Below are 72,089 nucleotides of genomic sequence, written 5' to 3' on the forward strand. Positions count from 1 at the left end.
ATAACTATGGTCTTACACATAATCACATATCACACACCGAAGCCATAGCCCAGCCATGATCTTACATGGAAACATATATCACACCGATGTCATATCCTGGATATGGTCTTATACGGAAATCACATATCACATATTGCCATGGTTCAACCATGGTCTTTTCCGTCAATGCGTTGAGTCACTAAACGAAAGTACTCAATCCAATGTTCCACTAAATTAAAACTTTTATTCAAACATTTATATTTTCACAATTATCTCAGTTTAATAACATTCATATAAAATAACATACCATAGCATTCATGAAATTTCAAAGTATAATACAACATTTCCTGCCCACCACAATCTCAAACAATGAATTTACTCAATTGAGCTCAATATCAAATTTCAACTTATATTCCAACATTTAGCTTCAATTACACTTACAAATACTTGTTAAATTAAGGATCATCTTATGGATTTGAGCACATCGTTTGCCCGGTGCCACGATTTGATTGACTATTTTATAATGCTATAACTCAGTATGGTTTCCTTCACTAAAATACCATACCTACTTTTCACAACTCAGTATGGTTTTTTTCACTGAAACACCATACCTACTTTTCACAACTCAGTATGGTTTTCTTCACTGAAACACCATACCTAAATTTCATAACTCAGTATGGCTTTCTTCACTGAAACACCATACCTACTTTTTACAATTTTCCATGGATTCACCATGGGCTTTTTCGTCAATTCATCACTGATTACAAAGCGTATGTATTCAATCTTGCGTATCCCTTAATTTAATATATCATTCCCACATTAACAATTAATCATAAAAATTCAGTCGTATGAACTTACCTGGGCCAATTTGTAGGATTTGTAAAAGTTCAGAGATTATTTTGATACTTTATCTTTTTCGCATTTATCTTCAGATTCCCGATCTATAATATAAATTTTTCTATTCATTAGCATCTAACTCAATACTAATTCGCTTAACAATTTATGCCCTTCAATTTTTGAAATTACACTTTTACCCCAAAACTTACAATTTTTACAATCTAGTCCCTACTCAATTAACATTTTATTTGAACTAATTTTTCCTCAAATAAAACTTTACCTAATAATTTTAGGCTATTATACAGCCTTTGATATTTATAATTTCAGTACAAAACCTTAATTCCTAGCTTTTTCACAATTAAGTCCTAAAAATCATTTTCTACTAAAATCACTTAATAAAATCATAATATAATAAAATTAAAGCTTCAAATCTGTGATAATTCATCATAAAATTCCAGTACTCACTCATGGTAACTTTCAAAATCATTCATAGAATCAAAAACAAATGAATTCAATATTAGGTTTAATTGTAAAAGTCACAAAACATGAAAAATTACAAAGAAAAAGAAAGAATTGAACTTACATGATGAAAAATATGAAAAACCAGCTTGAAAACTCTCTCCTATGGCGTTTTGGCTGAATACAAATGATGATATCTCTAGATTTTTCAATTTTGTCTTTATTTTATATGTTTAATTTGCAAAATTTCCAATTTTTCCCCTATTTATCCTTATTTTCTTGCTGATTTTCTCGCCCAAACCGTCCAGCCCATATAATTTAGGCCTAATTTCCTTTTAAATCCCTCCTTATTAGTCACTTAAACTATTTAATCACAATTTAACAAATTTTGTACTATTTTCAATTTAGTTTTTTTTAATTAATTGACTATCCAAACGTTAAAATTTTCTAACGAAAATTTTATACTAACTCAATGAAACTCCATAAATATTTATAAAAATATTTATGGCTCGACTTATGAATTTGAGGTCTCGATACCTCGTTTTAGGCCCAATTTACCAATTAAATTCTTTTTAAATCACAAAATTCACTAAACCACAGAATTCACTAATTCAAAAATTCTTCTAAATTCAAACTTGACCCATAATTATTAATTTATTAAATTTTGAAGCTTACTTGTCAGATTTAGTGATCTCAAATCACTGTTTCCGATACCATTAAAAATTGGGCTGTTACATAAGGAGATTCTTGTAAATGCGAGGGTAAGAATGGTGATGTTGCATCTGGAGGGAATAGCTCTCGATTGGCATCATTTTTATGCTTAAAGACAAGGAGGGTTTCATATGCTGAACTGGGAATCCTATGCGCAGAATATCAGGGACAGGTTAGGATCTCAAACTTTTCACGATCCTATAAAAGAATTAGTTTCCCTCAAGCATGTATGTATGGTCGATCAATTGTATGATGCTTTCATTAGTCTGTTGGATCAGTTGTAGCTATTTGAGCAGTATAGTCTTAGCATATTCATTAGTAATTTGAAGGCTGATGTGGGCCAATATGTAGAGCTTTTAAAATTGGCCACCTTGATGGAAGGGTTTCTGACTACTAGACAAGTGGAGGCTATTCTCAATGGCTTATCCAAACGAGGGTTGTTGATTGATAGGGGTGCTCATTTCAAACCTACACTCTTATTGAATTTGAGTTCCACGGGTCAGAAGAGTCTTGGGTACCTTCAACTATCGAACGTGGGGTCTGCACTAGGGAGTTCAACCAATGTTGGAGGGTAGCCTCAGGGAATTCCTAAGACTTTATCGTCTACAGAGATTGAGGAATGAAGAAAAAAAGGACTCTACGGTGCGGAGCCAAATACAGGGTTGGTCACAAGTGCATGAAATCCAAGTTATACAAACTTTTGCTGGATCCAAGTACAGAGGGTGATAATGAAGAGTTTCAAGAGTGTAGTGAGCAGCTGGAAGATCTTAAGTTGGGAGAGGAGTTTAGTTCTAGTATGGTTTTATCGTTGCATGCTATCCAAGGATCTCAGGACATTTACACAATGCGAGTAACAACCAATATTGGGAAAACTAGGGTCATTCTCCTAATCGACTCTGGTAGTACTCGAAATTTTATAAGTGCCAAATTAGTCAAACAATTAGAATTACATGTGAGTCCCATGAATAAGCTGAAGGTTACTGTGGCCAATGGAGCTATATTAGGAGCTTGTGGCATTTGTCGAGCAATTCATTAGAAGGTAGAATCAACTTAATTTCATACTAGTTTCTATGTGTTACCCTTTAAGGAATATGACTTGGTTCTGGGAGTGCAATGGTTCTTATCCTTGAGAACCATTTGTTGGAGTTTAGTTCTCTGGCCATGAATTTTATGTATGAAGGTCGAGTTTACGTGTTGAAGGGTATTCAACTTGGTAATGTTAAGTTGGTGGAGGGTTCTCAAAGTTCTAAATGTTTTTCCTTAGCAGATGGCCTTCTGGGTCCTTATGCTATCATGGTGTCTATTCCTACACAAGCTGCCTTGCGAGCTATGTCAGTTTCCACTCCAGAGAAGTTGCAACAGTTATTGGAAGATGTTAAAGTACAAAGTAACAACTGCTAGTATCGTTAGGAGTAAGTCCATCAGTTAGTTTGTTATTCACATCAATCTGTTAATACTGTTAGCAGTAGTTATGAACAATAGCTAACTCATATACTCTATAAATAATGTAATTGTAAAAGGAAGAAATGAAATACCTATTTTCTTGATCAATATAATTTTACCTTGTTCTTTATAGACTTTAACATAGTATCAGACGCCTTGATCCTGGAGTTCTGTTTTTTGTTCGTTTTTATGACTACCTCTTCCCCTGTTGATTCTGTTTCAATCGAGCCTGGTTGCTTGACGTTTACTGGTGATCGGATCGTACAGTCGTTTCCTCGTCATGACACCATTAAACTAGACAATAGAAATTTCATTCAATGGCAACAGCACATTTGGTTAATTGTTGAGGGTTACGAATTGATAGGATTTTTGGATGGGACCTTACTTTGTCCACCACTGTTTGTGCAATCGCTGATGGATCTATTGTTCCGAATCTGAATGCGTCGGTGTTCACTCAACAAGATCTCATGCTTGCCTCCTGGTTGCTCTCTACCATACATCCCTCATTGTTGTCCTCTTTCACTGACGCTCAAATGACATGTGATATTTGGACTACGACCACTTGTTTGTTTGTGGCTGTCACTGGTGCGAAAGTGTCCAGAATCTATCATGAGTTGCACTCTTTTAATAAAGGTAATTTTTCTATTAAAGAGTATGTCGCAAGAGTCCAAAATACTTGTACTTTGCTTGATGCCTCGAGCTTTCGGGTCTGGTACGCAGAAAAGGTTGAGGTTATTTTGGCAGGTCTTCCACTGAAGTTTAATGCAGTGCTTACGTTGGCATCATTTTCATCTGAACCTTTGCCCTTTTAGCACCTCGTGGATGTGCTTCTTGAGTTTGAGAATCGACAGATGCAAGTGACTCTAGACATGTCGATCCATGTTAATCTTGTGAAATTTTTTCCGTCACCGGTGGTGGTGGTCGTCCGTATAATGGGCGTGGTAGAGGATTTCGCTTCCAAATTCAATGCCAAATCTGCGGCTAATTTGGGAATTTAGCTGAGCGATGCTATTATCGCTATAATTGTGATTTTGACGGTCTAACATCCATGGCTCGATTGCGTGCATTTGGTGGCCTTCCTGGTGGCTCGACAGCACTAAATGGTTTTGCATCTAACGATTCCTGTGTGGCACCTCATGTAACACCCCAAATCCAGTCTAAACGTTATGACCGAATCTGGCGATGTCACATTGTAACACCCCCTTACCCGTATTCGACGCTGGAATAGGGTACGAGGCTTTACTAGAACACATACACTTATAAACATGTTAAACCGAGTTATAAAATTACATTCAAATTTAAACTCTTCAAATTTTTAACATGCTTTTATAAATCTTCACGTTATAACTTCAAAATACTATATTTGTAACAATAGGGCTTCTGAGACCCAATGCATACTCATGCAATTCAATATTTCATTTCCATTTCATTTAATTCACGATTCTCACGTTCACGATTCAATTCAATTTCTCAATCCAATATACATTTCAATACCACAATAATTCATTTAATTCAAATCATATCATTTGCAATTTCCATTTAATTCACGTACAATTCAATTTCATTAAGTTCAATACTAATACATATTTATCGTTTAACTTAACATCCCCTTTTTGCATTATTTTACACTTCAAGCATGAACCTAGTATTTCATCTCCTTTCCACTCCCGTTTCCTATGCATATCACACAAGATATAAACATTACACTCAACCATAGTTGCAAGCTAATCTTTTTGAAGACTAACCACATGATAAATCATTTTAATAAAGATTACAAACTTTAAACCTTACCACCCTTTTATGATCACAAGCATATTTCTATCTAGACACTTACCATCTCAATGCATAATCTTATAAATTTAATGTGGTGTAATCCAACCACAACTTGGCCAAAGCCTAAGCATACACACCAAACATGCTAGCCAAATAAACATATAGTATAAGCATTATAAGCATGGATAAGCACCACATTTATTTATGTATCAAACTTATCAACATGAGTTAATTCATAAACCATTTCTGACATTGCTACATACCAAATCATATACCAAGTATGCCACATACACATACTATGAAACTTTACTTTCTCACATGAACTTTAACTATAACTAATAATGCACAATTATAAACATCATTTCTTTTCAATCGTTTATCGATTATAATCGAGCATATGGCCAATTATACATAAATCATTCATATGTTCTTCCAATTTTCCTCCTCCTCCTTTCCATTCCACATCCTTAATATGTATAACACACTTAAACAACATTAACTACAATTTCACTATTCACTCACACTTATATTCAAAGCTGTCTATTCGAGTCAAAGTCACTAAATTATTTTTACCTGGACCTACAGAACTCCAAATAAAGATCCGTAAATTTTCCCTGAAATTGGATTCACATATATTCTTACCATAAAATTTTCAGAATTTTTGGTTTATCCAAATAGTAAATTTTATTCTTTAAATTTTCCCCTATTTCACTGCTCGATAGTTCTGATCTCTCTTCACTAAAAATTAATTATCTCATTATACAGAATTCAAATATTGTTTTTGTTTGTTTCTCTTGAAAATAGATTCATTGAGATTCTAAACATATAAAATTTATCTCATAATTATTTTTTTACATTTTTTGAAAATTTTCCAAAGTTAGAATAGGGGATTCTAAACTCATTCTAACTCTGTCTAACTAAACTTCAAATATCTCAAAATATATAACTCTTTTTCTTTCTCTGTTTCTTTTGTGAAAATAGACTCATTCAGCTTCAGTTTCATATATTATTCAGCCTCTAATTCAATCTCCACCATTTTTGGAGATTTTTCAAAGTCACACAAATGTTGCTATCTAAACTGTTTTATTGCTAAATGTACTCTTTCATAATTTCACTTTTTCACTTTCAATCACAATTCAATTCAAAATTCACTTTTCCATTTCTAGGTCGATATTCAATTCAATTCCACACCTATAATCATTATTCAATTACACTTAGTTAATTTCTCGATGAACACTTCGGAATAATAACAGATACTCGGTGGATTCAGCACATAGCAACCACCTTATTAATCAATGATGTCCGGTGGAATCAGCACATAGCAACCATCTTACTAATCAATGATGTTCGGTTCACATAGTAGCCTGCACATAGTACTACATATGTGACCATTACCATCCAATACATGTAGTATCCTGCACATAGTACTACACACGTGATCGAAACTATCCGGTACGCATAGTAGCCTGCACATAGTACTACACATGCTACCTATCATTCCAGTATACGTAGTAGCCTGCACATAGTACTACACACGTGACCATCACTTTCACTTTTACATAGTGGCCTACACACAATCCGTGCCACACATGTGATCATTTCTGTCACTTCATTCGTATCCCTTTTTATTCCAAAGGTTTATTCGGGAATTTTTCACTTTTTCTCACTTTTCTTTTTATCGATAAATTTCAATTTCTCGTCTTTCTTGATTTATAACAATACATTTAACTTATATAACCTTCACACTATTCATTCCAGTCCAAAAATCATACTTTGGCAAAATTATGTTTTTGCCCCTAAAGTTTCACAAAATTATGATTTTGCCCCTAGGATCGTAAAATAATTTTTATTCAATTTTCTTGCATTTCAGGCCTAGCTAAACCATTTTCATAACTATAGCAGTCCACAATACTCACTTATTCACACACTTGTGACATATTTTATAACTTTTACAAATTAATCCTTTTAGGCATTTTCATCGAAAATTACTTAGTACAATTCGTTTATCACACTCCAAACATTCATATTCTTCTATAAAGCATAAAAATACATGCATATCATTCATGGGTAAATTTTTAAACACAAATTCTAGTTCAAAAAAATGGTAAAAATAGGTAAATCATGTTACGAGGATTTCAAAAACGTAAAAATCATTAAAAACGGGGATAGAACAGACTTACAATCGAGTTTGGAAGCTTGGAAAACACTATCCATGGTTTATCCATGCAATTTTCGGCCTAGGGGTTGAAAATGGACAAAAATTGGCTTTTAAATTTGTTTTTAATTCATTTTAATAACTAAATGACCAAAATGCCCTTAATGAAAAACTTTGGAAACATACCTAACCATACGCATTTTTGTCCACCAACTTAACCAATGGTCTAATTACCATATAAAGACCTCCAATTTAAAATTTCATAACAATTGGACACCTCTAACATATAGAACTCAACTTTTGCACTTTTTACAATTTAATCCTTTTGACTAAATTGAGTGCCCAAACGTCAAAATTTTCGAACAAAATTTTCACAAAATCGTTTTGTGAAATCGTAGACTATAAAAATATAATGAAAATAAACTTTTTTCTCATTGAAGGTCCCAAAAACACTATTCCGACTAGCCCCAAATTCAGGCTGTTACACCTCATTTGCGTCGTTGGTCTTCTAGGGTTTCTAATCCCTTTACTAGTGCTGGTGATGGTTTTGGGTGCATGGATGGGTCCAGTCTGTATGTTGGGCCTGGGCATGTTCCTCCATCATTTACGCTTGGGCCAGACTCGTCCTTTGGGCTGGATGTTGTTGCTACTGGTAACCCAAATAAGCATGGATCGTGTACTGCTAATTTTGAGCCTATTGTTGGTGCTGGTAGATCTGCTGCCTATGGTTCTTATGGACGTCCTTATGAGTTTGGGCTGCAAGGAAAAAATGTTTCGCATGGGCCAAATTCCAATCTGGGGCAGTTTACTAATTTTCTTATGCGTGAGTGTGGTATTAAGTTATCTGGTGCCGATGCTTGTCCTGAACCTGGGCCCTCCATTCCTTGATGAACCAAACCTAGGGCTCACGTGTACACTGGGTCCAATCCGTGTATTGGGCTTCCTCGTTTACCTACTTTGCGTCCATCTGATGTGTCCAATTCTACTGGGTCTAGTATTCATGCTACTCAATTTGGGTCCAATCTTAATGGTACTGACTCATATGTTCCGCTACCTGTTGGTACTACGTCCTGGTATCCAGACTTGGGAGCCACATATCGTGTCTGTCATGATACTTCTGCGTTGAATGATTCTACTCCCTTTTAATGGGTGATAGAACTTCTACTCGGATATCTTCTGTTGGTAATTCAGTAATTCCTACACATCATAAATAACTTTGTTTGTCTAACGTTTTGTGTGTTCCGGCTATACAAAAAAATCTCATGTATGTGTCTCAGTTTGTAACAGACAATAATGTGTTTTTTGAGTTTCATCCAACCTACTGTGTTGTTAAGGACATCCAGACTTGAGAATTTTGTTGAGGGGTCACATTCGTGATGGGCTCTATCATTTTTCTCCGTTAGCTGAATCTGCTTCGTCTACTGTAGCTCCGACTCTTGCCAATGTTGGAATTCAAAATTGATCTGATAGTTGTGATGTTTTTACGTTGTGGCACAATCGTCTTGGTCATCTTTTTGCTTTTGTTGTCAAGTCTATTTTAAATAACTGTAATATTGCTTGTAATAAGCTTTGCCTTGATAATATCTGTGTTGCCTATCAAAAAGGGAAGTCTCATAAGTTGCCATTTCCAAATTCTACTATTGAAATACTGATCTTTTTAATTTGGTAGTCTCCGACTTATGTGGACCTGCCTTAGTCGCCTGTGGATGAAATTGGTATTATGTCTCGTTTAATGATATGTGTACTCGTTTTACTTGGATGTATCTTATTCAGCAGAAGTCTCAGGCAATGAAGTGTTTTATTCAATTCCAGCAGTTAATCAAAACTCAGTTTGGAAATAATATTCGTCAATTCCAGAGCGATTGGGGGTATTTTTGAGCTTTCACTTTTGTTTTAGCAAATCAAGGGATAATTCATAGACTATCTTGTCCTCATACGTCTGAAAAGAATAGGGTGGTTGAGTGTAAACACCGGCATATTGTTGACATGGGTCTTACATTATTGGCCTAAGCAGATATTTCTATGGAGTATTAGGGTTATGATTTCAGTTGTGTTGTTCATCTTATCAATAGTCTTCCTACCTCGATGTTAAAAGGACAATCTCCGTACAAGGTTCTACATGGGAAAAATCCAACGTATGATCATTTACAAGTGTTTGGGTGTTGTTGTTTTCTATACTTACGTCTTTTTTTGCGTCACAAGTTGGATTTTCGTTCTCAACCATGTACATTTTTGGGATATAGCTCTCAACTTAAAGGTTATCAATGTCTCACACCAGATGGAAAGATCGTTATCTCTCGTCATGTTGTGTTTGATGAACATCAATTTCTATTTACTAAGTCTGGTCTAGGAAGCCCCTCATCTTTGTCTGAGCAGTCTTTTTCACCAACATATGTTCCACTTGTTTGGTCTTTCAATTCTCAGCCACAGAGCCCTCGCTCGTTTAACCTCCTGAGTTGTCCTCTTCTTCTGATCAGAGTCTCTTGACCTCTGTAGTTCCTCAGGATAACCTAAACTCTGGCCCTTCATTGTGTTTTATTCATGATAATATACCTACTAACACTCTATCATTCCCTATTGTTCCGTTATCTTCATCATCATCATCAACCCCCATATATTCTTCTCCTGTTCCGGCCTCTCTGTTACCCCCAACTAATACACATTCAATGGTTACTAGGTCTAAGGCTGACATATTTAAACCCAATGCCCTATTAGCTGAAGCTATTGACCCTCACTCAATTGAGGAAGCATTTTCTACCATAGAATGGCGTGCTGCTGCTCAGGTTGAATATGATGCTCTCATTAACAATTCCACCTGGGAACTTGTTCCATTACTAAGTGATCGAAAGGTGATCGGATGTAAATGGCTCTTCAAAGTTAAGAAAAATTCAGACGGCATGATTACTCGTCGAAAGGCTCGGTTAGTGGCTAAATGGTGTTCTCAGGTACCTGGGTGTGATTTCAAGGAAACGTTTAGTCCAGTGGTCAAACCTGCTACTATTCTAGTCATACTATCAGTTGTTGTTTCAAAAGGTTGGCAGCTTTGCTAGGTAGATGTCAATGATGCTTTTTAAAATGGCGATCTTACTGATGAAGTGTTTATGCAGCAACCTCTAGGGTATGTTCAGTTTAGTCCTGATGGAAAACCTTTGGTGTGTCGTCTAAAGAAGGCATTGTATGGGTGAGACAAGCTCCACGTGCTTGGTTTAACAAATTAAAGTGTTTTCTAATTTCCATTAGCTTTCTTATATCAAACTCTGATGCGTCTTTATTTGTTTAAGTTACACATTCTTTCACTCTTTATGTTCTTATGTATGTGGATGATATTATTGTTACTGGAAGTGTGTCTACATGTATCAAAAGTTTTGTTCAACAGTTGCATAAGGAATTTTCCATTAAAGATATGGGTGATCTTCATTACTTCCATGGAATTGAGGTAACTCGTTACTCTGATGGGTGTATTCATCTATACCAGTAAAAGTACATTCGTGATCTGCTTGACAGGTGTCGTATGACTGATGCAAAGAGCGTTCATACTAGACCTGTCCATGGGTCGGGCGGCCCGGCCCGGCCCGACTGTCTGCCCGAAATATGAGACAGTTCGGGTAAAAATATAGGCCCGAAATATAGGCTTAGGTAAAAAAACGAGGCCCGTTTAAAAAATGGGTTAGGCCTGAGGCACTACTTTTTTGGCCCGGGCCCGGCCCGAATATAATAAAAATATATTTTTATTTTTATTTTTTATTTTAAAATACTTTTAAAATATTTTTATTTTTTTATTTTTAAAATAATTTTTTAATGTTTATTAAAAAATGGGTAGGGCCGGGCCGGGCTCGGGCTTATGATATTTTTCTTGGGCCGGGTCTGGGCAAAATTTTAGGCCCATATTTCAAGCCGGGCTAGGCCGGGCCCGGGCCTAGGAGGCGGGCTAAAAATTTTTTTCGGGCTCGGCCTAGCCCATGGACAGGTCTAGTTCATACTCCTATGGTTAGCTTATCATTTTTGTCTAAGGATGACGGGAAACGTCTTTTTGACCCCACTGAAAACAGAAGTCTTGTGAGGGTACTACAGTATGTGGTTCTAACTTAGCCTGATATTGCTTACGCGGTAAATCGCATCTGCCAGTTTATGCATGCACCCACTACTATACATCTGGGTGCATTAAAACACATCTTGCGATATCTGTATGGTACTCTAGACTATGGAATTGTGTTTTGTCCATCTACTCGGTTCTCTTTAGTTGGTTATGCCGATGCAAACTGGGGGATAGATTTTGATGATCGTCGATCTACAACTGGCTACTGTGTATATTTTGGTCACAACCCAGTATCATGGTGTTCCAAGAAACAACAAGTTGTTTCTCGGTCTACAGCTGAAGCTGAATATCGAAGTCTTGCTGTAGCAACGGGTGATGTTGTTTGGCTGACTTCATTGTTAAAAGAATTACAACTCCATTTTGATGATTCACCTACTGTCTGGTGTGACAATTCAAGTGCAGTCGCAGTTGCTGCGAATCCTGTTTTACATTCTACGTTTAAACATGTAGAGCTTGGTTTGTTCTTTGTACGTGAGAGAGTTACTGATGGGTCCATAGTTGTGGGTGAGGTACTTACGTGTGATCAGATTGCTGACATTCTTACTAAGCCTTTATTTTTTTCATATTTCACTCGGTTTAGAAGTCTTCTTCAGATTTTACCCGTCAGGAAGACAGGTGAATGTTAAAGTACAAAGTAACAACTGCTAGTATTGTTAGGAGTCAGTTCAACAGTTAGTTTGTTATTCACATCAATCTGTTAATACTGTTAGCAATAGTTATGAACAATAGCTAACTGATATAACCTATAAATATTGTAATTGTAAAGGGAAGAAATGAAATACCTATTTTCTTGATCAATATAATTTTACCTTGTTCGTTATAGATTTTAACAAAAGAGTTCTCTGACATTTTTAAAGAACAAAAAGGATTACCCCCACCTAGATTACAAGATAATAGAATTCTTTAAAAGATGAAACTACTATGGTAAATTTGAGACCATACCGATATCCTGCAATCCAAAAGACCGAGATGGAACGAATGGTGCATGAGATATTGCAAGTTGGGGTCATACGAGACATCAATAGTTCTTTTGCTTCTCCCATAGTTATGGTGAAGAAGAAATATGGTACATGGAGGTTATGTGTGGATTATAGGCATTTGAACCATATGTCCATCAAGGACAGATTCTCGATTCCGATCATTGAGAAGTTGCTCAATGAATTAAGAAAAGTTGTGGTGTTTTCTAAGTTGAATCTACGGTTAGGTTACCACCAAGTCAGGATGTGGGAAACTGATATTCACAAGACAACTTTTCGGATACACGAAGGCACTACGAATTCTTAGTAATGCCTTTTGAGCTCACTAATGCTCCTTCCATTTTTCAAGCACTTATGAACTCTATTTTTAGGCCTTTGTTGAGGAATTTTGTGTTAGTTTTTTTTATGACATCATTGTTTATTCGATGTCTTGGTATGATCACATTGATTATTTAAGAGAGGTGTTCACCATTTTGCAAGCTTAGCAATTGTATGCGAAAAAAAGCAAATGTCATTTCGGGGTTGCACAAATTGGTTATTTGGGCCATGTCATTTCACATGGGAAAGTTTGTATGGATAAATATAAGATTGACAACATTGTGGCTTGGAAGGTCCCTCACTCCTTGAAGGAATTGTGAGGATTTATCAAAGGGTCTGGTTCAATAGCTCAACCTTTAACTGAGCTGTTAAAAAAGGGGAATTGGCATTGGTCTCCTAAAGCTGACCAGGCTTTTTCAGCATTAAAAATTGCCTTTACTTCAACACCTATCCTTGCCTTGCCAAATTTCAATGAGGTTTTTTGCATCGACATATATACTAGTAGTACTAGTATTGGGGCCATTTTGCAACAGAAAGGGCAACCAATTGCCTATTTTAGTAAGGCCTTAGGCATCAAACATCAGTCCCTTTCAATATATGAAAAGGAAATGCTAGCTGCCTTGGTAGTTGTAAAAAAATGGCATCCGTACTTGTTAGGATGCCACTTTTGCATCTGAAAGGACCATCAAAGTCTGAAATTCCTTTCAAATCAACAAGCCATCACGCCTTTCCAGCAATGGTGGGTGGCTAAGATGATGGGCTATGATTTTCAGGTACTTTATATGAGGGGCAACACCAGTGTGGTGGCTGATGGTTTATCGAGACAAAAACTTGTTGAAGAAGGACGGTGGTGGCAGTTGGGAAGTACCTTTATTGTTTTTGATTTACTGGGTCGAGTACAACAGTCTTGGCAACATGATTTGAAGCTAAAAAGACTTTGTGAATCCTTACAACTTCAAACTTCTTCTCACCCCAAATACACATGGGGTGGTTAGTTCCTCAAACGAAAAAGGAAACTCGTTGTTGGTTCTGATGCAACATTAAGAAAGGAGTTATTTACTTATTTCATGAAGGGGTTGCTAGTGGTCACTCGGGCACTAATGCCACTAAGTACTGCATGGCTAGTGTACTATATTGGAAAGGTATGATGGTGGATATCAAGCAATGGATTCGGGAATGCATGGTATCTCAACTCTATAAATACGATATTGTAGCTCATCCTGGGCTTCTTCAACCATTGCCTTTTTCCTCGGGGGCTTGATCTAAAATCACCATGGATTTTATAGAAGGTCTTCCTTCTTCAAAGGGAAAAGATACTATTCTGGTGGTTGTTGATTGTTTAACTAAGTATGGCCATTTTCTCGCACTGGCTCACTGCTTCAATGGCCACAACATTTTTGGACAATGTTTATAAGCTGCATGGTTTACTTGATGCCATCATATCTGATAGAGATCGAGTCTTTACTAACTCCTTCTGGCAGGAATGTTTCAAAGGTTGGGAACCAAAATCAAGTTGTTGACTGCTTACCATCCTGAGAGTGGCGATCAATCGAAAGTGGTCAATCGTTGTCTAGAAGGATACTTATGTTGCATGACTAGGGAAAGACTAGGAGATTAGGTTCTTTGGCTCTAGTTGGTAGAATGATGGTAAAATTCGACCTTTCACTCTGCCATTCAAACTACTCCTTATGAAGCCTTGTATGGTCAGCCACCTCCTCAACACCTTCCCTACTTGGCTGGTTTTTTGAAAGTTGACAGTGTGGATCAGAGTTTGCAACATCGTGAGGCTGTGCGATAACTACTCAATTACCATCTTCAGCGTACCCAAGATCGCATGAAGCACTATGCAGATAAGAAACGAATTGACGTAAGTTTTTCAGTGGGTGACTGGGTATATTTAAAACTTCAGCCCCACCGACAACACTCCTTGAGAAAGATAAAAAATCAGAAGCTTTCTCCTCTGTTCTTTGCCCCATTTCTGATCATAGCCAAAGTGGGAACCGTTGCATAAACCTTGCAACTACCCGAGGGCTCCAAGATCCACCCTACTTTTCATGTTTCCCAACTCAAATGCCATGTGGGTAGTCAACCTAGTGCTTCCACTTTGCCACCTACTGGTCCTGAAGGGATGTTATCGAAAGAACCAGCTCAAATTTTGGACAGGCGTATTTACAAGAGAGGTTATCATGCAATGATTAGGTTTTCGTGGAGTGGGCTAATTCTTTCCCGGAGGATGCAACATGGGAGGTTTTCTCTGACTTCTAACAACTCTATCCCTTTTTTGATCCTTGAGGACAAGAATTTTCGATGGGGGAGTATTGTTAAGAGTGCTAATAAAGATTTAAAATTCTGTTATTTTGTTTTTATGTTTTCATGTTTAAACGCAGCGTTTTGAGGAAAATAGTTTTAATGAAACGAATCGTTTTGATTCATCTTAAATGCTATGTTCTGTTTCAGTATCTTTGTTTTAAGGTCCACATAACAATCTTTCTTCTTCGTTATAACATAATAGAGCGAAGAAGGAAGGCATGCTTTTTGCTATTGAATATTCAGTGAAATTTTCTTATCTTTTCTCTGCTTCTTCTCTGTTTTTCTGTTCTTGGATTTTCTGGAAACGATCTCATAACAGTTACTTATGATTATCTCAGGGCAAACATCCCTTTGACGTGCAATTCTCCCACATCGAAAGCAAAGTATCTTTATTCCTTCATAAAGGATTTGTTGTCTTTTCCCTTCATCCGAGATGAACTGTTTAAGGGGTTCCTTGATATTGATTTGAACACAAAGTCTCGCAAACTTTCCTCTTCATTCACTGCTCGTGGCATTATCAATTCGTAACAGCCTTCCTAGACTTCGATCAGTTCTTACTAGATTATCTGGTTCATACTATTCAATTGGTTACCATTTTCTCATGGTGAGGAAATTCCCATTGATGAACCAGGGACATCCTTTCACAGCAGTATCATAGTCTTCATTGCATAGAAATTTCACAATGAAATATTCGAAGCCTAGGTCCACAATTTCTATTGACCCAGATGGTTTCCAGAGTTGGAAGCCAATCGTCCTCCCAAACACTTGGAAAAATTAGTGACGTTTCCCATCTCCTACGGATTCTCATACATCCCTCTTGAGTGAGGAAGATTGGGATATCCCCGTTTGAGTTGATGTTCTCCCCCCGGTTCTGTTTCCATCCCTTCAGGATCCATTTCTTTAGAAGCTGCTTCCTCTTCATTCAGCCACTGTTCATAGTTACCAAATTCTCCACCAACAAGGGTGACCTTATATGACACAATCTTCCTGCCTCCATTCTCTTCCTGGTTCAAACCGTGCTTCACAGTTTTCTTGCTCCGGTTCAGTTCAGCTTCTTATTCCAGGGACAGGGTCGAGGTATCCCTAGGGTTTTCTTCTTTTGAGTTCATAGTTTTTCGTCTCTCAGTTTCTTTTAGGTGAAAAAGTTTTTTTTTTAATCACAAACATTTTATAAAATATTCTACTTAAAAAAACAGTAGAGTTAAATCGTGTCTTAAATTTAAATATAATATAATATAAAATAAATATTCGACAATATTAAAAAAATATAATATATGCATTGGAATTTCACCTACCGATAATCAACCGACTTATTTTATTAAAATATACCATTTTAATAAAAACCAATTATCTCAATCCAATAGCATTGATTAAAATTTAACCAAAATTTGCACTAATTTATATGCATCAAATCATACAAATAGCCCAACTTACTAAGGGTGAGTTTGGATGGGCGGTGCGTTTATCTGCGGTTAGTGTAAAAATAGCGGTGGCGGTGAGATTAGATACTGTAGCGATACTGTAGCGTGAGACAAAAAGTAAGCTAAACGCACCGCACCGCACCTAATCGCCCATCCAAACCCACCCTAAATCATCCATGTCTAGTTGGTGCCTGTAATATTCTAGATTTAGTGGTTTATAGTTGTCTCGTAAAGACTACCAGAAATAGAGCATATTCACTTGGAGAAAGCCGTGAACGTTTTGTCAACTACTGTTGGAACAAAGACTAGTACTCTCTTTTATTTTTGGGGAGAACTTTGGGTTGGTCAAAGATCGCTCTATAATTCATGGACCATTAGAATGGAATTCAGATTAGTGAAAAGTCATAGTTTTAGTCAAAACCAAAAAATTAATATGCATCAATTTGTGTATTTTATTATAATTAGCGAAAAGTGATGTTTTGACATTTATCAAGAAGCACATTCAAGTACCCAAAATCTTCCTTTAAAATGTAGTAGTACTGGAATATTTTCCCTTCCCTTTTAAAGAGTCAGTACGGTGGTACTTCTCCTCCAAATTGTATTCATTTTCCTGCCTAAAGATTACCACTTACAATCTCATTGAAAACATGTTATTATAGTGACGGGATAAGAAAATGAGAGAAATTAAGGGTCTGTTTGATTGCCAGTAAAATATTTTCCGTAAAATGATTTCGGAAAAATGTTTTACTTTTCTGTAAAATGATTTACTAGAAAATATTTTTTGGTGTTTGATTGAATCTGTGTAAAATATTTTCGGCTGTTTGGCAGATTTCCTGGAAATATTTTTCGAAATTTTTTTTTACATGTATTGATATATATTAATAAATTTTTATATTTTAAATTATTTTTACATATATTGCAATGATTTATTTATAATAATACTCAATTATTAAGCCACAATATTAATCGTTATAAATTGAAAAAATTAATATCAAATAAATTATTTGTAATTGTGTTAAAAAAATAAGTATTGAATAATTAAAAAACAAGTTACTGGAAAATCGATAAATAGAAGCAATTTTCTACCGGAAATGAAGGAAGGAATGAAGGAGGCGATAGAGAGGAGAGCACGGAAAATGTTTTACGGAAATTGAAAGGGTAAGACATTTTCCCTAAAATGTAACCCATTTTTCCTTGTTTTGGAGTTCATTTTCCAAATGGAAAATGTTTTCCGCCAATCAAACGCTGGAAAAGTTGGAAATGATTTTCCGGAAAATCAATTTCTTCAATCAAACAGACCCTAAATTAAGATGAGTGTATATAAAATGAACAATAAAAAGTATTTGTATTAAATAATAAAATATAAATTAAAAAATAAAGGTAAAAAGACTAAAAATATATTTATACTAAAAACTATTTATAATACAGTGATGTTGATTTCGGTTTTTATATTAAAAATATAAATTGTTTAAAAAAGTGAAGGAGAGGTCCCATGAATATTCACTGCACCACTTAAGCATCAGCTGAAAAAGAGTGTTGATTGAAATAAACGTAGCTCACTGGAATTTTGCCAGTAGTGAGTTTGGAGGAAAATGAAAACAAAAAACTCATAACTGGGGGTGGGTTAGAATCCAAAGAGATCAATTGGTTTTAGTTTAGATGTTTAATATGGTATCATTGATTGAGTGTATTCTGTTTTTCCTACCTAAGTATCATAATCATATATGAATCTAAAACTGCCGAGCAAAAGAGATTTAAAACTATATGAATTAATTCATTATCAAGTAAAATATGTTTCAATTAAATAGACTTTGACATCTAAAATTTACATGATACATATATATATGCATAATAATCAGTTACTGGTTGATGAAAGTCTTAATATGTGAAATCATTTCTTGAGTTCGAATGTGGGAAGATGGAGAATTATGAAGAATTTGAAATGCATGCCCAACTCCTTTGTAAATCTTTGTTTCAACCCTTTTACCGGCACCGCCCAATGCATTGCAGAACCCCATGTTTCTGTCTTTCAATATATCCATCTCCGATACACACACCATCGTGGGTGGAAGTCTCAGTTCCCTTAACTTGGGTGTACCATTGGCTAAAGGGTTGCACCATGGATGGTCACGGTTCGAACCGAAAGGCAATGATAGTCTCCAATATGCATCTGATGCGGGTAAAGTGAGTGCCGAGTTAACTTGTGGGGTGGCATGCATTTCGGTTGCGGTCCTTGACTCGCCTCCGAAAAAGGGTTGAATCAAGATCGAGCCCTTGACAACCAATGGCTTCATTCCGGAGCTGGCTGATGTGCCGCCGTGGGAGCCTAATCTGGTGGCCACATTGTAAGCTATATTAGCACCAGCACTATCACCTGCTAGGAACAAACTAGACAAATCACATCGACTTAACCACCATTTGTGTTCATTAGATCCACTTAGAGCTTGTTGCTTCACCCACATAAGGGTTTCGATACCGTCGTCGTAAGCTGCTGGAAGCCTGTTTTCAGGAGCTAACCGGTAGTTTACAGAGAAGATAATGCACCCTGCTTTTGAAGCAAGACCGGATAAGAACTCATGGTAGCAGCTCCAAGCAGCTGATCCAACACAGAATCCGCCACCATGGAAGTAAATAAGCAAAGGCATCTTGTTAGAGTAGTTTGGGACATAGATACGAGTCCATAAGCCGGTGAATTTATTGATGACGATGTCCTTAGCTGTAACACCACTGGTGGCTATGCAGGGGACAATAGGGATGGTTGGCGGTCTCTCGACGTGTCCGTTTTTGTGAACTCGGATGAGCCCTTCAATCTCTTCAACTAGAACACCATGGCTCTTCTGGTTTATCTGAACATTGATACTTGGATCAAAGGAAATAGCTGCCATTCTTTTTGTTCTCACGCAAGATAAAAAGTAGAATTTGACTAATGAGGTAATGGTTGGATTTGTATGAGTACATTGATGGACCCTTATATAGAGAATGCAAAGGTTAGACTTTCCAGATCTTCATTTTTCTTGAAATATTCGTGTTGCACATTTATATTTGACACATGCTTAGTCATAGACACAAGAATATGATCTTCAAATATTTTTCAAATATATAGAAAAATTTAAAAATTTTAACATAACAATATTAAATATCAAAATATGATTTTAAAAAATTTCTCTAAATATATAAAAATATTATATCAAATACACACTCATATTTTACACTTACACTAATTACGAGAAACAGCCAACTTTTCAAGTTGTAAAGGAAGCTTCCTCCCCTTTTCGATAAGAGTAAGACAAGTGGGGATTGAACTAATAGAAAACCATCAGATAGAGATTCTCAAACTTTTTTTTCCCAAGAAGTTCTTATTTCTTTAACTTCATATCACACAAACTATAACGTGAGGTTCATGCGCAAAATGGCCTCACCAACTTTATTCTTCAAATATTTACCCAATCCTTAGCTTTTTGACCCATCGATGTGGCTTTATTCTTCGTATTTTCTTTTTCCTTCTGCAAATGTCCTTGTTGTACCCGTATCTAAACATATTAAGATGTATTGTAGGTATTGATATATAACTTAAAATAATTTTCTAAACATATTGAATATATATATTTTTATCCAATAAATCATGTATGTTCGTATTTGTATTTAGGGGTGTTCAAACGGTCGGTTCGGTTCTTAACTGAACCAATATAAATATCTTTAATTGTTAACCGAATCAAAATTTTTTTCAAATATATTAGCGGAACCGAAATATTTCGATTAACCAAAATTTATATGTTTTTGTCTTTTGTTTAAAATAAGTATAAAACATATAAAAAAAATATATTACTAATGTTAATTCATTTTTTTAATAGTTTAAAATTATATATTATTTATTTCAATTAATATAAAAAATAATAGTTCAAAAAATACATTGTTAATATAAAAAATATTATATATAATATATATTATTTATTTCGGATAATTCGATTAATTACCCGATTTCGAATCGAATTAACCGATAACCGAAATTTCAAAGACACCTTAATAGATTTCCGACCGAACTAAACTCGACCACTAACGATAAACAAAATTAAATCGATTCGATCGATTAATTCAAATTTAATCAAACTCGAAACATCCATATCCTTGTCCAAAATTTATATGCGGATATGAATCTTAATCCAAAGTTATTTATAATAGAGAAATACTGATATACTTACGAGACAATTGATGCCCTGTAAGGTGGTGAGTAGATAAACATGAGAAGAAAGTTCAAGAACTGATTCTCAAAATTGTTATTATCATTCAAACCTTGTCAACTAAGGCAAATGGTACAAAGGTTTTTTCCACAATCGTTTAGAATTTACGTCAATCAATCCGTACGTGTCTAATAATTTGTCCTTTCTAGATATGGTAATTCCAGTATTTAAGTTTTGTTTGTGTATTTATATTTATATGATTTTTGATAAGCTTATAATTGGCTATTTTACTTAAATGATCTAAAAAAATTATTTATTTATGTAAATGACCCTGATTCAAATTTATTCACCTAAATGACATGAAATGATCAATAAAATTAGGTTACGGGGTGTATATGGCTAGCACCACCTTTTTTTCTGACACAATCATCTTTAAAAAAAATGATTTTTGAGGTTTTAGACACTAGATGGCAAACACCCTTATATCTTTTTTCAAACTGTATCATACTGGTATACATTTATACTAGTATTTAAAAAAATTGGGGTGCTAGCACATTGACACCCTATATCTGATTAAAATTTTTTATTTCTATTTTAATTATATCTTTATTTCTATTTTAAACTTTAATTAATTTTATTTCTTTAATTATTTCTTTTTTAATTAAATTATATTTTTAAAATTATATTATATTTTAAACTTTAACCAATTTATTTATTTTTTAAAGTAGTTTTTTTAAAAAAATTTATGTAAACTTTAATCAGTGTCCCAGCACTCAATTTTTTTTAAATTATGGTTGTATTATTTGATTTGTTGTACTTACTTCGGTAAGATTTATCATTTTAATACGTCGAACTTACTAAGCTTCATTGAGCTTACTTATGTTATTTATTGTTTTTGTAGATACTCGGAAGGTTGGCAGGTCGGATCGGCACTCAAGTGACACTATCCATAAATTTCGATAGTTTTTGGAACTTTCATTTTGGATTATATGGCATGTAATAGGCTTGTATGTCATTACTATTGTTTTGGTTATGTAAAATGTTAAGTATGATCTTAATTGCAAATAACTAACTTATATGATATATATATACGAGAATGAGGTAAGATATTTTAATGCAAATATGAATGATATGTGTTAATGCAATGTTGTGTTTGAGGTGCCTATGATAGGTACGGTACATTGGTTAGATGTTAAATTTTGTAAATTGATAAGTTGTGATAAACGATTCATTTTGATGTATAATTGTATATACTTGTGGTATCAATGAGGATACATTGGTTAGATACTTAGGATGTTGATTTGGCATTTTCTTTGGTTTGTTTAATGTCACTTTGAATAGGTATTTTGGCTAGTAAATGGATTACTTAGAGTCCAAGTAAGCTTGAAATGGTAAACTTGTTGTTTAAGGTTCATTTTGGGTCCACGGGGCCAGATACACGTGCGTGTGACACAGTCATGTGAGACACACGGTCTGGCGACATGGCCGTGTGTCACCTGATGAGTTCTTTAGGGTGCAAGTCAGTGAGTTACATGGGAATGTGACACAGCCGTGTGACCCTACTCAGAGAGTTACACGAGTAAAGACACGGGTTGGGACATGACAGTGTGTCCTTAATTCGATTGTTACACGGCCTAAGACATGAGCGTGTGTCTCAACTGTGTGAGGCACACGGCTGTGTGGCCCTTATTTTGTAAATTTTGCATCTTTTTCCTAAACTTTCCAAACAGTTTCAAATTGGTCCCAAATTGTTTCTAAGTTATTTTTAGGGCCTCGAAAGCTCGATTTAGTGACAATATGCATGTGTATGAATATTTTATGATGTGATTATAATATTGAATGATATCTCCTAATTTTATTGAAATGAGTATTCAAAAGAATTATGAATAAAGGATAATTATTTGAGTTAGTTAAGTCTATCACAAGAATGTTCTAATGGCTTGTTATAGTTTCAAAAAAAATAAAAAAAATAAAAAGAAACCTCACCTTCAACAATTTCAACCACAATGCTTTTAGCTCTAATAAAGCTTACATTAGCAACAACACCAATGTCAACACATTTATTAGGACCATCACAACTTGCCAAAGCATCTTTGTTAACAAAAATTCTATAATGCTAGTCATGTTTTTGACACTAATAAGAATTATAAAGAAAATTCCTATGCTCATTTATATTTTCCTAACATTATCAAACTTAGTTCATCCTTCATATCTCACAGCAAAGCCTCCTCGCATGATAATAATCCATCAACATTAATACAACACCTATGGTCATCTGCTTTGAAACCATTAGGATTCCTTTCTTTTAAGCAACACTTTCAAATTTTCTCTATAGTCACTAGTTCTTCAATCTTTAAAGGGTGGGCCTATCTATAGCGAGTATATTGGACTTTTCAAATTTCTTCTCCAAGTTGGGAATCTTCATAGAATGTTCACTACTTGGGGTAAACCATCAATTAGGAAAATCAAACTCCTTATCTTTTTTCTTGATGAGTCAATATTTATGTTTATCTAGGCGAAGATTTCTAATCACGTTCTTTATTATCTGTTGCTTGCCTAAGCGAGGTGTGAACTACACCATACCTCGCAAACACTCAGTTTTGGATATAGTGAATCTGTAGAAATTTTTGAAAGCATTCAACATCAAGGGTTCGCCTTTTTTACAATAATTTATAAAGAAAAAAAGAGACCAACTTCTACCATAAGAAGCCCTCCAATTGACCAAGACTTATATCATATTCTTTTAGTAGCTCACAAAGAAGTGATTCAAGGGTAAACAAAATCCATCTTCAAAGATGTATAATGGCAACAGAAACCCCACTTACATCACTCATACATTCTACCTCATCTGGGATAGAAAATTCAAACTCGTAATTTGATAGTTTGTGCCCCTCATCTCCAACATTTTTATCTCCTTTTTCTTTTTCGTGTTGTACGACCATTCATTGGCAGTTACAACCACTAAAACCCTTTGTATTTATCTAGCTTTTTTATCACTACCGTCACACTTGAACCAGCCCTATTTTTTTCTCTTCTCCCTTTTACCATCACCTCTACCACTCCCTCTCCAATTACCCTCTCTAATCACTTGTGGGTTCTCTAAATTGCCTATCTTATTGTCACCTATCTAGAAGGCTACTATACTCCCTAACTAGCCAACCACGATAAGACCAACATGAGAGACATGTTAATGCCTGATGACCAAGGATTATTAGCCTTGCCTATAAGTATTCATCTTTGGCCTCAGAGGACTTCTTCAATCTTGGAATCCCATGCTTCATACTCTTCTCTTCTTCTAAGCAACTCTCTGCACCTTACCCTGTTTGAGCTGCCATTTACTATCTTCTATCCTTTTTTTTTTATCTTCAACAATATCTATATAAATTAGGTATAATTGTAGTATAAATATATGGTCAAAAAAAACTTGAAAATAGGCTACAAATATATGGAAGATTTATTGAAAAATATTGATAACCCAAAAACGGTTTACCAAACCCAACCGATGTTGGTACATACTAGTATCAAAACAAAAAAAAGATAAAAAGATATTTGGTACTACTTTGTCTATGGTTTCTATTTTTGTAATTTCAGCCTTTTTTTCTTCGTTGATATCCTTTGTTACAACATGATAAAAATAGAGATAGAGAAAATTTTAGTCATTGAACTTGGTAACTTCTCCTAACTTGGTCTTTCAACTTTTTTGTTCACATTAGTCTTGAAACTTAACAATTTTTCCAATTTGATCCCTGAACTTGGATTCCATTAAAGTGTGATGACATGGCACTCTAAGTTGTGACATATCATCATTTAAAACTTTTAAAAATTCTATATAAAATTTAAAAATACAAAAAATATATTAAAAATTAAAAATTATTTAAAAAAATTTACATGAGGAGATGACGCAATCTCAAAGTGTCACATCATTATATCTTAACGAAATCCAAGTTCAAGAATCAACTTAAGAAAACCTGTCAAGTTCCAAGCCTAATGTGAACCAAAACAAATTCAAGAACTAAAGTGAGAAAAATTACCAAATTTAAGGGATAAATGTTAGTTTGTCCATAAAAATTTCGTTCAGAACTTTAGTTTAAATCTATCCAAAGTCTTGTTCTCCTTTAATCAAGTTGTGGATGAGGAGATAAGCCGTGAATTTATGCAAGAAATGCTTGCTGACCAAGAAAAGCACTAAAGAAAAGGGGGGCGCCACCAACGGTTGGTCAATCGTGGATAATATTTCAGAAAATAGCATACGATCAGGTTAGAATAGGATCCGTACAAGAACGAATGCTTGATTTAAGAATCATTCTAGTAAGAGATTTAGATCTAAAGTTGAAACTTATATATTAAGTGTCTACACTTACACACTTTAATTTGGAATATAGAATTCAATATTGAAGTTGATGGCAAGACAAGTCAGTGCATTTTGTTTCTTTGACACATATTGTCAAACACTTGGAACCTAAATTCTGGATCAAGCTGGACTGGAAATAGCTGAGAGAAACGATGAAAGTACCCAATTTTATTAATTTTTAAATAATAAATGCAACTTTGTTATAATTTAGCTTTATTTAATTTTTTAATAATAAAAATGACTAAATTAATTCATTTAATAGTAAATAGATTAATTTTATCCAATCCTTAATTAGAATAAAAAACCTGCAAAAGTAATTTAATTTAAAAAAAAAACAGATTGCACATGAGAGAGAGGACCTATTTATCTTATCATATTCTAGTCAAAACTCTTTCATACTTGCTCTTTTACCTATATTACTGGAGTCAAATATGAGTATCATATGCCGACGGAGTCTTGGTTAGGTTGAAATTGGTATTATTGTCAGTGCAGAGAACATGAGTTTGAGCATGCTAAAACGTGTTTATCCATCTACTTAAAGGCTGAAAAAGTGTTATGAATAATTCTAGGCATTGTATCAAATTATATAAATATCGTATAAGAATATGTGTCTAATATGATGGGATGTTTAATTTTAGGGTTTTTTTTTTTTGGCATCTGCCAAGATTTTTTTGAAAGTTATATTTAGGTACTCTTATTTCAATATGTGTTGGACACTAATATCAAATATGAGTGTATATATATAAATAAATAAAAAAGCAAAGACCTGTAATGATAGAAGAAAATATTATATACAAACTAATGTGATTTAGATATAAACATTAATCAATACAAAATTCACATTTTATATTTTAAATTATTTCTTAAGTTTTAATTGCATTATATATTTTTAGATAATATATTTTAAGTAATTTTTTAATAATTTTTATTCTTTATAGATTTTATTAAGTTTTGAATTTTTTAATATGCTGATACACAGTATGGACAAATTGACACTGAAAGATGAAATATGCTTTTCAAATCAAAACATCATATCTTTGTGGAAGTGAGATGTTTTGACTACTTACCCTTTCTATTATATGTTATTTTGTAAAATTACATAAAATACGTTTATACATCATTTTTGGAGAACATTTTGTACACGAAAGGCCCTAAAGATGGAAATAATAGTAAGTAGGACCAATAGGAAGATTTGGAAAGATTTCATATAAAAAGGGTGAGTTGCAATTTGGCTTTGCCATCTTTATTCACTCAATTATTCCTTTCCTTTTTGACTATTCCTCTTTAACTCTTCAACTGTAGCTGAGCTGCACCAACATTCCACATTTTTAACCATGCTCACCTTTATCTTGTTTATAATAAATTAAATTACAAATCATTTAAACACAAAAATTATGTAGCACAATCAAATAAATCAAAAACAAAGAAAAACCAATTTCTTACCTCATCTACTCATTCTTTAAAACTTTTAAAATAAATAATTTAATTTATTAATACTATATATTATTAAAAACGTTAAATTAATCAAATTTTATCACTATCTTTATACTGAATTAAACATATTAATATAATTTTCTCAAGATTTTATTAGTACTTTCTATGCATATCAAATATCGTAATGTTATATCGGTGGATGTATCCTATAGAGAGGTGATATTTTATTTGTAAAGTTTTCATTCATTCATGAATATACCTTTAATTACAACTTTTGATAATGTTGTATATCGTGTTTAGGTTCCTATGTAAATTGAAGTCTTATTGTCATAATAAACATTATCCAGAAGGATCAATTGTTGAAGGTTACTTGGCAGAGGAGTGCATGACTTTCTACTCTATATATTTAGAAAATGTTGAAACAAGACTGAATAGACCAAGTAGAAATGCTGGGCTCACTAATCATAACTTAGTCGAAACTTATCTATTTCGAAGTTATGGAGAACCAATTAATAAATTTGAAATTACACACTCATATGATAGATCTTGGGTACAAGCACATCGATATGTTCTTTTTCACCACAATTCAATTAAACCATTACGCGAGTAAGTTTTAGAATTTGATAAAAATTCATCTTTTTAATTTGTTTATCTTCTAACCATTAACTAATCTACTTCTTAACATAGTGAGTACAAAAAAGTCTTGAGATCTCGTTCACACTCCCAAAGATTACAACATCGAGAGATTCATAAGTTATTCACAGAATCTTTTCATGAATGGTTAGGGCAAACGGTATGCAGCTGAAGCTTTCATTAAAAATAATAACGTTTTCGTATAACATTTATAATTAATAAATTTACTTTCGATTCAATAGGTTTGAAGTGGAAATGACGTCAATGACGAAGTTAAATGGCTTTCTCAAGGTTCGAATAGAGTAGTAAGAAGATATAGCGCCTTCCTCATCAATGGATCCAAGTTTCATACAAAATCTCGCAAAAGATTGAAGAGGACTCAAAATTGTGGAATAGTTGTTAATTATTCAATTACAAGTTATGCTAGTGCTATGGACAATAATCCTGTTGAGGGAAATATGAAATATTACGGACTTCTTACTGACATTATTGAGTTGGATTACTATGGAAAACGAAAGGTTATCTTATTTCGAAATGATTGGGCTGATGTTAATACTTCTTGCAAAATTAAAAAAAGATCAATTTGATTTTACAATGGTGAACTTTTATTTATTAATTCATACTGGACAACAATTGATAGACGAGCCGTATGTATTTTTGTCTCAAGTCAAACAAGTTTTTTACTCGAAAGATCCAACTGATGAGGGTTGGTACATTGTATTTCGTAACACCCCTAGAGACTTGTTTGACATGAGCAATGGAAGTAGAGATGACATCGACGAAAGATCAAAAACTTTGTCTTTTCCAGAACAAAAATTAAATGAATCTATCCCTAGTACTAGTACACAATTTCAATGGGTTCGCCAGGATGTGGATGAAGATATTTACGAATCATGATGTAGTAAGATTTTACGATTTTTAATTATATGTAATATTATAATTTAAATCTTGATATTGTTAAATATTTCAACTATTTTATATGTACTATTATTGTTGTAATTAGTTACTAATATTTCAACTATTTTATGTGTATTGTAAATAAAATGCCTAGAAGAAGATTGTGAGATCTAAGTATTGTTCAACATCCTCCAAATTCAGAAGAAACAAATAGTGAACAATAGACTGCTATTTGATCTTCAAATGTTCTGAATACAACTGACGTACCTGCATAAATTTAAAGAATGTTAACTTTAATTTACATGAGTGTTGACTTTTATTATTGATTTTTGTTTCAAATTCTTATATTATAATATATAATTTTTTAGCTGAAAGTGGTGAAACGCGCAAAACTCGAGGACGTACGCTATTAAAAGATTTATACGAGTTGAATTCTGTCGAGCGTGTCAAAGTAGCTAGAAACAGTCATGGTCAGCCTATTAGATCAAAAGCTCGACTTTTAGTAGGATACTTGGGCATTATAGCATGAAATGCCAATTTGTTGTCTATCAACTACGAGTCATGGCATCATATGCCTAATAGTAACAAAAATCAAGCTCTCGATAATATTAAGGTAATAACGTGAATGTAATTTATAATATTTTGGTTTAAGTTTCATTTATATTTACTTTCTAAACTTGTGTTATTTGCAGGAGAGATTTGCTTTAGAGGTCTCGGATAATTATGTGAAGAAGGCATTAGAAAAAAACTGGAGAGACCATAAAAGTGCTTTAAAGAAGGAATATTTTAAGAAAAATATAAGCCTCAAAGAGAAATTGTGAAATGTCCCACCGGGAATGCTGAGGTACCAATGGGAAAATGCAGTTAGATTTTGGAATTCGAAAAAATGAGAGGTATTACGTATTTCCAAACTCTTATAATTATTTCGGTTTATAATATTTACTATATACGTAATAATAATTTCATAATGTAGGATTGTGAGTGAGTTGGAACTACAAATAGGCAAAAACAAAAATTCACGCACACAGCTAGGTCGAAAAGTTTTGATTGTGTAGCTGATTACGAGGTATTTTGAATTTATTAATTGTGTCAAATATTAATTACTTTCTACTAAATAATATTTTTCCTCCTATATTGTAGGAACTGTCATTTGGTCAAAAAGTTAGATGCCTTCAGCTTTTTGATATTACACATAGAAAGAAAGAAGGATCTCCTATGACTACTGAAGCTGCAGAAATTATAGTATATTTACTTAATAAATTTTGAAATATTTTAAATATTTATCATGTTTAATTATAATGGTTTAATTCGTCGTTTGTAATGCAAATAATGTTAAGTTATGTTGCATTTGTCTTGATTATATATTTCATTTCTAACTCTTTGATTTATTTATTAGGAGAAACTAAAGGATAAAAGGGAGGAGTATGAAGCGATCGCTTCAAGTGATAGTTCTATTAATCTTGACGACATTGATAACTGAATTATTAATGAAGTTTTGGGTCCTGAAAGGTATGGTTAGATTCGATTTCAAGGATCTTTTGTTAACCTAACCCAATATTTTGGACCTATCTCGTAGCAATACATGCCTTCGGGGAATCAGGCTCAAGCTGAAGTTCAGATGTTAAGAGAACAGATGGCTCACAGTTGAACAAATTGCTTAACTTAAAGCGGAGACAGCATCGAGGGAAGCAGAGGCTCAAAGAAAATATGAAGAACTCCAGCTACAACTTAAAGTGGAGGCAGCAGCGAGGGAAGCAGAGGCAAGCAAAAAATATGACGAACTCCAACTACAGCTTCAGAATATGATGAAGATGTTTCAGCAGCCGCAAAATCCGTCATCGTAGACGTTTTTTTTCTTATTGTAAGAATTTAAACATGTTAACTTTTGAATATAATAAATTTTGTTATTTCATTTATTAATTTAGATCATATACATATTTCTTTCGTTGGATTTGAAGTATCATTTAGATTTGTAGTTTTTGGTTGGATTTGATGTTACAGGAAATTATGTTGACAATTCAGATTCTAATGAATGAAAATGGGTTGTTAAAAATCTGCTAAAGTTAGTGGCGATTTTTCCACAAACGCCGCCAAAGAAGATGACTTTTAGCAACGCTTTTACTAAAACGTCACTAAAGAAGATGACCTTTAGAGCGCTAATGTCATGCTCTTTAGCGTCATTTGTGAGAAAAGCGCCGCTAAAGGTCATGTTCCATAGCGGCGTTTTCCCACATAAACGTCATAAAATTCAGCAGTGTTTTTACGGCGCTTATCAAAACGCTGCAAATAGTTTTAGCGACGCTTATATGCGCTGCTATAGGCCCAAAAAAATGCCACTAAAAATATGTTTTGATGTAGTCCCAACATGAGAATAATTGGATTTATTTATTTTTCTAAATGTTTACAATTGAATAAAAATTAATATTTTATGTGTACAATTGAAACAAATCAAAATTTACATATCATATTACACATTAAATATAATTTCATATGTAATTTTATTGTTTAATTAGTTAAACATCAATAAAAAGATTATAAATTTAAACAAAAACATTACATGTTAATAATTTATTTTATATGGATTTTAACATATTGATATATCTTTATTGTCATGCTATTTTTTTTTTGTCACGCCTAATTATTTTTCATGTTTTTGTATTAATATCTTAATCATTGAATTATTTCATATTAATTGTTAAGTTTAGATATAATTATTAATAATTATATTTTTATTTATTAATATAATTTTATAAATATTGTTTTAATTCAATTTTCCGAAGCATAGCGATGGCATGTTGTAATATCCTAAAAGAATTCCACAGCTTGGAAAGAATCTACGATGGAATAAAAATTCAAGTGTGTTAATTTCCAGCAAATTCAATCAGTAGATCCAAGTTTATTCGTCAAGTTATAATTAGATGTGTTTATGGGCGGAATCGAGGCATAATTTTAAAAATTTTCAAACTCAAGTCTATTTTTAAATTTATTCATTTGAAAAGTTCGTTTTATTATTCAAAAATTAATAAAAATATATTTAAAATATTTTTTAATTGATATTTTATATATTTTTATAATTAAATTTATTTTTTAAAAATATTATTTAAATTAAATAGGAAACGGATCGAATCGAGATGTAAAAATACTTGCCTTGGGCGAGGCAAAGTACTTGACCCTTGTACAAGTCTAGTTATAAACATCCTAATGTGATTAAGTGAAGCATGGATCATACCTAGATTTCAAAATCAAATCAATAAAATCATTTATCCTCAATCCGACTTATTTATCCAATTCAATTGAATAAACTTTAAAAAATAATAAAAATTTAAAAAAAAAACATTTGCAAATCAACCATTCCAATCCTTTATTTCAAACCGATCAATTCAACCGATCCAATTACCCGGTTTAGTTATTAAAAGAACGTGCTTATGCCATTTTAAGTGAGGCATATTTGATTTAATTATTTAAGTGATGTTTGATAAATTTTGAAAAAAAAAATGAATGTTGAAATTATTAGTAGCTACTGAACTTCCAATCTATCAGTAAAAGACCCATTTAAGTGAACAGTACGTTCATTTATTCAGCTATTCCTCATCATGCTTTTTAAATGGAACCTTGTTTTGCTGTTCTTCAGTCATCAAGTTTTATATTTATATATATGAGAACATTACATTCTTCAGTTATGGCTTAGATTCATCGGTCTTCCATTCTACTATAGCAAGCGTATGGCGGCCTCCGCATGCAACAAGTTTAGAGATCCAATATCCTTCAGCACCACTTCCGCTAACACTTTTTGGAGCTGGCAGATTGATCGGGACTTCCATGGGTTGACCTGTTGTTGCCTTCCGCCCATAACCTAGTCGTCCATGGTCACCTCGTCCAAACTGCCCCATGATACAAAACGGTCAGCATGATTCATGTTTTATACTGTAATATGCAATGATGAAATGGGTGGATAAATCATCTCAGCATTTATGTCAAAGCTATGGCATGGGTAAGGCGACACCATATGATTACACAACATGGAAAAAATAACTAAAACACGATACCATACAAGAAGGAAATACAAACATGACATGAATACATGAGCATATCTAAATCTATCTAAAACAATTTATTAAGATGCCAAAAGTTAAATAAATATAGAACACCTTAAACAAGATTATAACACAAGAAAATACACTAACACGACATGAATACACGAATCACCGAATCTAGGCAACAGGCACACAAGTACAGAGGGGAGAATCTTCAGTCGTATATTGGTTGCATATTTATTTAGAATACATAAAAATTACGAAAACACTAAGAATGCATATATATTGATCCTGTTATCTGTTACTTGAGTCATTTTCTTTGAAATTTATCAATGTTTTTACCCAAGTTACTTGGATGTGAGCGTTGGATATGAATACTTGTCTGACATTATCAACCTCTGAATAAACCCTAGAGTTTTTAAGTTGGTAGATCCTCATGCAGTCTCAAGGACGAAACCCGCATCAAGAAACCAAAATTCCAATATACATCCAACTGAAGTTTTGTCAGTTATACATTCAGCCTTAATTCATTATCTCGGTTTATGTGCATTAGAGAAAAGCAAACTGAAGATAAACCAAGAATGGATGAAGACTAGAGGGAGGACGGTGAATGGCAGATTCCAAGCAAAGGTGATATTTGCCCAAAAAATGAAATGATGGATTGATAAAAGATTCCATTATGAAGAGAAAACATACAAGAGCAAACTCAAATTCAGAAGAAGACTAGCCACTGAGATAAAGTTTGATATGCTTAATTTGTTTACTCGGGTTACGGGATCATACTCCATCCATTGAATTTAGCAGGCAAAGCAACTAAAGAAGATGTGTTAAGTATTTTACCGAAAACATGCGCCCATCACGTGTCAATGCAACCGAATGTGTTCCACCACAAGATACCTGGATTAAAATACACGTTTTAACCACAAGCCACAGTAAGAAATGAGTAGAGTAGAGGTGTTCATTATTCCATGTATCAAATTGTATTTGTAACACAAATGCATTTAAGCTTCTTCATCATCATATTTTTAACTTAATTACATGTATATCTTTTATACTCCCTAATCCGAACAAGCTGAAACAAATGCTAGAATTTGAATAGCTAGAACTTTGTACTAGCTGCACAGAGAGATGAAGTGCAATACCTGAACAATATCTTCCCCAGCTAAAAGTTGAACCCTTTGCGGCACCATTTTACTGCTCTTATCGTTATCTCCAAACCCGAGCCTCCCATGTTCTCCTCTTCCCCAACCATACACCTAAAATAAAAGACATAAACAGAAATATTGCCTTTCACGGGAAATTTTACATGCTCCAAAGCTGAAAGGCATTTATGCTTGTAACTTCAGCAAAATAATAGAAATAACAAAATGGCTGTATCCATAAAGCTGACTTATTTTCTCCATCATTAATTAGCCAAAAGAGGCTTGGCAGCAATGTTCCAAATAAGTAGAATTTCTTCTAGAATTCATGAAAGTTAAAACATGATAAAATCTCTTGATCACACTAGATGCACTTTGTATTTTCAGTTTCTCCAAAGAAAAATGGATAAATACCTCTCCATCATCAGTCAATGCAGTGGAATGCCATCCACCAGCAGCAATATCAACCTAAACGTGCAGACAAATAAAAGGCCAATCAGACTATTAATAAACATTACACACGACCAAAGCTAGCAAAGAAGAAAGGATAAAGTTATTGATAAAACCTTAGGAGCACTAAACAACAGAACTTTAAAATGAAGAACGAATGAAGAAACAAAAGCAAGAACAGTCACTATTATTAATTTTATCTGATTACTGAAGTTCGTAACAAGATAAACATAAGAGACTGAGGGTATATTTATAACCTATCAAACCTAAAAGCAATAGTTAAGATTTCAGAGATCTACCATTACTTAGTAGATACACCTTCATCAAATCCTTGTGGCCTATACTTCCATCCATTCCAACCATCGATGGAACTGAGTCTTCTAAATACAATTTGCCAACAACTAGATAAATACGATGATAGTAGGGAACTTAACAAGGTAATGCATACCAAAGTGAGACCAGATAATCCTTGGACGGGTATAGGTTGTGATCTTGGCTGAGTGTCCCCAGTTCCAAGTTGTCCGTATTCGTTATTACCCCATGCCCATAAAGTCCCATCCTCCTGGAGAGCCAAATTATGAAATGCTCCCACTGTGATAAGCCTCACATTTTCGAGACCTTGTACTCTCACAGGAACAGATATTTGTTTTCTGAGAAAGGGAAAAGGAATTTTGCATTAATGTTTAACATATGCTATGAATATGCAGAAAGATATCAAGATGATTTAACTGCACTCCTCGAATATGATCACTTGGGTTGGAAAACCCCTAGCACTAAAGAAAACTAAAAAAACTTGAATCAAAGGTAATATACATGTCTCCGGGTGGCCAAGGTTGACCCCAGGTCCAAACATATCCTTCACGTGTCAGCACTACAGAATGGGTACCCCCAGCAGCTACCTAAAATATAAATCACCGGTTATTAAACACAAATTTAGGTTAAGCTCCAGCTCCGAAAACAAGCATCATGTACAAAGACAGCTGATGTAAGAGAAATGAATCTACACCATATGAAAAATATGCTAATAATAAAGCAAACAGAGAAATGCTGTATCAAAATGAACCCATCGTTTACTGAAATAGGTATTCAAAAAACAGGACCAGAAGACTTGCTTAGGCACACTGAAAGATTTGAACCTCATATAAGCATTATACGAATGAATAAAAAAAGAAAAGCTAGTTGTCATGTGAGAAAAAATAAGTACAGTTAAGATTTATATGCTCTACCTGTATCAAGCCATATTACTTGGACTTGGGTGTGAGTGTCAAATACGGGTATGTATCTTGGAGGACTCTAGGAGGTTGAATCCCCATATCCATGTGTTAGACACGGGTAATTCAAGAAAAATAAAGAGTCCGAGCAACATAGGTATCAAGAACCAATAGATAGATTACATGCAACTAAAATTAAGGGAGATGAGAGAACCAAAGGAGACATTTTCAAGCATTTCCACTCTTTTGTTCTCTTTTCCCCCTACTTTCCCTTATTACCTTTTATTTAAAGAAAATAACTAGTGCCAGGATAACATTAATTACCACGTAGTAAAATTATGTAATAAAAAAACAGGTAGGTGGTTGTTATATCCATATTGTTTGAAAATGTTTTACTCCGTAAAGTCGTTGAACCTCTTTTTTCTTTTTCTGGTTATTCTGCTGGCAAAAGTTATGTTTACTCAGACTTAGGTCTAAGTGTTTCCGATGTGAGTGTGTGCAGTTTTCTTTCCAAAACTTTTATATATTTGGAGGGTCTTTTGATGATCATATCCTCATAACCATGTCCAAATATGTATGGGACATGGGTGTCAAATATAAGTACTCCAAGCAAAATGAAGAGTCAAAGTAACATATGGTAAAAGCATCAAGGTTAAAGATGCTTTGCCAACAAGGTCTTGAATTGAACATGATAATTAGAATTCATCTTTAAAATTTGGGATTCAAAAAACCTTCTTTGCCAGAGATTCAAATAGGACAAATGAAGTTAATTGTTAAGATAATTTATGCCCCTAAAAGTGTGCCTTAAGCATATTCAAACAGGTTATTAAGAAACAAGGCAAGAAGATTCATGCAATCTGATTCAACTTCAACCAAAAGTACAGTCATAAATTCAAATAAACTACCTGGCGAACTACAAGCTTTGGCGCACAGCGCTGAGGAATCACAATGTCCCTTCTCAAAGGCCTACCAGTATCATCTTTCCGCTCAGGCTCTTCACCACACTGCCCATATTCGTTCCCACCTGTGCAAACACACTTCACATAATTACATTCATTGAACACACACTTCACTCGCTGCATTAATCACAATGAATAATTTAACCCAATCTCGCCAAAGCCATAAAGCCGACTAATCAACCTTCTCTCACCCACCCAATGACAAAGAAATATACATTCCACAACAAACTTGTTAATCGAATAGCACACTAAGCTACTCCTTTAAAAAACATAGGATATTTATCCAGTGTGATCCTTTTGAGTTCTCTAGCAACAAATATTTATACATGTCTGTATGTGTATATGTATATATATATAAAACTAATAGCTTACCCCAGGCATAAGCTCTGCCTTCATCATCAACAGCCAAACAATGCCACCCACCAATAGCCGCCTAGAATAAATAGAGAAATAACAATTTAACATGCAAGGGAAACTATATGTGATGGAAATAAAATTAAAACTCCATATTACTATTTGAAAATTTTAACATGCAAAAGCAACAATATGATAGGGAAATAAAATTACCTGAACAATTTTAACATTAGCAAGAGCCTTAACCTGACTTGGAATATTCTCAGTTTTGGTCTCGGGAGGGTGCCCTAGGGTTCCTCTCTGGTTCCATCCCCAAGTAAACAACTGAAGTTCAACAGAGAACCCCAAGAAATAAATCAAGCTTCAGATATTTAAACTCCAAGTATACAAGAGGAAGGGAAATGGGAATTTGCCAAATTATAAAGAAACATTCATATTTCACAACACCAAGAAATCAACTAATCTCTGGTTGCCAGAGAAAAATACTTCAATTCCAACCAAGATCTGTTTCAAAACACTCAGCAACAAATGAAATTTGAGAAACAATGGAACTGTTTGGTTTTTGCTTCAAAATGCAAAGGAAAATTGCATTCCAATATATATATACACGACAGAGTTAAACATTAGAACTCTATTTGACTTTTCCTTTTCATGCTGTTTGCTTCCTCATAAGTTGCTAACAGGAAAAAGCAAAATGGGAAGACAAAATACTAACTAAAATTCAACATAGGCATAACATAACATAACTATTTTGTACATTAGTAAAGTAACCTAATTTATTTTCCAAATAAAATCACCATTTTACTTTTAATTATCCAAATATATTTCGGAAAAAAGAATGAACATACCATGTCAAACAAATATCTTCAAGACTCACATCAAAGTCCAAATAACATAGATAACAACCAACACACATAAAGTAAATAATTTTTGTAGAAAACAAATGCATTCTACTCATCCGTTCATTTTTGTTCTTTTTGTGTGTGTGTGTTTGAGGCCTCAGTATCCGGTGGACCCATTGGACCCGACTATTTTAAAATCGAGCCAGGTCAAACAGTAGAAAAGCTTCTCGAGTCTCTATTTTCTCCATTCACAATATTTGAAACCAAGCTCCTCACCACTTTTTCCATCGGTAAATTCTTTGTTGTTCGAAACAATATCGAGAAAAAAAAAAGGTGACTGAAGGCAAGTAGCAAAAGAAACAGCTGATCAATCAAAATCCCGATACCCCAAGTTGGAACAGTTGAAGATCAGCCGATGCTCGTTACAAACACAGATTTAACCAAATGGAATTAAGGACTGAGTAAACAATCAATACCCACTTCAAAAACACTAAGAAGAATGAATATATAACCATATGTAAAAGCAGAAAGGGGGAGTGGCGGTAGAGACCTTGCCATCATCACAAATAGCGAGAGAATTACGGCTGCCAGCGACGACGGAGCGAACATTGTGAGGCTCAAGAGCTTGAACAACGCAAACCCATTCTCTTTCTTCATTGTTTCCGATACCCAATTGACCATCTTCACCTGAGCCCCTGAGATTACAACAAGAAAACAGAGAATGAGGAGCAAACAAGTGAATAATTTGATAGTAAGTTAAAAGAATGAAAAGATTGAGAGTTGAAACCAAGCAATAACAGAAGAGGAAGCCATTGAAAAGTGTTAAAGACGGCTAAAACAACGGGAGAACATTAGATTATATAGAGAAATCAGTAGTGGGGAGGTTTTATGAGAAAAAAACAGAAGGTTGGGTTTGAAGTGCTTCTTGCAATTGCAAGCAAGTTGGGGTTTATCATTTATGCCAATTCGATTCTAACACGTGCATTTAGTGCAAACACTTCTAGCTTTTTTTATTTATTTTTTCTCATTTCATTAAATTATTTGTTTTCTGAGTAAAAAAAAGGCTTTTAAATTCTGTAGTAATCCTTCGTATTTCATTGTAGTAGTTGATCATATGGTTCGTTATTAAGCTCGTTTCACGATATATGTCTAATGATGATATTTTCTCTTTTTTAGTTTATGTATACTTCTTGCTATGGAGACATTGGATCGGAATCAACGACAACTTCACTCTGTCCTTTATACATTACTAGAGTGAGTCCATCATAGCATGCCCATAACTCAAGTAGTTCTACAGACCCTTTAGGTTCCTACTAAAGCCAACAATCCATTGTCCATTTGAATTTCGAAGTGAGCCACATGCGAGTGCTTGTCATTTATATTTATTTTCATCTTTACTCCACCTAATTTATTGAGTTATTTGTTAGTTTTGATGTTGGAAACTTTTGAATAATAATATTTAAAATAAATTTCATTACTAAACTATTTGGATGTCTATGTATAAGATCTAGCTTTGTAATAGCTAAAACAACTACTTTTTAATAAGGTATCGAGATCTCTTAATAAGTCTTGAGACTTAGGATATGTTTGGTTCAGTGTATTACCTAATACAATACAGGCCGAATACGCGCGTATTACATGACGCCTCTAATCCGGCGTTTGGTTCGCTGTAATAGGCATTACGGGCGTAAACCAATCCCGACCTAATCCCCTTTTTTGCTGCTTTTGTAATCCCTTCCCAAATCCCTGTAATACCTATTACGTCCGCCTTCCGTCCCCTGCTCTCTGTTTTACCCTCCCTCCCTACCCGACCCTCTCCTATTCTGTCCTCAAAATTTCTCCTTCCATCTCCCACCGTTTTTGTTAATTATTCTGGCTCAGTTCTATGCCGCCGGGAAAGAAGTCCCTGATTTCGAATACACTCCGCGAAGCATTGCTCATTTGTACAATCTGGCTACCGTCTCGCAGGCAAAGACTCAAGCTGCCAACATTGTTGCCAACGATTTTCGCCAGAAAGCCGCCGAATACCGTTCTCAAGGTCCTAATTTGTTTTTTTTTTCTTTCTAAATTGAATTGAAATTCTCAAATTCAAACAATTTCATCTTGTTCTTCCTAAATGAAATCTCTTATAGCTGCACGAATTAGAGAGATATTGGAGAACGTAGGATTAGCGCAGGAGAGTTTGCCGTCAAATGTGGTTGCATCGGCGCAAGTTCTGGCAAACGTTGCTAATTTGTTGAATATTCGAGACACCGAACTTAGTAGGTGGGTTGCTTTCAATTTACAATTTTGAAAACTTCCGTAATTCATGTTGATTTCCATGTATTATATTTGGAACCTAACGAGGAAGAAAAACAAAATGGATCTAGTTTTCTTGTAGCAATGGGTGATATTTCTTTGAGAAAGACTGGGGTAGATGAGAAGAGGGCTAAAGTGCACAAAGAGTCCAAAACTCTTCTTGAGTATACTCGAAAAGCAATAGCTAGGTTAACCTATTTGAAAAGGTAAAGAATTTGTACGTTTACCACCCTAAATTTAGCCCTTCGTTTGAGTCTATTTGATGGTTATTGAGAAGAAATTGATATTTTCATATAGGACATTAGCACAACTAGAAGATGATGTGGCTCCATGTGATGCTCAAATGGAAAATTGGAAGACGAACTTGGGTGTTATGGCGTCAAAGGAGCGACAGTACATGCAACAGTATAACAACTATAGGGTATCCTTTGTATTTTTATTTTCAGGGATGCATTAAGATGCAAAACTAGTTACAGAAATTTAAGCTGTTGGTTCTTCTGAGATGAACATGCTATTTATCAGTTAAAAGGGACAAAAATGGGTGGAAAGAGAAGCTGTCTTTGCCGTAAGTGGATGAAATTTAACTGGATATGCATGGTTTGATTTGAGTGGTAGGGTTAAAGTTTATCAACCATATAGACAGGACATTCAATGTATAAAATGACTTTTTATTACTATTCGAAATTATAAATAAAATGGATTGAACAGGAGACTTAGAACTTCATATATAGGCAGAGTTGGAATAGAATTATTGTACGAATTCTGTTTTAAAGCTGAAAAATCATTAGCTGAGGTACTAGTTCATAGTCTTGGACAATTTATCATTAGATCATTTTAGTAGAAGAATCATTTTCCTTGGTGAATATTGCACTTTTGCATATATTGGAATTTAAATAATAAAGTACTGCACATAAAGCTACAAGGATGTAGCTATTCTTGTTTTCTCACTCATTGTTAATTTATCAAGATTTTGGCTATCTAATTATCACCTATATGTTGCTTGCATGAATTCTTTCTGCGTTTCATTTATGCTTAATCTTGTTTGACAGGCATTACTGAATCGTGTGGGCTACACACCTGAAATTAATCATGGGGTGTTGGTTGAAATGGCCGAACACAGGAAGGACTTAGAGAAGAAGACCAAACCCATCTTAGATACTTTGAGGAGCTACCAGGACCTACCTCCGGTAATATGTTATCATGGTTGGCATTGGAGCACTATTGTGCTTTGGTGTTAATGTTTTCTATATACATATCAAAATTTCTTCTCCATTATACTTGGTCTTTATTTCCTATATCAGACTCTTTGGTAATGGATCCTCTTGTCTGTTCATCGCCCATCATGTCTTCATGTAAAGCTACAAGAGTAAAATAGTAATTGTAAATATATGAGGTTTCTATGGATCTTTGTAGTGAAGCTTCACATAGTATTTTTGTATATTTCTCTCTCAAGATTGTTTATGGTTTTGATATAAATAAATGAACAGAATTTATATTTGATGTGCATTTAATCTCATCAAACACATAAGTAGACGCACTTTTTCCACGTGTCTTAACATTTTGGTGGTACCCTGCTTGGCACTGCTTGTTATGTAAAACTTGCATCCTTATTGACAAGTCATAATATAGGTAACATTGTTAATTCAGATGGTCTATGTTCAAAGTTCAATTTTGGTCGTCATCTTTGTCTAGAATGTTTTGGACTTGGGGCCCTAGTTTCCATATCCTTGTCCTTGCAATGAGGGAATGTGCTCTAAAGAAGTGCGCAGTATTACCGTTATTTTATTTTTGTTCGTGCAGGATAAAGCTTTAGCTGCCTTAGCAATTGAGGACAAGAAAATGCAGTATGCTGCTGCTGAAAAATACCTGGAAGATGTGTTGCAATCAGCCCTTGCTACGTCAGATTGATTGGCTTACAATAGAATTTACTTTCTTCTGAACAACGTGCTGATTTTTTATTAGTGAACTTCTGGAAGGGTGAGTTTGCCCAGGTGATCGAAACCAAAAGACAGTGTGATGTTGCAGACAGCTATTCAGATTTATGAGATTCAAGTTGTAACGTGTTATAGTATTAATTTGAAGTTGGTATGTACGCTATGTGTGCTTATGCATGCACGTTGTAATGTTATCGTCTTAAGCTCCTGCTCTTTCCCCTTTGTCATCAACTTTTGCAAATTTTTATTATCAAAATTTTATGAAATTATATATTATTATTAAATTATATGTAATAATTATTATTTTAAATTATACAAATTCATAAACTATAATCATATTAGTTATAATAATTTTAAATTTTATTAAATCATATATTTAATTAAATCATATTAGTTATAATCATATATTATGATTTGAGTAAATTCATATAAGAATATTAATTATTAAGAATTTTATTAAATTATATATTTTAATTATATTATATTTAATAATAATTATGTTATTTTATATTTTACAGTATCATATATTATGGTTTGAGTAAATTCATATAAGAATATTAATTATTAAGAATTTTATTAAATTATATATTTTAATTAAAATATATTTAATAATAATTATGTTTAAATATGATTAAATTATTTATTATTGATATTAATCTTATTAAAATTTAAATAAAATAATTTACCAAAACAAATTTCTGCTAATTATTAAGAATTTTATTAAATTATATATTTTAATTAAAATATATTAAATAATAATTATGTTTAAATATGATTAAATTATTTATTTTTGATAATAAATAATCTTATTAAAATTTAAATAACAATAACAATAATCATTTACCAAAACAAATTTATGCTAAGGGTATTCTGGTCATTTTAGTTTTCTCCATTATGCTATTACACCTCTATTACATTCAACCAAACACAGTTTTACTATTACGCCTCTATTCCATTACATTCAACCAAACAGTTGATTTGCTATTACACCTCTATTCCATTACACCTCTAATCCAATCCAATACACCTCTAATCCAATACAGCGAACCAAACGTGCTCTTAAGTTGTTGGAATATTTTTTTTAACTCATATTTTCACATTGCAAAATTATGATGGCTCAAATTCATCCTACCATATGGTGGCTTCTAGTGGCTTTCATCAATCACGTCAATGTGGTTAACAGTTAAATCAATCAATTAACGATACAAAAGGGGCCAATTGGTGCAATTTTTTTTATGAGGACTCAATTGATTTTTTTTTTTACACTTAGAGCTTTTTTTTGACCCTTTGACCAAAAATACAAAGATTAAAATTAACAAATTTAAAAAATATAAAAACTAAAATTAATCAAATTAAAATACAAAGAATAAATCTGCAATATATAGGCTAATTAATCTATTTATACTCGGTAAACTCTAAAATTTCCTGTACTCGTATCTTGATATCCTGATATGCATCAAATATAAATACTAAAACAACACTTTATTCCAATACATGCAAGATCTTTATTATTTCTCTTATAGATGCTACCACTGTACATAATTATTGTGAGCAAAGTAACTATAGATTTTTCTTTTCTTTTGGTACAAAAGAGGCTGGAGAAAGAAGAAGAATTGCAGATACAGTCGCCGAATGTCACCTGATCCAACTAAGCTAAAATCCGTATATAGTGGTGTTGATGGGAGGTTCTACAAAGAAAAGTAGAGAGGCGAAAGCAAGAATGAAAATAGCGAAGACAAGGAGTGATTTGCAAGGATCGGCAAATCGTCCAACAAGTCTGATTTGTTCTTCTCGACCAGTTCTTGAAGATGTATCATCCACTTGTAGCGTAGGGCATATGACAAAACCATATGCTATACCACTAAACGCTGCTCCCAAATGTGTCCTGCATTTATAATTTCCCAATGGATGAATTTTGGGAAATTCTGTTCTAGGTAACCGGGGGTGATTATGTCAAAAACAATATAAAAGTGAGCATATATCTCACCAGTCATCAATGGGACCGAAATTGCTTAATATGCAGCTAAGAGCTGTCACTAGTATTGCCTTTTGGAACATTCTCTCCGAAGCATCCTTTGCAATTACACCTTTATTTTGTATTTGATAAATCAGCCATGCACTAATCACCGCAAATACTGGTCCCTGCATTTAGTTTCACACTAAACGTTACATTTATACAATTTCTATATATATGTGTCGACTTCTGTTTTTTTAGATATCTATGTTCGACAATTATGTATAAAAATATGACTTTTAAAGATTCTTAAAGATACATAAAAAAAAATCTGATCATACTTGTTTAGGACACATACATATGCTCAATATTCACACCTGTGAAATTTGTATATTCATTAGGGAGGGCATTGATCAGTTTAAATCGATTTAACCGATCATATTTAGTTAAATTAATACTTGGTTTTTAAATCAGTTTATTGGTTTAGTTTATTCGATTTTAGAGTTGATGACCAAATATATTGAAATAACTAAGTATTTTATTTTAAAATATAATTTATACAATATAAAATATATATTTATATACTAATTTGAAAATCATTTATATTGCTAGATTATGTTGTAAAATTTGTATAAAAAATGTATAAAATCAATCTCAAGGATTGAATCCGCATTCATTCATTTTAGGATTTCTTTTAAAATTGTAATTTAAGCTATTTAATTTAAATATATAAATACTCATATAATAAAAAATTTAATATTTTTTTAATTGATTTGATGTTTGTTAACTCATGGTATCTATTAAATCAATGACTTTATAAGTAGTATAAAAAATAATATTATATTATATTATGTTAATATTAATATTAATATAAATAATTTAATTTTCAAATAAATAAGACCAATTAAACCACTTAAACTGACTTAAGATTGTTTATCAATTTTAAAAGTTAAAAAGTCAATATAATCAAATTTTGAACCGAAGTGACTGAACACATATTCATGTTGTCATGTCTGATATTGCTAGATCTAGAAAAAGTGAGGCCACCAACTGTTGGTTGGGGCGTATGAAGAAAGCTTATCAAGTTTCCGGCGAAGCCGCCGAGCAAATATATTAAGAAAAACGTAAAGGATCCGTAATATCTGCAAACTTGAGGCCCGAAAGAAAGAAGCGCCCAACAGCCAAGAGATACATGAAGAATTCCGGAATGCTGCATCACCAATTCAACCATTAATCAATTCATATGTTGTTAATGTTATGGTAATTAAAACGGAAATTAAAAAAGAAGAGAAAAAAAGAGAGAAACATTGCAAATAAGTGGAGAGACAATGAAGAGGAAGATCTAAGCACCTCCCCCCCAAACCTACACACACAGGCTACTTAATCCTAATTACCATATTGTGCTTTTCTTGCAAGTTGTGCTCCTACAAGCTAAGCTAAGCTACTTTGTCCGTAAGTTACGCCCATCTACGCCTATTTTTCTATTTGAAGTGTTGGTATTTGATACTAGTGTTCGGCACATGAATATGTAGATATGATCTCCAAAGATCCTTTGCAGAAAAGCTTAGAAAAACCTGATCAAACCTATGTTGAATACATACATCTATCTGACACTTGTACTCAAGTTCGAGTTACGTGGATCTATGCCTCCTGAAACCTTTGTCAAGCTGTGCTGTAAGCCAGCTCTATAAGTGCAACATTATGTTAGTAACCAAATTCAAGCATGTACGATTTTGTTTGAGTTTCTTTCAAATAATATATGAAACCATGCAAAATAAAAAAAGAACGAAAAAAAGAACACGAAGACGAACCCAATTGTTTTAATCCTGTACCAGAAACATTGGTGTGACAAGCCTCCACCATTCTCCAACCAGAATGAGATCATTTATTTTGGCTCCATATAATGAAGGGATGGAAAATAGCTGCAACTCTGAGATTTTAACTGGAGTGGCTATCTCAAATATAAAAACAGCAATGTTTATGGATGCCACTATGCTTCTGCATTTAGAATAAAAGGATTATATTAGACCATGAATTCTACCTGCAGTTATGACCTGACAAACTAACAACTATATATATCAAAAGAAGTAATGAAACAAAACCCGAAAGGGATTCATTTGCACTAACTAATCATGCCTTAAGTGTGTTATGTGTGTTTTACACCTTTATGACACGAGATTTGTGGTGCCATGAATGTGTTGACACGATTATGACAGGGAAACGCAATCACATAAAACTCATATACGATTAGACATGTCATTCGGTGTTGTGTTTTCGTATCATGTCAAAATGCAATAAATACAAAATTAAAGGGGTAGTACACTAAGTAGAGATGAGAGGCTTCATCAGAGTATTGCAAGGCTTCAGACTTCTTTGAGACACTGTTAACATCCCTTAGCCTGAAGCCGATATCGCTTCTGAATTTTGCTTTTTCATCGATCGCATCTTCGCCGACAGAAAATGGAAGTACGGTTTGGTTGTCTTCCGGGGTTTTCTCTTGGATTTTAGAATTTGAATCTGAACAAACAATCAAAGAAACTCGGTGTTAGACTGGACACCAGAAACCAAAAAACGGTGGCTTGTAAATCGCTCTGGTTTTCAACTGACTAAAAACCGATTGGATCAGTAAGAAAACAACAAAAAGCCAGCAAAACGAAGTGTCTAGCCATATCCGGACGAGTCCTCACATATCCAACATGTATTTTGCCATGTCATGATCGTGTGTGCGCATAAGATGAAATAGGGACAGTAAGAATAAAAGTATTTGGCATATTACATTACCTTCATCAAGTTTACCAAGATAAGCTTCCAGAGATTCCAGCAGCCCCTTCTTTATGCTACTTTCTCCACTTCTATCAACCAACACCATGGAAGAACCCTTATTTGAATCTTCTTGAAGCTTTCGAAAATAAGAATCCAAAGAGATCAGGTGTGAATTTTCTTTGGGCAATGCTTTCATGGAGAAGGGTCTTGGATGAACACTAGTGAATGTCCAAAGACGCCATTGATGTCCATTAAAACCTCCATTTTTATTCCCAATCTCAGCTTGACGCGATTGCCAACCATTGCATTTGCAGTCACAATTTTGATCTTTATAAGGCAATTTGAAACGTACTGGAATCATAGCCATGGTGACCTGCAAGTCATCATTAATTGAAAGAAACTTAGAAAATGAGCATACTCATATTGGACCCATGTTGGACCCAAGAGTTGCACTCGAGTCTAATCAACATAGTTTTTGGGTTTAACTAACCATTACAATAAGATAGCTTTCAGAATAAGGAAAAAGATGAGGAGTCATTTTCAAACTTAAATGCTTGTTTTAGACATGTAATCGAATATTGATATAAAAGTATAGTCATGTAAATATCAAATACATTTCAAATCAAAATAACATGACTAATCAATGCAAAACTGCCAAAGTCGAGAAAATGAAAATTCAAGAGATTATGAAGCTTGCATTAAACTAATGAAAGCGTCACGATTTCATCATATATATACAATAAAAACTCCTATCTTTTCGACATTTGGAGAAACCCCCAAACCTTTTAGTTTCTCTAAAACAAACCCAACACGGCATTTTCTTTATCATAGTTTTCAACTTCTACAACATTGACAGAACACAAAGTTCAAGCTGTCATCTTATGCTTTTTTTCACAAAAACGTCATACACTTGGTGAACTTTCATGATTCACTTTAAAAACAAAAGAACATGGCTCTTACATTTTGAAGCATATGCTTAAATTTAACATGATAAACATTTAAAAAACTTCCAATGTCTTGCAAAGCATGCCAAATGTATCTTTTTTAACTTTTGGGTTTTTTACTAAAAATACAGTGGAAGAAAGAGAAGAGATAACAGAATATATATAAGTACATATATATGTCCCATATGTACACACTAGTAGCCATAAAAGTAAAAACAAAACTGTAAAAAGTGAGAAATTAAATTAAGTACCCTTGTTTTTGGAGAAGATGAAGAAGAGCTTAACAAAGACGATGTGTTTAAGGAAAGAGATGATAATTTGCAGACATTGACGGTGTGTTTTTCATTAATGGAGGTTCATAAATAGAAAGGGCTTATTTGATAATCCGACCTTTGTAGTAAGGGTTTGTTCTTTTGAAAATGAAAAAAGGTTATAGGAAGGAAGCGATATGGTAGTGGGAATCTATTAAAGCTTGAGTTATCGTTGTTGGTCCAATTGTAATCCGCCATGTGGGAAGTAATGCAATCTGTATTGTATGGGATTCGCCGCAACGCCCCGAACCAAGATTTACGTGGACCCCCACCATTTCCTTTTATGGTTGTTAACACATTTCCTGTTTAGTCAAAGATCATCAAATACTGATTGTACAGTGATGGCAGGCTTAGATTTTTTTTAATTTTTAGAAAGATTTATTTTTTCTTTTTGAAGGCAAAACAGAATAAAAAATAAAACTAAAAAGAATCCATTAAACCCCATAGCGAATTTAGAAAATCTTCAATTTTATCGTTTGTGAAAGCAAAAAGTTTTGATTTTTTTAGTTTGTAAGGGTTTTTTTTTTTTAATTTGAGCTAATGGTAAAAGCAGGGAAGAACAAAGTGAAATCATCGTCTACTTCAACATCATTTGGGTTCTTAAATTGTTGGTTTACAGTACACAAGTTAAAAAGCTTTGTAGGAGTATGTGAAATCTTCATCATCTTCATCGAGCTTTAGTGCTAAAGAATCTTCTCCTAAAACTGTTTTGAGACCCACAAAATGAATTGCGTAATTGTCTTCATTGCTTTATTAACCCTTAGATAATATTACCCCGGAACCGAAGATTGAATTGTTGTTCATTTAATCTCAAAGCAAGAAATTTTTTTATTTAATTTTATAATTTTCATAATTTTTACTTTTACATTTTTAATTTTTTTAAAATATATTTTTAATAATTTAATATTTTTTATGGGTCAAGGTTGGTCAACAAAAAGTCAACTTTGATCAATGTACATGTCATAAGTTAACAGCCACATGCATTTTGTTTGGTTGAGGGTTTTTTTAATACCGTTAATTTTAGGGGCAATATGAAAAAAATAATATAGTTTAAAAGTTAAATTGTAAATAAAACTTTAAATTTTATGATAAAAACCTTACCGCTAAATGTTGCACTATGTCTTTTAGAAAAGAAAATGAACATACAGTTATTCTCTCATTCTATTTTACATTTCTTTATTTTTATTCCTTTATTCCCAATTTCTTAATATATTAAATTAACATTTCTTAACAAATTATATACATAATTAATTATTCATTAAATTCACTAAGTTAGGGTGCACAAGACGAACTTTGTTCCTATTTCTGTGCCTCCGCATGTGTTTTTTTTTTAATTTTATTAAATATTTTTTGGCAGGTTGGGCTTTTTTACTTAAATAAAATAAAATAATAATAAAATCGAAAATGGTATACCAACTTAGTTATTTACGAAAATGGTATACCAGGGGTGGTGGAGAGTGGTGCATAGGCAGCACCACCCCTATTTTCTGACACCCATCACTTTCAACTAAAAGAACAAAACAAAATAAATAAATTTTTTATGGTGCAGCCTTCTTGATAGGTGTCACCAAAGTATTTTTTCCCATACAGTTCCAATACATTGGTTAAATACGGGTTTGGGACAAGTTTGGGTAGTGGTGTCCATGGGAAAGGCGGCACCAAGGAGTGGTGCCCATGGGAAAGGTGGCACCAAAGTACTGGTGCCAATGTTATAGGCGACACCAGTTCTTAACCATTATTTAAACAGTGTTTAGGAAAAAAATTTGAGAATTCAAATAACCGAAAAAAAATTATGTAGAAGAAGAGTAAATAGACAAAGAAGAATTCACAAGGTTAATAGATATGAAATTTATTTTTTACATTACAGTAATTATTTTGCTTGAAATTGTAGTGGGAATTTTTATTTCTTTTTTAACAGGTATAGTATTGAAGATGGATAATCAATTTTTATATGTGTTTAATTTGATGTAGTAATTTTGACAACAACAGTTGGATGTATATTTGAATGTCGCCAACAAATAGTAATGAGATTTAATAGAAATGTCTCGGTTAATGATATGAAGGAAAGGATTAGTGCAAAAAATTGTTAGATGTTGCGGGAGAAGGATCTCAAAACTTTTCTATAAGTTTCCAGTTTCAATAAATCCCATCAAATTCATCAAGATGGAACTTGGAGACGATGAAGACGTAAAGACAATGGTCGCTCTTTATCGTGGGAATTAGAGCCACCAAAATGCACTGATTTAATTATTTGCTGAGTTAGCTGATGTGGAGCCAGCTGAAGCTTCCACTCAATTATGTGAAGAACATGGAGTTCAAGATCCGTGTATGGTGGTTCCAATATCATACGTTGATAGTCAATCGATTGTACGCGGGTTCGACATCCATCTTAATGCTGCACCTAAGACTGATGCAAATGCTGATGGTGGATATGATAGTAGTGATCATTCTGATCACGAGGTCGATGGTGATAATGATCCCTATGTGGACAAGGTCCCGAATGATATCGACGATGAAGACACGAATGACGATGGAAATGTTAAAGCTTCTTCAGTCGAGAACCTGGTTCGACGCATTGTGATACGCAATGATCCTAGGGCACACATGTCACTAATAGAAATTCTAGTACGACGCATGCAGCCGAGTTTCTAGAGTACCCTGATATACTACATGCTCATTGGTTGGCCGTAGATTCCGAACCTAAGGAGTTATTTGTGGGACAAAAATTTGAAACCAAGGAAGAGTGCGTATTTGCCATTAAGCGATTAGCATGAATGTGCCGATGGACTATAAAGTTACTGTGTCTAAACTGACATTGTATATTGGGAATTGTTGGAGGTCGACGGAAGGCTGCAATTAGCGGGTACGAGTCGCATTTATCCAGAAGTTATAGACATAGGTGATACGAAAATTTGTTGGGGCTCACACATACACTTCAAAACGTATGAAAAAAGATCATCAGAAACTTGATTCCAAAACTATCTACACATGTATCATGTCAATAGTGAAGGAAATACCGACCATTAAAGTTTCGATACTGATTGTTAAAATGTAAGCACGATTCCAGTATCAAGTATCGTAACGAAAAGCATGGATAACTGAACAGATGACAATTGAGCAGTTGTACAGAGATTGAGATGCATTGTACAATGAGCTACAGGGGTGGGTAGTCGCTATACGAGAGTACGTGCCAAAGAATGTCATTAAGTTGGAGACATGACCTTATTACGACCCGGATGACCAACTACAATTGGAACAAAAGAATTTTCCACCGGATGTTCTGGACATTTGATCCATGCATGCAGGCATTTCCCTACTGCAAGCCACTTGTACAGGTAGATGAGACCTAGCTATACGGGAAATATAACCAAATCCTACTTATTACGGTTGCTCAAGACTGGAACAAGAACGTGCTTCCGATAGCATCTGCCATTATGGACAAGGAGAACATAGAATCATGAGAATTCTTCATTATGAACCTATGAAAGTATGTTATTAGTGACGATAATATTTGCATCATTTCTGATAAAGGGAAGGGAATAATTGTCACCATTAGGCATTCTGGTGTACCATGGAGATCCATTTATTGTATCTGATACATTGCAACTAACTTTCACCGAGAGTACAAGAATGCAGATTGGTGGAGACAAGTTATGAAATTGGCTAAAATTTAGTTTCAATTTATGCTTTAATATTATCAATACTAGAACAAGTTAATTCGAGATTATAACTTGTATTTTCTTAATACATACACAGCATACGAGCTAGAGCCACATCTTTTTCGACAAAGGATGACCAGACTTGAGAGTGACATGTAATGTAAAATAAACACTCATTTCTAACAGTGGTTGGGTACCATGGAGTCATGGAAATGGACTCAAATTTTGAATGACGAGTTTCGATATGGTCATATGACCACCAACCTAATAGAGGCGGTTAACTCTATGTTGAGGAACACATGACATCTTTCGATTTCATCTACGTTCTCGGCTACGTTCTACAGGCTGGCTACCTTGATGCCAAGAATGGGGTTGAAACAAGTCAACCAAATTACAAAGTTTGTATTTTTGCATTTATATTACCAAGTTTTTAATGTGCCTAAGACTGCCGCAATATGAGGCATCTACTTATGTCCACGACAGAAGGATTTGTCGTTTGAAAAAGCTTACGATACAACATAGCTAAGATTGCGAAACCCCAACTATACGAACGAACATTATGGAAATCAATTAACAAGGGCAAGTATATCAAATGTACTTTGTTATTGTTTGCATCCAGCATGAGTACACCCTTATAATGTGCATAATGTACACTCGAGCGGTGTAACACCCCCAACCCGTATCCCTAGCGCGGAACCGGGTTACGGAGCATTATCGGAGATTACAGATCAAACAAACAGAAATCTCAAACATTTTATATCATCAAAATAAGTCATCAAGCATCGTTTTAATTCAAATTATAAACTCTCAAAAATAGATCTTATAACTTTATTTACAATCAAACCACAAAATAACTAATATTTAGACACTCTAGGTACATGCCGACACAAAGAAATAAACATCACCATATTTGAGTTCGGAATCGTTGTTGGATGCTGAATTAGCGATCAAACTTAAGTACTTAACCTACGCACGGAAAATAAAACTGTACGCTGAGTAAAAACTCAGTGGTATTTCTATAATCCGAATATTTAAAAAATAAAACAATAAAATATGTATAATAAAATGTTAAGCACAATTGAACATTTAAAATCACACAATACTTGATTTTCATCACTTGCTATATATAATACATTTCCATAATTTATTCACATATCATTTAAGCAATGGCACTATCCATTCCACAATCAATTTATGAGTATATAACTCGTGTATTCCATGTATTTACAACATATTTCATATTCTGTTTTCAGTTTACTATCTCATATTCTTATTCTTAGCCCAAAGTAGATTTTATAGAACACACCGGATATACGAAACAAATACAGAGGTGCATTATTATGCACTAATGAACAGAGAGCACTAAAGTGCTATACAGAGAGCACATATGTGCTAATCAGAGAGCACCAACGTGCTAATAATCAGAGAGCACCAACATGCTAATAATCAGAGAGCGCGCTAAAGTTCCTTAATGACATGCCACTAATATCCCAGTAATTCTAAATTTCATCTACTTGGGCATTAAGGCTGAATTTTATACATATAAAAAAATAATCCAATTATCATATTTGCACAATTTCACATCCACACACACATATATATATTCATAGTATATATATATTCCAATTCAATTCAACCAATATAATTTCATCATATATCAATACAATCCTTTTCAATTGTAAAACACAATAATTCTCACTTCAATCACTTACCATAACATTTAATCAAAATACAACAATTAATAATTAGATTCGGATTATAGAAATACAAACCAGGAATTCCGAGCTATTCCTTGTCGACTATATTTTTCCTCTTTTTAGTCGAAAATTCCGGTACGACGATTGCTACGGAATTAAAACAATTAAAAATCATCAATACAACACCATTCAATCTCACATTAAATATTTTAATTTTTACTCAATATTTTCCTAAATTCCAATTTAGTCCCTTAACCGACACTAACTTTTATTCTCAAAACTAATTTCATATTTTCATTCCATTCCCACTTTAAACTAATTTAACTCTCTAATTTTATCATAAATCCCTAATTTTAAAATTCTCCCAATTTAGTCCCTATTAATTCAAAACTTATGTTTTATTTTACAAATCAACCCTTTACTAACTTCTAACTTGAAATTCAATCAATTTAACCCCTAATTCATCAATTAATTCAACATAACTCATGTCTAAAAATCAACTATCTTTCAAAATGTCAACATAAATCATGACATATTTTGTTCTAGAACTCCAAAAAATCAAAAATTATAAGAATAGGAACTAAATTGACTTACCAATTGAGCTTGGAACTTCAAAACCCCAAATTCCCTTTTCTTTCTTTCTTTTCTTTTTTTTCTTTCTCCTTCTCTGTTGCGTTTTTCAATTCTGTTTCTTTCCTTCTTTTCTATTTGTTATATATATATAATATTATAATATTATAATAATATAATTAATATAATACTTATTTATTAAGTAAATAAATATAATATATATTAACTAAAATATCTCAGATATTTCTTTAGTTATGCCGTCTCAACTTTAGAAAAAAGTCATAATTCCTATTTGGTCCTTCTAATTTTTCTTTAATCTTTAATTAAACTTTTATCTCTATTGCAATTTAATCATTTTTAATCAATTAACCATCGAAACGTTAAAATTTCGTAACGAAACTTTAATACTACCCTAATGACACTCCGTAAATATTTATAAAAATATTTATGGCTTAGTTTATAATATCGAGGTCTCGATACCTCGTTTTCGACCCAATTTACCTAATAATTTCTTTTAAATCACAAAATTCACTAATTCAAAAATATTTCTAAAATCACGCTTAACTTATAATTATTAATTAATAAATTTTTCTAACTTTTTCAACGAATTTAGTGATCTCAAATCACTGTTCTGACACTACTGAAAATTGGGCTGTTACAAGCGGCGCACATCACCACCCGCTCAGCGGCATTAATCAGTAAATGCTCGAAATTGGCCTTCATCCATGAAAACCTCAAACTCAAAAATTTCAACTTAGCACCATTGGACGAGACTCCTAGTAGGTTATAACAAATGGCGGTCGACTCAGATATTGCACTTACACCCATTACCGCACTCCTGTCAGTTAGGAGCCCGAGTTGCAGTGCAATATCCTCCAGAGTGATGGTGCACTCCCCACACGACAAATGAAAAGTGTGGGTCTCCGGGCGCCATCGCTCGACCAAAGCGGATATTAGGTCGTATCGCAAATCAAACGTCCGGATCAATGCTGCTAATCTGAATCAGCCTAACTCCAAGTATGGCATTAGTCGTTCACCCGGCGGATATCCTAAACCATTCACACAACCCTTCAATGTGCGGTATGGGCCCTAACACTATTAAATTACAGAAATAGTTAATAAAACCTAGTTTAAATCTGTAAATAACGTGGAACTTTTTATAAGGCAAGAAATAACAATTTTATTACCATCATATTAACCGTTTTTTTATATGTGATTATCATCTTTAATCAAAGAACCCATTTTGATATCTGCAACCTAAAATAAAAATTGAGTTTAATTGGTTTGTTGCAAAAAACATATTTTGGTAGGTAATTAATTTCTCTTTAGGCCTTTTTATTCCAATAATAGGAGAAGAAATATTAAAATACAAAAATGGGACACCCTAACAAAAAATAATTATCACATTTTAAATAATGATCAAAACACATTAATATTATACAATAAATATAGTACACTAATAATATAATTAAAAAAATACTAAAGAGTTTGGTGCACCTCACATGTTTTGCCATACTATTTCAATATATAATAAACGTTTTTATACTACTTAAGTTAATAAAGAACAAAAAAAAATATCTCATAAATTCCAACTCAATGGTCACATCTTTTATGTAACAGCCGATTTTCAGTGCTATCGGAAATAGTGGTTCAAGGCCACTAAATCCGACGAGTAAGTTCGTAAATATTATTATTTAATATTTACGAGTCAAATGTGATTTTTTTTAAATGCATTCCCTGGACTTCGTTCCGGTAAATCAGATTCGTAAATATTTTTAATAAATATTTACGAAGCTAGTTGTGTAGTTAATTAGGTTTTGATTAGGTGAGTTTGACTTAATTAAGGTTAATTAGATGAAAGGACTAAATTAAATTTATTGTGAAAGTTTAAATATGAAATAGAAAAAATCAAGGGACTAAATTAGTAAATAAACCAAAAATGTGACACTTGTATGGTAATAATAAAATAAATGTGTAATAAAATATATACATACATTTGTAATAATATGTATAATTTACTTGCTATTTAAGTATAAGATATTTTAGATTAAAGTATTATTATATTATTATTATATTACATTAATTAATAAAAACAAACAAATAGAAAAGAAGAAAAGAAACGAAACAGAGAAGGAGAAAGGAGAAAGGAGAAAGGAAAAAAAAAGGAAAATTGGGGTTTTGAAGTTTCAAGCTCATTTGGTAAGTCAAATTAGCCATTTTTCTTATAATTTTGATGTTTTTGGAATCCTAGAAAAAAATACTAGATTTAAGTTGAAATTTTGAAAGTTAGTAAAATTTTAGATGTTGTTCATGTTGAATTAATTGATGAATTAGGGGTTAAATTGATTGAATTTCAAGTTAGGAGTTAGTAAAAGGTTTATTTGTAAAATAAATTATAAGTTTTGAATAGTAGGGACTAAATTGAGAGAATTTCAAAATTAGGGATTTATGGTGAAATTAGAGAGTTAAATTAGTTTAAAGTGGGAATGGAATGAAAATATGAAATTAATTTTGAGAATAAAAGTTAGTCTCAATTCAGGGATTAAATTGGAATTTAGGCAAATATTGAGTAAAAATTAAAATATTTAATGTGAGATTGAATGGTCTTGTATTGATGATTTTTAATTGTTTTAATTCCGTAGCTAGCATCGTATCGGAATTCTCGACTAAAAAGGGAAAAAATATAGTCGACGAGGAATAGCTTGAAATTCCTAGTTTGTATTTCTATAATCCGAATCTAATTATTAATTGTTGTATTTTAATTAAATGTTATGGTAAGTGATTGAGGTGAGAATTATTGTGTTTTACAATTGAAATGGATTGTCTTTGTATGTAATGAAATTATATTGGTTGAATTGAATTGGAATATATATATTATGAATATATATGTGTAAATGTGAAATTGTGCAAATATGATAATTGGATTATTTTTTATATGTATAAAATTCAGTTTTAATGCCCAAGTAGACGGAATTTAGAACTACTGGGATATTAGTGGCATGCCATTAAGGAACTTTAGCGCGCTCTCTGATTTTTAGCACTTCAGTGCTCTTTGATTATTAGCACGTTAGTGCTCCCTGATTACTAGCATGTTAGTGCTCTCCGTTTAGCACATCTGTGTTCTTTGTATAGCACTTTAGTGCTCTCTGTTCATTAGTGCATAATAATGCACCACTGTATTTGTTCCGTATATCCAGTGTGTTCTATAAAATCTACTTTGGGCTAAGAATATGAGATAGTAAATTGAAAATAGAATGTGAAATATGTTGCAAATACATGAAATACACGAGTTATATATTCATCAATTGAATGTGGAATGGATAGTGCCATTGTTTAAATGATACGTGGATAGTGCCATTGCTATAGAAAGTGATGAAAATTGAGTATTGTGTGATATTAAATGTTCAATTGTGCTTAACATTTTATTATACATGTTTTCTTTTCTTTTCTTTTAAAATTCGGATTATAGAAATACCACTGAGTTTTTACTCAGCGTACGGTTTTGTTTTCCGTGCACCGGTTAAGTACTTAAGTTTGATCGCTGATTCAGAATCCAACAACGATCCCGAACTTAAATATGGTGATGTTTATTTCTTTGTGTCAGCATGTACCTAGAGTGTCTACATAATAGTTATTTTGTGGTTTGATTGTAAATGAAGTTATAAGATTAATTTTGGAGAGTTTATAATTTGGATTAAAATGATGCTTTGATGACTTGTTTCAATGATATAAAATGTTTGAGATTTCTGTCTGTTTGATCTGTAATCTCCGGTAATGCTCCGTAACCCGGTTCCGACGAGAGATATGGGTTGGGGGTGTTACATTTTACCTACATAAAAAACAAAAAATTTATGTTAAAACAACAAATTTTATCTCAACATAATAAACATAATGGGACTAATTTTGTTATTTGAATCTAATAAAAAACATAAAAAACATATGAATCAAAAAATAAAACAGAAACATACCTTACCAAAATAATACCTATCAAAAACCTTCCTTTCTTACCGAAATAATACCTTACAAAAATAAAAAAAATTAATCAGAAACTAAATTAATCAAAAACATTTATAAAATAACATGGTTAAATAACAAAAAATTACTATTTATAACCTATAAATAAAAAAATCACTAAACTAACAAATAATGTATAAATATTAAAAAACACCTCTTATGAAATTTTTTAAACCCTAAACCCTTATAACCCCAAACAAAACCCTTAATCTATTTTTTTCCAACCCCTAAACAAATCCTACCAGTCTTTTCTTTCAAACCCCAAACTAAACCCTAAACATAACTCCCTAAACCCCAATTATTTTTCCCTTTCTTCTTTCCTTCTCTTCTCTTCTCTTTTTTTCCCTTTTCCTTCTATTCTATTCTCCTCTTTTTCCCTTCTCCTTCTCTTCTTTTCTCTATTCTGCTACTCTCTTTTTCTTCTTTTTTCCTTCTTGTTCTCTTCTCTAAATCTTCTTCTTCTGTTTTATTTTTTTCTCACATTAAGGAACCATTATAAGGTCTCTAAAAACTATTTTTCACGAAACCCTTAAAAGGTCTCATTCCATCGTGCACCGATATGCAGAAGAGGGCAGAAGCAGTAGGCCGGTGCCGCATATGGGGTACCCTTCACCAATCAACGTCTTATTGCACAAAGAAACACTAGGCCGGTACCCCTATGGGGTACCCTTCACCAGTCCCGCTTGTCAGCTAGCCTTCTAGGGTTCTGCTCGGTAGTATTCAGGTTGGGGTTGGTTGTATTCAGGTTGGGGAAAAATACTTTGGTGCCGCTTATCAAGAAGGCTGCACCATTAAATTTTTTTTAGTTGAAAGTGATGGGTTTCAGAAAATAGAGGTGGTGTCGCCTATGCACCACATTCCACCACCCATGGTATACTATTTTCGTAAATAACTAAGTTTGTAAACCATTTTCGAAGTTTTAAATTTTTTTTATATTATTTAAGTAAAAAAACCTATTTCATTATAGGTACTGATCATATTTGTTTTTCCTATAAATATGAGAATATAATGCTTCAGCATACTCGAACCCACGTCCTCCTACATTGATAACAATGCTCATGCCAATCGAGTTATGACTTAATCAGCAAATTATAATTTATTTTTAAATCTAAATTAATTATGGAAACATTGAAATCGATAAAAACTAATGATAAAATAAAAATTAAATTAAATCAATTCATCATCATATATTTTTTATAGAATAAAAAATTAAAAAAATTGTAGAAAATTTATTACTCTAATAGTTAATATGCCGAGTTTTGTTAAAATGGTTGTTGTATTAAAAATGTAACGTTAAATTTTACTTGTATCCCTCTATTATACTTAATTTTTAATATTGTTATCATTGGTAATCACCAACCTAAGTCCTAGATAGGATTCGGGTCACCTACCTGTGACCCAGATAGGTTCCACCAGATGGTTGAATGCGAGGTGAACCACGAGAGGACAACAAAGGGAGTTCACGGACCCAGCTCGTGGATCTAGCTCGTACGAACCAAGAGAAGGCCACGGTCTCAATTCGTATGCATTCAAGGAGCTCGTAGAAAAGAGACTACGTGCTCTGCAGGTGACTTAGGATGAAACACATGTCTAGTAGGCCTAAAGCTTGTATGGAATGCCAGTACTAGGGACAGAAAGGACCGCATGCCCCGCAGGTGAACCAGAGTAAGACACATGTCCAGTAGGCCTGATGCCCGCACAGAATGTTAGTATTAGGAACAGTGAAGTTAAGACAAAATAGTGGAGTCATATCGTGAGCTGTAATAGCATGTATAAATACCTGAATACTCCATTAATAAGCCACGAGACAAAATTACTTAACAATTGGTACGGTGAACGTGGACTAATTTTCGACCATTAAACATTTTTAGTTCGATTTTCTTTTCTTCGATTTCGAAATAGAAATGGCTTACCCAAATGAGATTTTTCCCTTCAACCTTTCGTTAGAACAGACTGGAGCCTAAGGATCTGGTGGCTAGCACAATGAAATAGAGTTGTTTTTTGGGTGGTTCGCCGATAGACTGAAAAACTTCGGCAATGCAGTTCATGAGGGAGTGTTTGACCATTTGAACCTTAATCTTTCTGTCGACCAGGGGTTGTCGCTTTTTTCTACCCAAGGGGCGCCCCCGCAGTAAATCTTTGCCCTTTAGGAACAAAAAAGACTCATGAGGGAGCAGATGGCCATTCAGAAAGCGCAGTTCGAGCGATAAAAGGCTTTCCAACAGGAGTTGCTGAAGCGGAACAAAGAGTCGAGGAAAAAGGTTCATTCTAACAACTCTAGTTTTCAAGACAACATAAACATGCATGACAAAGCCCTTGGTGTATAGGCGAAAGAATAGCAGAATGTAATAGATGAGCTACGAAGAGATGTGAAGGCATTGCACCCTGAATCTTGGGACATCGATTGACTGTTCTGCTCCAACAATCCATTGGCTCCTAAAATTGCAGCAGAGAACATGTCATGTGACTTCAAGGTCCCAAAGGATATGTTCGAGGGAATGAGTTGTAATGACCTGATAGTCACGGGTATTGGAAAGTGTACTTTCAAGTCTCTACTTCCAGGTCTCTATTTTCGTAAAACGGATTCGTAAATATTTATTAAAAATATTTACGAAGTTAGTTGTGTGGTTAATTAGGTTTTGATTAGGTGAATTTGTTTAAACTAAAAGTAATTAGGTGTAAGGACTAGATTGCATATAGGAAGAAAGTTGAATTATAGATTAGAGGAAAAGTGAAGGGACTAAATAAGCAATTAAGCCATAAATTGACAAGTGGATGGTGTTGGTAAATATATGTGTAATAATAACAAACATATGTATTTATTAATAAAATATGTATTGCTTATTAATTAAGTAATATTATTATTATTATTATTATCATTATTAAAACAAAACAAATAAAATAAAAGAAAAAGGAATTGAAAAAGAAACAGAGAATAGAACCGTCTTGCTACAACGGTAGGTCATTAGCATTTTGGTTTTGCATCGGGGGCATAACTGCATTGTTTCTTGGTGAAGCCATATTCTTTTGTTCTCGAAGTCTCCTCTGAATAGTTTTATCAATTTCTATATCAAAATTGGCAATAAACTCTGAATTTCTTTGGTTCATACAACACCTAAAATAAAATGTGAAAGTAACGGCAAAAAGAAAACAAGTTAGTAGCAACTAAATCTTATGAAATAAAAACAAACAAAAATAAACATAAAAAATGCCATCCCCGGCAACGGCGCCAAAACTTGATCGGCCGTTTAACGTCACAGCAATAATGTGCAAGCGTACACTGTTGATACAAGTATAGTAAACAGATATGATTCTGTCGGATATCGATCCCACGAGGATGGTTGTCTTTTCTCTATCAATGTCAGTGCAATAATTAGATAGGAATGAGATAAATTGTGAATGTAGTTGTCGAAGCAATAACTTGAAAACAGTAAGATATAATATGATACTAAATAAACTCATATTCCTAACGTGAATATTCAATAGAATGTTAAGTGCTCACAAGGTATAAAAGGATAAGTGATTGTCGATGCATTAAATTGCAATGAATATCTTACCAAGCTTAACTTCTATATTTAATCAAAGACTTAAACATGCACATTAGCCACACGATTATGGCAATGGAACACTATTAAGAACAAGTGGATTAAAATCCTCTAATCCTCAAGCAACTTCCGTTGTCATGCTTGTTAGCTTGAACTGTCACGGCACCTTTCAGTGTTAGTGACCGCAATAACACTTCCATGCTAAAAAAATTCAAACCCAAAGATTAAACAATAGAAGCAAGATTGAATAAAATAACATTTAACCCAGAAATCATGTGTACTTCTGTACTAACATGAAATAGGAAGTAATCACCAGCGTTTAGAAAAGAAAAATAAAAGAAACAAGTGGAGAATACTGTTCCTAGACAACTTGACTTGAATCTGTCTATTCCTCCTTATGTCCCACTCAGGGCTCCTCGTTAAGAGCTGGTCTACATCCTTTTCACGTCGGTTCACCTGTCGGAGCTTAAGCCGCCATAGCTGAAAGCTTCAAGGGATAAGTTAAAGAAGATGATCCAATAAGCTCTCCTTTTTTTATGTGAATATTTATATATTTTTCCGAAATAGCCCAGGTGTCCTTTTTTTCGGAATCATGCTACCTCTGTATGAACAAGTTAGTTGTGCCAGACTGGACAGCTCACGCATTTTTGTTCCTATCCAGACAGTTGTTAGGTGCGGCGGTATTTTTGGGCACAATGTGAAATTACTCATGTAGTGGCATCAGTACCAAAATATGATAAAATTGAGGGTAAATAAGCTATCCATTGAGTCATAAAATGTAAATTACTGAACTAAAAATACTAAAATATGTGCTAAAGATAACTGAAAGGGAACAAATTAACCAATAAGTAGGGAGAAAACATATGTTTTTTCTAGTACTATCATCTGTAAAAGCTTCAACAAAATTACCTACCTTAAGGATAATTTAGGCTTCTGTATCAAAGTCAGGAAGGGCATTGAGAATTTAATTCAATCATATTTCGTGAACCTTATCAAGAGTTCCAACCTTGAAACTTTCTTGACAGTCACCCCTACTGATTTTGTTTGACCCCACATCTCAAGTAACCAAGCTAATGACCTGTTTACCCCGATACTGGATGTCGAAATAGCAAAAGCTACCTGGTCCTTCAAACCTAAAAGAGCACTAGGATCGGATCCCTCTCTTCTTTCAATGTCGTTGGCTTAAAATTAAGGTTAAGGTTTGCAATATGGTAAATGAGGCTTTTCGTAAGGAATAGTGGAAAAAACGTCAATAATATCTTTGATTGCCTATAAACATGTTATCGTTTATAGTAAAATTATTACACCAAAAATATAAAAAATCAAATCAAGGATATCCGCAAGTATACGAGTAAAATTTTAATATAGTAATTGTGTTACAATGGAACACAGAGAAGTATTCCGATGATTGTACCCAATGGAGGATGAATTAAATCTATTAAAAATTTATTTACATTAATAAGTCTAAATAGTAATAATTAAATCCTATATTATGATAAACCATAAAAGAGATAAATAATTAAAATTAAATAATTAAAATAAATAAGCAAGAAAATAAATAAACTAACTCAATAAAACCAATCAAGAAGATTAACTCGTTCCAGGGGTTGTAATCAACTTCAAATTAGGGTTCTAAGGTGGATTAGCTATTAACTAACCGGTTATTATCTCTCGGTATCTAACAAATTAATTATTTGGTCGATCCTTGCTTATCTCTTGACTTTACTTTCTCAACCAGGATAAATTATGATTTAATCGACAAACTTATCTCCCAATCTCGTTTAACTTATGATTACTTCCTAGGATTGTCAAGCCTAGGGTTCAAGAACACATAATCTATACCATCTAATCCAATCGAAAAAACCTAAATCCTTCGTTAATCATGTCCCCCATCCACTCATTAATCTCCCCTCAGGGATTTAGCCACTCATGTTATTCATAATATCGAACTCAATTGATTTCAACATGTAAATAACAAGATTGAATAGAAAGAGAAAAGAGATCAGAATAATCCTGATTTGATGTTGATAGAAAAATAGAGTAGCGAATCTCTCGATTGGAATCACAAATATCATCGCTTGCGAAGGCAAATAAACTGAAATACTTTGATTAAATAAAAGAACTATTGGATCGAAATTGATTCCAAGAGAGAAAAAAAAGAGTTTATGAAAAGTAATTAAAAACTAATCTAATCCTACTCTTAAACTACTAGGGTTTTTAGATGCGTCTAAGATGACTTAGTTACATCAAACCCCTAACTTCTTATTTATAAGAGGGTTGGTAGCTCGAATTAGGTCTTTGACACGTCATAGGTTTTCGTATAAAGTTGATTGTGCGGACAAAAATAGCTTTGAAGCACTTGGGCACCACGTCAGGGCTATGTCACACCATACAAGGTTTATGGCGCAACATGACAACAATTTTATGCTTTCCTGGTTCCGTGTTGTGCTTTAGCGGTTTGGGAAGTTTGTGCATTACTCGTTCCTTGCTCCTACGCCAATTGGGCCTATAAATCATTTTACACACTCAATTCAAACACATTAGAACTACTTAATGCCCGTGTTGGCCTAATAGATCACAACACTCACAAAATGTGTTAAAATCACTTCTTTTACTACTTTTTAATCTTAACAACTAAATATAAAAAAAACAATAAAAAATACTAAAATGGCTAAAAAACAAGCTCATTAAGTGCAGAAATAGATTGAAATTACTCCTACATTTGACCTCAAGTCAATACCTTTATCACTCTTATCCTTAAATGTCAAGGTACCTTCTACATCTTTTAATTTCATCCTTTCAGCTTGTGAAACATAGTTTGCAAGATCATTACCAAAATAATGGTAACAAGGATTCAACCAATTCACCAAACTACTATTTCGCCTGTCCAAATTAGTTTCCTCCCGATGAGAAAAAAATAGATAACATCATTATTATCCAAAAAAATGAAAAGCAAAGTTGGAGCTCTCAAAATAAATGAAAAGCAACGTTAGAGCGATGATTGTAAAATTTGACCTTGAAAAAACTTATGATAAGTTGGAATGATCTTTCATTAAAAAGGTTCTCTTTTTTTAATTTCTCACCCTCTTGGATTAAACTTATTATGTATTGCATTTCCTCCACTACGACTATGATCTTTGTCAATAGTTCAAAGTTGAAAAGCTTTGCACCCTCTCGAGGTATTAGACAATGAGACCCTCTATCTTCATACTTGTTTATTTTGTGCATAGAGTACCTTAACCGTCAAATCTCAAAAGAAGTTGATGATGGAAATTGGAAACCTATAAAAGACTCGAGAAATGGCCCCTAAATCTCACATTTGTTTTTCATGGATGATGTTATTTTGTTTGTAAAGTTGATTCGAGAACCACGAGGATGATCAAACGTGTTTTTGCAAAATTTATGAAAGAATCCAGTCAAAATATTAACTTTCAAAAGTAGAGAGTCTTGGAAAATATTTGGGTTTTCCTATCTATTCCAAGAGAGTAACGAAGTTCAAATATGAGTTCATTGTTGACAAAGTTAGATCAAAGTTGTGTTCTTGGAAAGCAAACATGCTCTCTCAAGCGGGGCGACTTGTTATCATTCAGTCAACTATGGCCTCTATTTCGACTCATATCATGCAATGCCATTACCTTCCCTCAAATACCCTAGAAGAGCTTGGTAGAATTTAAAATTATTTGAAAATAAGAAATTTACAACCCAGAACGAGAGCAAGAAATTAGAAAAAATACAAAAAATTAGAAAACCCTAAAAACCCTGTGGATCCAATGAACAATAGGGGCAATTCCATTATGATTAAATCAATTAATTGCAGCAAGAGTTGACTTCTGTTCGTCTAAACGAAACTGCATTGGATAGTAAGCTAAAAGCTGCTTCTCATGGAAAACAATTGAGGACAAATGTTGAAGTGGGAGTTGGTTTTGTTCAAGATATAGACATGAGTGATCGACTTTTAAGAGCAAATAAGAAGTCCAAGAGCACAACTAGCCCCATCAAGTATTCACCATTAAAAGATGGCGGATTAGTATTCAAAGCTGATTACGACAACCAGAACCAACAAAACAATCAAGAGGATTATACGAAGTTCATTGTATAAAAACTTAAACAAGAACTCACAAAACAAAATTTCGGCGCGGAACTTAAAACTTAAAAATTATTTTCGTGTTTTTAATTTAATGGAATTGTGATGAAGAAAAAAGGAATGGGAGATGAAGAAGACAGTGTGGCGACCAGGGAAAAAGAAAACGAAAAATGGGAAAAAGAAAAAGAAAAAAAGGTACAAAGAGGATGGCATGTGGCACCGCATGAGTGGCAAGTGCTACCGTGTAAGTAAAAAAATAACGGCGTTAGGCTCGAGTACCAATATAGTTGACGGAAAAAAAGTTCGGATACCAATTTAAGAAAAGAATTCATCAGTACCAATCTGGAGGAAGTGGACAAGTTCGAGTACTAATTTTATATTTAACCCTAATTTTTAAATATTTTACCATATTCCTATAGTTCACTTGTCAACCTCTTCACCCTACTTGTCGGGTCTAAAAACTTCACCGACAATATACCAAATAATTTTTCTATATCTTAATTCACAACATATTTTTGCTTAATATTTACCATAGTGATTAATTTAGAAAAAAAAAGTGTTTATGTTATGTCCTCGTTCAATTGTTTTTTTTTAATGAAATAAGGCACCTAGATGCCTTAAATCAACTTATCCTTACGCGAGGATTGCCTAATTTGTCTTCTAATAGTAATCTCCTAACATAAAAAATGGGAAAATTAATAATGACGAGCTCAACATCAATACAAGGACAAGATCGAGCTAACCAATCAGCCACCATATTTCCTTCTCTCGGCACATGTTGGAATTTGGCTGCCTGGAGATGCCTACTTACTTCTTTTATCTTCGAAATGAGAGTCACCGAAGGAGTATTCTCTGAATTCTCTTTAATCATTTCAATAGCAAACATGCAATCACTTTTTATAACCACATTAGGATTTGGGGTGATTGGTTAGCTCGATCTTATCCTTCTATTGATGCTGAGCCTGTCATTATTAATTTCCTATTTATCAATAATGGTTGAATGCAATGATAACGTATATTGCATTCTAAAGAAAAGAACTCAAATTTGAAATGATTAATCTTCATTAACCATAAAACGGACATAGAAAAGACTATAATTATACTAAAAAAATAATTTGATGTTTAAACTATGAATGCATTTATTTAATAATTGAATCATTATCATATCAAAAATTTAACCCAATTTTGAGCGCAATAAACGTGCATTTTCTAGTAGATCTTATTTCTCCCCTTTCTAAAAAATTTAAAATATAATATAGCAATATGAAGTAACAAAAACATAAATAATAAGTCATGGTGAAATTATAGTTTTTAGTTTTTTTTGACTCATGACCTTTTTGAAGCATTTATTTATAATTTCAGTAAATTACTTTTTTACTCCTTTGCTTTTAATTTTTTAAAGTTATTTCATGCTTTTGTTTAATTTTGTTTATAATTTTTATATGCTAAATATAAAGTTAATTTTAAATAAATTATTTCTTTATTTTAAGGTTTTAACTTTTAATGTTACAAAATTAATATCAATGAATATTAAATTAATAAGCTTAAAAGACAATTTAAAAAAAGACATATATTAATAAAATTTATCAAATTAACTTTATATTTAATTACATTAATTGATTAAAGTGAAACAAAGGTAAATATAAATTACAAAAGAATCGAATATTAACAATTTTAACATTAAAACAAAATAAATTTGTAATAAGTTATTAATAATGTTATTTAAATTATAATATATTAATATAAATATTAAAACAATGAGGATATTTTGTATTATTTTAATATTAATTATTTTTAAAATGAAATGAAATGAATATAATTGATTCTAAATGAATTAAATATTTTTAAAAATATTTTGTAATTAAAAATTTTAAACAAACAGTAATATTATAAATTTAATAGATAAAATGGAGGTGTGGGTTGTACGGAAATTCAAATTAATTTATAACTATTTCAAATATATATGACATTCTAAAATTCCCCTTATTTTATTAATTATGTTTGAGATAAATGAAGATTAAAAATGTTTCTTCAAATATAAATGGGCCTTATACTAAATCCGGAGCCTGGCTGTTCGGACCAAGGCCTTGGAATATTTGGGTTGGCTCAACTTAGTCTAATTTTAAAAGGATGCAACTCGGTCCCAGCTATGGACATATTACCATTTCAAAGGAATTCCCAGACCGGGTTTTATATCAGCACCCGGCAACCCGGCCCATTCCGTACACATTAAATACATTACTGTACCTGGAAACATAGAAACAAAAGCAAATTTGAGAATTCATTCCTGTCTAAAGTCATCCAAAAAAAAGAGATGGTGGTAACATGTCTCCACCCTAATCTAAACCCTTGCTTTAAACCCTTAATTTCATTCCCTTCTCAAAACCCTAACTCTTTCCCTTTTAAATCTCTCATTGCTTCCCCTAAAACCTTTAGTTTCGCTAAACCCATAATCTCTTTACAAGTCAAAGCAAATTCTCCTGCTCTTTCAGATGAACTGCCACTGGATGCTTCCCCTTCTCAATCTTCTTCTGGTAAAGAGGTAGGCTTTGGGTCTTTTTCCCGACAAAAATATGGGTTTAGTTTGATTAATTTTTTTGCTATAGAAAAACCCAGCCAAATTTAGAACTTTGTTTTTCTATTTTTGGTTCATTGTCTTATAAAACCCAGAAAACAGGGCTTAATTTCGAATCTAGTTTCTTGGGGTTTCTTGTTTTCTTGTGAAGCCCAGAAAAAAAAAGGCTTGATTTTGAACTTAGATTCATGGGTTTTCTGGTTTTTTTTTTCTTGGATAATGTAGAAGCTTGGAGTGGTGGTGAAGCCATTAGAGAAGCCACGGGTAGTATTGAAGTTCATATGGATGGAAAAAGATATAGGGATGGCTCTTGATCAAGTGATACCAGGCCATGGTTCAATCCCTTTGAGTCCATATTACTTTTGGCCTAGAAAAGATGCTTGGGAAGAGCTCAAGGTTTTGCTTGAAAGCAAGCCATGGATATCTCACATGCAAAGGATTCACCTTCTCAACCAAGCTACTGATATCATCAATTTATGGCAGACAAGTGGTGGTAATTTAACCTAAAGTGTTTCAACTTACAAAGTTTTGTTGCAATCTCTCCATGTTTCTAATAGAAATTGCATGTTCCTGTGGTAGCTTTTTTTGTGTGAATTAGTGTTTGATTAAAGACTCCTTTGAATGAAATGTTATCGCTACTTATGCAACACATTGCAGTCTCCAAGTTTTTATTTAATAGTACATAATTTTCAAACCATAATCACACAAGACAAGAAAACTCATCAAACTTGCACACATAGTTGTGGCTTTGAATCTACAGAAAGAAATGTAAATCTCCTATGAAGGCTTAATAAACTATGTATTGATAACAATAAGCAACTTCATTACATATCTTCTTAGGCTTGCTGAACTTCTTTTAGATACTTCATTCTGATTCTCTTAAGCTTGTAAACAACATCCTCCATATCTTTTCTTTCTTCAGGTAACTGAGCTGAACATTCCAAAGCTAAGTTCAAGATTGATGATAAACAATTTACTTTAGCCGTAGAATTTTCACCCTCATTTTGTAGCAAACTGGAATCGGCAATATCAATTGTTCCGTTAGGTAGTGACTCTTTAACCCAATGTTTCAAACTCGTTTCTCCGATGAACATTTCATTTGTGGGTTTCTTTCTTGTGAAAGTTTCCATTAATAAGATACCATAACTATAGACATCACTTTTTACGGAAATAATTCCTGCTAATCCATATTCTGCATCAAAAATATAAACACTGAATCATTAAAAATCATAAAGAAGGTGCATGCTAGGGCAAAATAAGAGAATGAACTCATCACCTGGTGCCATATACCCAATAGTAGCAAGTGTCATGGTTTGTTTCATGGAGTTTTCTTCTCCCAACAGTTTGGCAATGCCAAAATCTCCCACATGTGCGACCATGTCGTCATCTAGTAGGATGTTACTTGGCTTTAGGTCACAATGGATTATAGTACTCGGATGCCCCGAATGGAGATACTCTAATGCTGATGCAACATCTATCAATATGTTGATTCTCTGTAGGATATCCAAGGAATAATGGTCGGAATACAACCATTTCTCAAGGTTCCCATTAGGCATGAATTCAAGCACCAAGGCTTTGAAATCACTACAAGAGCAATAACTGATGATCTTGACTAGATTGCGGTGAAGTATATTTTTCATCACTTCAAACTCGGCATCGAAACTCCTAAATGCTCTTTCTACCTGCAAATTGAAAACTTTTATTGCAACATTCGTACCATCTGAAAGTTTTCCTTTGTATACAGAGCCGAAACTTCCCGAACCGAGCAAGTTGGCATCGCTGAATCTGTCCGTAGCTTGTACAAGTCTATTGTGCTGATTGGTTCCCAATATTTCCGACAAATTTTCTCTGGTTGAAAGACTAGTGGTCCTTTTCAGACACAAGATGATCAAAGCAATTATCCATGTAATAGAAGCAAGTATCGGTAAACCATATCTCAAAACATGTATAAGGCGCGCCTTGAATGGTCGATGGGTGCAATTTTTGCAAGGAGGGACTTGGAATTTAGATGAACCACATAGTGCATAATTCTTCACGAATGATTTACTCGTAAAGTTTTTGAAACACCCTTCAGTGGGGATCTCTCCTCCCAGTCTATTGAAAGACACATCAAAGTGATTGAGATAGGAAAGTCTTTCCAAAGACTTGGGAATGATCCCGGAGAGATTGTTGTTCGATAAATCCAAGGTTACCAAACTTGTCAAGCCACCAAATGATTCGGGAATGGGACCTTGCAAACTATTCCTAGATAGAGACAAGGTTTGTAAGTTATCTAGACCCCCGATTCTTGTTGGAATGTTGCTCGAAAACTGATTTCTCGACAAATTCAAATACGTTAGTACTTTCAAGTTTCCGATATCCGGGGGGAGCGTTCCATTCAGATAATTTGAGGAGAAATCTACTTCCAAGATATAATCAAGGCTCCAAAAGGTGGAGGGTATTATGGAATGCAATTTGTTGGAAGACAGGTTTAGGGATCTCAAAGAAGTTAGATCGCCCAAACAAGTGGGGAGTGAACCTTGAAGCATGTTACCACTCAATGACAAAGTACTTAGTTCCTCCAAACGACAAACATCATATGGAATGGATCCAGTCAACATATTGCCACTCAGAAACAAACCTTGGACGCGTTGTAGCCGTCCTATTGTTGTCGGAATAGATCCACTCAATTCATTCCGGGATAGGTCCAAGCGTATAATGTTGCTTAAACCATCAATCTCCATTGGAATCTTGCCTTTGAAATTGCAATCATGGGCGCGTAGAGTTTCGAGTGACGCTGAGAGATTAAAGATAGAAGCGGGAAGAAGGGCATTAAGTGGATTTGAGGCTATGTCTAGGACTCTGAGCTTCTTACAGTTCGACAGGGAAGAAAGAAAGGTGGGACTTTGAGATTCCATGGTCAAGTGGTTGGAAGAAAAGCACAAAACTTGAAGCAAATTTAGATTGGCAAGGGAATGTGGGATAAGGCCAGAGAAAGAGTTCTCATTCAAGCTTAAAACTCTAAGCCTAGAAGCATTTGAAATTGAGCTTGGAATATTCCCACTTAGATTATTGTTCATTAGGTATATTCCCTCTAGATTTGGAACAAACCCCATCTCCGGTAATTTACCTGAAAAAAGAAACAGGTATGTTCCAATTATTTCACAAGAAAAAAATGTGCATTTCTCTCTCTCTTTGTTTTGGTAGTAAAAGTGAATTTCTAAATGAATATAAAGGTATGGGTGTAAATTTTTAAAGGAACTTCAATACTGTCATGAAAGTAAAATACTTCTAAATCTTTCTGAATTTCGAATATAAAGATTTGACCTTTTTAATTGAATATTCAAATAAACATTTATACTTGGTAATATATACTCTAAATTAAACAAAATTTATGAGGGAAATACCTGATAGAAAATTGTCATGGAGATTAATTCGTTTCAAAGAAGATATATTGAAGATAGAAGGTGGAATCCGCCCACTTAGCCTCATGCCTTTTGCAACAAAAATCTCCATTTTCCTAAGATTCCCCATCTCCCATGGGATTTCACCTGCCAAACAATACATTTTTTTTAAATGTAGGTTTATTGGTTATTTTTCGAAAAAAACACATAGTTTTATTCATTTTTATACTCTGTTTGAGTTGATTTTAAGTCTGTTCGACAAAAATCCAAAATTTCTTTTATATAATTTTAAATAAAAAATTATTAATTTTTTAACAAAGCAAAAAATAAAAATAAAAAATGTTAAAGCACTGTGTAGCTTACCATGTAAAGAGTTTCCATCCAAATATAAAACCTCGAGGTTGGTTAAATTCCCAATACTCGAAGGAATAAACCCATTGAGTTGATTAAGAGACAATGATAGAGTTTGAAGATTTTTGCATTCACCAATGTTTGAGGGAATGTGGCCAAAGAATTTGTTGGTTGATATCTCAAACACTTGGAGGTGGTGAAGATGGTCACACATATCACTTGGAATGTAACCAGATATACTATTATTGTAAACCCTGATCTCCTTCAAAGATGAAATGTTGAATATAGAAGATGGGAGTTGACCAACCAAGCTCATATTTTGCACTCCAAATTTCTCCAAAGCAGCAAGCTTACCAATTTCCCACGGGATTTCACCTATACATTAATTTTGAAGAGATTTTAATGATTGATTTATTGTTATCTGGCTCGTAACATCAGTAAAATTTTTATATCAATTATAAATTATTTGATCGAAAATGTTTTTAAATCGTAAACTAATGCCTGAATTCATTTATGAGTTGAAGGTAACGGTGATATACATTGTACTTTTAAGAGAAAACTCAAGTTTGACCATTGAAGATAATATTGTTAAGAGCGGCGATAATGAATCTCAAAAGTATCACCATAAAACCGATACGAATGATATCTTAGTTTCACAAAAAGCATTTAATAAATTTGCTTGAAAGTAAAATATTGAATTTAATAAAACACATATAAAAATAAAACAATAAATTAATTATGAAATTAAAATAATAAAGATGATATATATACAACCTTTAAAATGATACACATGAGCTAATTTTATAGAAAGTATCGCCTGTATCTACCATTGGTCAATCTAATTTAAATGATTATAAATTTAAAATTAAAACCAAACGTTTATTCTAAATAACATTTATAATGGCATGAAATTAATTTATTAATATGTAAATTATTATGAGTAAAATATAAATGATAATAATATACAACATTTACTTGACTCTTAACATAAGTACTAATATTTGTTTAGAATAGCTATTAGAATTTTTACTTGGCACTTAAATGAC

General features: G+C 33.3%; 7 protein-coding genes across 8 annotated transcripts in view; 2 read left to right on the forward strand and 5 right to left on the reverse strand.

Annotated features, from left to right (window-relative positions):
- Nucleotides 1-18,278: 18,278 nt before the first annotated feature.
- Nucleotides 18,279-19,402, reverse strand: LOC107917660 (probable carboxylesterase 17). The gene has a single exon (XM_016846962.1). The coding sequence runs from the start codon at nt 19,362-19,364 to the stop codon at nt 18,339-18,341; it is 1,026 nt and encodes a 341-aa protein (XP_016702451.1). The 5' UTR covers nt 19,365-19,402; the 3' UTR covers nt 18,279-18,338.
- Nucleotides 19,403-31,523: 12,121 nt separating this feature from the next.
- LOC107916673 (ultraviolet-B receptor UVR8) lies at nt 31,524-38,037 on the reverse strand. The gene is made up of 11 exons (XM_016846004.2): nt 37,749-38,037; nt 37,512-37,656; nt 36,333-36,443; nt 36,138-36,198; nt 35,712-35,830; nt 34,409-34,494; nt 34,044-34,245; nt 33,560-33,613; nt 33,149-33,262; nt 32,847-32,903; nt 31,524-31,853 (listed from the first exon to the last, which is right to left on the reverse strand). Exons 1-11 carry the CDS (start codon nt 37,772-37,774, stop codon nt 31,650-31,652), a joined length of 1,179 nt encoding a protein of 392 aa, XP_016701493.1. The 5' UTR covers nt 37,775-38,037; the 3' UTR covers nt 31,524-31,649.
- Nucleotides 38,038-38,840: 803 nt separating this feature from the next.
- LOC121223803 (AUGMIN subunit 1) lies at nt 38,841-41,420 on the forward strand. Of its 2 annotated transcripts, XM_041106357.1 has the most exons (6): nt 38,841-38,999; nt 39,094-39,226; nt 39,331-39,465; nt 39,557-39,680; nt 40,309-40,446; nt 41,060-41,420. In XM_041106357.1, exons 3-6 carry the CDS (start codon nt 39,344-39,346, stop codon nt 41,165-41,167), a joined length of 492 nt encoding a protein of 163 aa, XP_040962291.1. In that variant the 5' UTR covers nt 38,841-38,999; nt 39,094-39,226; nt 39,331-39,343; the 3' UTR covers nt 41,168-41,420. The 2 variants fall into 2 exon arrangements, with proteins under 2 accessions (XP_040962291.1, XP_040962292.1); XM_041106358.1 differs by lacking the exons at nt 39,094-39,226; nt 39,331-39,465; nt 39,557-39,680 and having other exon boundaries at nt 38,842-38,999.
- Nucleotides 41,421-42,674: 1,254 nt separating this feature from the next.
- Nucleotides 42,675-44,049, reverse strand: LOC107916729 (RHOMBOID-like protein 9, chloroplastic). The gene is made up of 2 exons (XM_016846091.2): nt 43,181-44,049; nt 42,675-43,078 (listed from the first exon to the last, which is right to left on the reverse strand). Exons 1-2 carry the CDS (start codon nt 43,339-43,341, stop codon nt 42,847-42,849), a joined length of 393 nt encoding a protein of 130 aa, XP_016701580.1. The 5' UTR covers nt 43,342-44,049; the 3' UTR covers nt 42,675-42,846.
- A 700-nt stretch (nt 44,050-44,749) lies between these two features.
- Nucleotides 44,750-47,270, reverse strand: LOC107916728 (RHOMBOID-like protein 9, chloroplastic). Its single transcript, XM_041106359.1, has 5 exons — nt 47,106-47,270; nt 45,929-46,283; nt 45,469-45,664; nt 44,980-45,145; nt 44,750-44,832 (listed from the first exon to the last, which is right to left on the reverse strand). The coding sequence occupies exons 2-5, from the start codon at nt 46,275-46,277 to the stop codon at nt 44,779-44,781; spliced, it is 765 nt and encodes a 254-aa protein (XP_040962293.1). The 5' UTR covers nt 46,278-46,283; nt 47,106-47,270; the 3' UTR covers nt 44,750-44,778.
- A 19,717-nt stretch (nt 47,271-66,987) lies between these two features.
- LOC107916675 (30S ribosomal protein 3, chloroplastic) lies at nt 66,988-67,958 on the forward strand. Its single transcript, XM_016846006.2, has 2 exons — nt 66,988-67,276; nt 67,535-67,958. The coding sequence occupies exons 1-2, from the start codon at nt 67,049-67,051 to the stop codon at nt 67,814-67,816; spliced, it is 510 nt and encodes a 169-aa protein (XP_016701495.2). The 5' UTR covers nt 66,988-67,048; the 3' UTR covers nt 67,817-67,958.
- A 120-nt stretch (nt 67,959-68,078) lies between these two features.
- The window catches only part of LOC107916674 (receptor kinase-like protein Xa21), a 4,722-nt gene continuing 711 nt past the window's right edge, over nt 68,079-72,089 (reverse strand). The window contains exons 2-5 of the mRNA XM_016846005.2: nt 71,056-71,418; nt 70,696-70,839; nt 68,586-70,418; nt 68,079-68,501 (exon numbers count right to left, since the gene is read on the reverse strand). Coding sequence (XP_016701494.2) covers nt 68,146-68,501; nt 68,586-70,418; nt 70,696-70,839; nt 71,056-71,418 — 2,696 coding nt within the window. The 3' untranslated portion in view covers nt 68,079-68,145. The remainder of the gene's footprint in view (nt 68,502-68,585; nt 70,419-70,695; nt 70,840-71,055; nt 71,419-72,089) is intronic.

Source organism: Gossypium hirsutum, chromosome D11 (assembly GCF_007990345.1).
Source record: "Gossypium hirsutum isolate 1008001.06 chromosome D11, Gossypium_hirsutum_v2.1, whole genome shotgun sequence".
Taxonomy (NCBI): Eukaryota; Viridiplantae; Streptophyta; class Magnoliopsida; order Malvales; family Malvaceae; genus Gossypium; species Gossypium hirsutum.

What these genes read in the sequence shown, in the direction of transcription:
- LOC107917660 (XM_016846962.1), bottom strand. Translation starts at nt 19,364, where the DNA reads ATGGCAGCTATTTCCTTTGATCCAAGTATCAATGTTCAGATAAACCAG.
- LOC107916673 (XM_016846004.2), bottom strand. Translation starts at nt 37,774, where the DNA reads ATGGCTTCCTCTTCTGTTATTGCTTG. An exon ending in TCCTCTTCTGTTATTGCTTG is followed by an intron (nt 37,657 to 37,748) that starts GTTTCAACTCTC and finishes TTGTAATCTCAG; the next exon opens with GGGCTCAGGTGAAGATGGTC. An exon ending in GTGATGGGCGCATGTTTTCG is followed by an intron (nt 31,854 to 32,846) that starts GTAAAATACTTA and finishes ATCATGGGGCAG; the next exon opens with TTTGGACGAGGTGACCATGG.
- LOC121223803 (XM_041106357.1), top strand. Translation starts at nt 39,344, where the DNA reads ATGGGTGATATTTCTTTGAGAAAGACTGGGGTAGATGAGAAGAGGGCT. An exon ending in AACAGTATAACAACTATAGG is followed by an intron (nt 39,681 to 40,308) that starts GTATCCTTTGTA and finishes CTTGTTTGACAG; the next exon opens with GCATTACTGAATCGTGTGGG. An exon ending in GCTACCAGGACCTACCTCCG is followed by an intron (nt 40,447 to 41,059) that starts GTAATATGTTAT and finishes TTGTTCGTGCAG; the next exon opens with GATAAAGCTTTAGCTGCCTT.
- LOC107916729 (XM_016846091.2), bottom strand. Translation starts at nt 43,341, where the DNA reads ATGCAGGGACCAGTATTTGCGGTGATTAGTGCATGGCTGATTTATCAA. An exon ending in TTCGGTCCCATTGATGACTG is followed by an intron (nt 43,079 to 43,180) that starts GTGAGATATATG and finishes TTATAAATGCAG; the next exon opens with GACACATTTGGGAGCAGCGT.
- LOC107916728 (XM_041106359.1), bottom strand. Translation starts at nt 46,277, where the DNA reads ATGGCTATGATTCCAGTACGTTTCAAATTGCCTTATAAAGATCAAAAT. An exon ending in TCTTGGTAAACTTGATGAAG is followed by an intron (nt 45,665 to 45,928) that starts GTAATGTAATAT and finishes TTGTTTGTTCAG; the next exon opens with ATTCAAATTCTAAAATCCAA. An exon ending in GCCTCTCATCTCTACTTAGT is followed by an intron (nt 45,146 to 45,468) that starts GTACTACCCCTT and finishes TTCTAAATGCAG; the next exon opens with AAGCATAGTGGCATCCATAA.
- LOC107916675 (XM_016846006.2), top strand. Translation starts at nt 67,049, where the DNA reads ATGGTGGTAACATGTCTCCACCCTAATCTAAACCCTTGCTTTAAACCC. An exon ending in AATCTTCTTCTGGTAAAGAG is followed by an intron (nt 67,277 to 67,534) that starts GTAGGCTTTGGG and finishes TGGATAATGTAG; the next exon opens with AAGCTTGGAGTGGTGGTGAA.